A 69,543-nucleotide genomic window follows, 5' to 3' on the forward strand; every position below is an offset into this window, starting at 1 on the left:
ATACAGGCAATCCACATTCGAAAGCACTGCTGACATTTACCTGTCATGTGTGCTGCATGTCACAGTAGCAGCCAATAACCGCTGTGGAGTGATCTGAAAGCACTGCGCGCTTCTACGACATTACCGGTTTATAGATATTTGGATGGCAGTGCAGCTGAATTTAGTAAGAGAGCTTGATTTTACACAAATCTTATCCCAGCCAAGTAAACAAAAGCTAATCACACAAAAGCTGTCGGTAAAACAGCTTGCTGGCAGACACACACACACACACAGCTATAGTATGAGGCAAGAACTAAAACTAACTCCAAACAGCAATCCATAACACAGACAGACTGAACACAATCCAAAGTGTGACGTTGGTCTTCAATCAATAACCACATCTATGATGCTGGAGACAAAACACACACAACAGCTGCAAAAGCCACACACGCGCGCATGCACACACACACGCATGCACAGTGTCCATAAACAACAGGGGGATAAAAACAGCAAGGTATATGTTCAAAATAATTACTTACTTTTGTCCTCTGAATTCTCCACAGATGTTGCCAAAAGGGGGTCTGGAGGATCTAAGTGGGCTTCTGCTGCAGTAGCATCCTCTTCAGTGTCCCATTATATATATATTGTATAATGGGCTGTGCTGCTTTGCGAGCAGCTCTCTTGTGCTGATTACTATTATTTTTCTGTGAGCGCTTCTCCACGGTGGCGTTTATCAGAAAATCCAGGCCATTAATATCTCGGATGAACAAACAACTTGCAACTGTTAGTCAAAGCGGGGAAAAGTCTCTTTCGTGCTCTGTCTCCTCGTGCTGGTGCAAAGTTCTGTGCCTGCAGAGAAGCTGTAACTAGTGCTGGGACGTTAACGTTAGCTGTCCATACTAACATCCGCATCCTGCTTCAGGCTAGTAACCTAGAGTGTCCTTTAATTAAAATATAAAAAACAGTATTATTAAGTTGGTGGCTGCAGTTGGTGCCTCTTTCTGTCACGTAACTAACGTTAATTATCACTTTCTTTATTATCATTAGTTCAAGACACAGCTAACCCAACATTTAGAGAACACCTACCAATTTTTTTAAGTATGCATAACGACACCTAAAACCGTCGAGTTTGTAACGTTACTAGAACATTCCCTGGGATAATGGCCTTTCACCTGTTTCGCCAAACAAAGATGGAAGTATCACCGAGATATGAGATCCTTGCTCATCTTGTAATTTAAGTAACGTTACCGTCACTGCACCACCTGAGCAGACTGTCTTAATTATGAAGTCATTGAAGCAGGTAATGTATTATTATTCCTAATTGTATTGGGGTTTTATTCATTTCTGGTTATTCATATAATACATAATTAAATAATCATGTTTTTCTAGCAGTGTGTGAAATGACAGGTGATAAAACACTTCCAGCTACTCGACAAATGACAGAAATATAATTTTAGATGCTGCAAGAAAGTCAGAGACAGGTATTCATACAGTCAAAAATGCAAAATGACAAAATAAATATTGTAGATAAACATATGAAAAGAACAAAAACTAGAATAGCATACTGGCTTGATTTACTTGTGGATGAAAAAAAAATTTTTTCCTACTGTGACATTGACATTTTGTGAGGTCAATGTCAAAATAATGAGACTCACAAAAAAACACATCTCAACAAGGTCACCAAATAAAATTCATTTTAATGAAGTAAAACAGCATATTATCAAACAACTATTTTATAGCATACCAGGTTAGTCTAAGGAGTAAGGGCAATTATTTAGCAAAATAATTGTGTGCATGATGGGAACAGAGCTGGTACGAGTTATGGTTCGTGTGATTTGCTTCGAGTCCAGATAATTATTGTGCCTGAGCTCCACCAACATCTTTTCATTCTGTGACAAAATGTTAAAAGAATTTAAAATGATCACCTGAAAATATCCCCGGGTTTAAAAGCTGCCCATTGTGAGGAACGACTCTTGCAATAACTTGCCGGCGACGTCGACACATTCCTTTCTCATTCGTACGTTTTCATTGTAACACTGGTCAATGCAACTGTTGTGCAACAGCATGATTAGTCACAGCGAGCAGGAGTTATATGCAATTCGATTTATCATTCATGCAATTATACTTTCCCCCCCAATACCTTTTATCAATGATGCATGGGCCTTTTTAGCAGTCAATTAACCATACTGCTCAAAACAAACAGTGCTTATCTATAATTATATCTGTTATCTGTAGCTCCATTACAGTCCGTTTGTACAAACACATTATGACACGCAGCTACACTTTGACGTTAAATTACAAGATACGTTAATTTGCACAGCTTGGTACCCGACCAAACATCATCATCTGTCCACGGCATATCCCTTTATTATTTTTTCATCAAAGTCTATGGACTGTTGCGAGTAATTTACACTGCAATCCCATCAATCTGGTATCCAATGGCGAATTAGCTGTAGCATGCCCTACACCCCCATTATTCCATCAACAACCTGTCAGCGCAGAGGAGAGCGAAAAACAGAGGCGGCGAGAGATTGTGAAAGAAAAACACAAGCAAATGAAAATACTGATGTTTTTTTTCTGTAGCAAAGCCCTCACATGAGTTCCTACATGCCTCAGAGAACGGGAGTGCATTTGGATTTTAAATAGGGGGGGGGGGGGGTATTGTGTTGTCAAATGCTAGCTTCCAGGGAAACAAACATCAAACGTAAGAGTGTGACTGTGTGACAATGTACCTCCTAGGGGGGGGGGGGATTGTGGGGCTTTTATGAGCTGAAACTTTAATAACTCAGGAATTACTTACTTGGTTTCGACAAGAAGTGCCCTGTTTCAAATAGGCAAGAGTGTTTCCTAATCATGCTGAAGGTTGAAATTCAGCTGGATTCATCTACTGACCAAAAATAACTCTCCCTTCTCTCTCTCTTTCTCAGCTGCAGTGTTTCCCTCTGTCACAGAAATGTATTCCTGCTCTCTGGGCGGATAAGGAGAACCATATCCAGCCGTATGCATCTTGCAAGAATTTGAAATCAGTTTGATGCACCCTCCTCTGAATTAATGGCCTAGATACACACTGCATGTCATGGTAGTTGAGTTCACAATATATATGGGTCTCCATACAGCGGCCAAAAGCATAGACCTACAAAAAGACTCACTGTCCCTCTGCACAATTTCAGTCTCAAATAAGCCAAGTCTGTGCCATGTCGAGCCCTTTTAGGGCATTTGTTCGATTATGACCGGCAGATTATTTGAAGAAGTAATTGTCCCCAGGTGTTCTGAACATTCCGAGCTTATTCTCCACCCCCACGATGCTCAACTGTAGCGATTAGGCTCAGAGTGAAAGCTCTTCCCTCAATGGAAGGAGGGGGGGGGGGGAGGACCAAACAGGCACAAACACACACAAAGTACGTGTAGCCAATCAGCTTTCGGCTTTGCTAGAGCATGCTGTCCCTCTGGGCACCTTGATCCAGGCAAAGAAAAGTCCTCTATTTTCCCCCGGGGCCTGTAATACCTGGGTGATGAGTGTCACGGCGCTGCCCGCTGCAGCAGCCGCACTCCATCCTGCCATCTCTATGCACCACACACACACACACACACACACACACACACACACACACACACAGAGAGCACAGTCTGAGTCTGAGAGCAGCCCGTGTGGAGAACACACTGAAGCTCTTTGCAGCCACCTGCTGTGCTTGATGTAATACAGCATTTCTTCACATTGATGGAAACGCTGTGTAATATAAACATATACTATTAATCTGCATGTGCTGCTTTGTGAAGATAATGTGCAGAATTATTGAGCTGTGTAATCGTTTATTGAATTAGTAACACCTTATTTTACAAGTCTGTTATTTCCCAATAATGTCCAATAAATGTCCCGAGAAGAACTACGCCAAGACTCTGTAGCTTATACGAGCAATTCATTGTTAACTGTTTATTGGAAGAGTACCAGTTGAACCAATAACTAGTGCCAAATAATCACACAGGGAATTACAGATACATGGGCTCAGCTATCTAGCGATGGGACCTGGAGAACAAAGAGTTAAAAGTCGTATCTGCCAGGCTGACCACATTGCAGAGCGTTGTATTGTGCTGGGAAAAACAAGACAAAAGCCTTCGAGCCATCAAAGGTCTAAAATTGCTTGTGAAGAAGGTTCACAGCGTGGCCCGCACTTATGTATGCATGGCAGGTCAAATGTCTTCCAACACAGTAAACCTGAATGTATGGTGTAGTTTTTTATAGTGACTTAATTAGGTATACAAAAGGTCAGAGGTCCTGACTTTGCATTTTGAATGCAGACTTGAATGCTGCCTTGGCAGTGATGTTTAAATTATAGCCGCTTCATTAGTGGATGAGTGCTTGTCATGGATGATTTGCCTTCTGCATATCAAATCTCAAGGAGAGAACGGCATCGCAGACAGTCGGGGATCCATTCTCCATGGTTCCCCATTAATACTGGGACGGTTGTCTTTTGTCATTATTACTTAGTGCACACAACAATTAGCGGTGTGGTCTCTCTCCTGTGTTTTAATTAATACAAAAACGCTGTTCACATACAGCAGTAGATGACTCCACCGCAGAGGTAAACTTTGCAATTAATCTTTGAATAAGTCCAAGGTAATGGAAAAATAAGTCTGTCGGCATGAAATGCATTTTACTTTGTTGCTGTGGGGATTCTGTGTTGTATTTGTACATTCAAACATGCAAATGTTTCTTGTCCTGCCCCAACGATAGTTTTATTCTAGAAAAGGTGTACATTTTGGTATTTCAATAATAATAAAATGCATATTTTAATCAGTTTTTGATCAACAAAACAGATAGAACTTTGCAGTCCATTGGTGAGAGTGAAAAGGGAGTCGTATTGCACACTCTTAGTTAATATATTAGTCCTTTTAGCTTTGGCTTTATCCTGTACTTCAATTCACTGAACTTTAAGCATTTGCCCCTTGACTTAGGTTCATATTCTGCCTTCAGGTATTTTTGGCAGAGCTTTTCAGAGCTTGTAGGTTTTTGTCTGTGGACCTGACTTAATGTCAATCTCCAGGAAATAAAGCTAAAAACACATAATTTCTCCCCTCATTCTTTTTACGAATCAGGATTCATCAGTGCTAAATCATTATGGTAATTTTGTCATTGAACTGCGTGAATGGATAAGTGTGTAGACACCACATCTCTTTAAAAGACGCACAGCAGGAGGTATCGCAACAAGATGATTTTTCCCCCCCCCCCCTCTACAGATTTGAGTCTTCATCACACTATTTAAAAAAAAAAAGACACATTAACCCTCTGGACTGAAGGAAGATGTAGGATTGGAAACCTCAACAGTCAGATTTTAAGCAACATAAGGTCCACGAATGTCTCGGCTTCATTTGTATTCTAATAATACAGCTGCTTCACCTGCTGCTGACAAGTTCATGAAGGCCACATTGATCCTTTACTTCAAAACTAATGAAGACCGCTGGCACTTGCTGCATGAAACCACAGATGGTTACACAATGTAAGCTGAAAACAAAGCAGCTGAATGATGTTGAATCGGAGCAGAAGATATTCATTAACGTGCTAGTTGTGCAACATCGCACGTTGCATCTTTCCCTGCATTTAAAACACTGAAAACTAATGAGAGCATTTTCATACCTTCAATGTGTGATAAATATCAAGAGCAATCCTTCCACGTTTTAACAGCTTGCATGTGCACCTACCTCTCAACTCCATTATAATCAGCCCTGGGCTCAAAGTGAGAAACAAGGATTCGTTCTTCAAACGTGCCGCACTCCAACGCCTCCATAACAAGAAGGAAAGCGTGTCAGGATGTATTCCACCTTCTCAGCACGTGACTGATGAACAACTCCATTATAATCATCTCAATTGACACTAGGACACTTTCCCCCCATCGTGACACAATTAAGCTGATTTAGTCACACTTGGAAAGACAAAAGGATGTGTGAGGGTCACAGATCTAAATAACTTTGTTTAATTTGAGCATAAAGAACTTTAAAGTGTGCAAGATCAGTGAGATTACATATCGTCTCATCAGTGTAGGTTAGTACAATTGTTAAGACATAAAATAAATAACTATATTGCAGTGTAGGTTAACACAGCCAGATAGAGTGAGGAACAAGAGTCAGTTCGGGGAGCGTTAAAAATGTGTTTAGTAGTTTCTCTTAATCTGTTTTTGTTGTTGTTCTTCATTCCCACCAGGTGTCCATTCGCCGTACACGTACTCTCTGTTTATAGTGGTATTCTTTCAGGTGCTTTTTCAAAGTATTTGGAATGGGAAGCACGTTAATGCCGTCGTAGGTGGTGCAGCTGCTTATGGCCGCTCGGCAGACGTGCTGCAGGCTGAAGGGCTGTGCGCGATGGATGGGGTTGGACAGCAAGGGCTCGAAGAACATGCAGGAGTTGGGGTCCTTGTAGTGCTCCAGCAATCCCGTGACTGTGGGAGCGTGGAAGACACTGGGGTCGTGCACGTCGAAGCTGAAATTGTGGTTCCACTGTTCAATGCGCGCGTGTAGCGAGCGGCCGTAGCGGCGGAAGCTAACGGAGAAGAGGTAGTCTTCCTGGGCAGAGTCACGCAGGAGGAAGGTGCCTTCGGGCTTCCCCTCCAACAGCGTCTCTGCCTCGTAGCGGTCCATCACCCCCCAGTAACACGGCAGGTTGGTGATCTGCAGCAGGTCGGGAACTAAACAGTGAATGTAATCGATCTGTGTGTGAATGCGGTAGCCGTCGTGAGATTTGTGATCCTCAGCCGGAGGAAGTATGGCGCTGGCGGGCACGTTGGTCGCTGTAACCTCTGGGTCAATCACGGGGTCGGGGGTTGTATTATCAGAGGCGGGGGCGGAGGCGGAGGCCGAGGCCACCACTTCATCCAGAGTGTCCAAACAGCTCTGTAGAAGGAGCTGGTGGTTCTGCTGCTGTCTTTGGAGGAGCAGCTGCTGCTGCTGCTGAACGGAGGCTCTGTCGGCCCCGGCCAACTCGTTCATACCGTGAGCCAGCTTGGGGCCGTGCTTGTAGAGGGGGTTGATTTGGGCCGTCACCTCGAATGTGTGGATCTCTGCATTGGGTGGTGGCTCGACACCTTGTTCGATGCTGATGCGCCTGCGCTCTCGCAACCTGTCATCTACGTCCTCCACCACAGTAGGCATGGCTGGCGTAGGGGCAATGCACACCACTGGGGAATCAAGCAAGGGAGGCTGGGTAATGGGGGCCGTGTGTTGCTTAATGAGATTCCACTTCTGAGCCAGCTCCGATCCTACAGGGAAGGGGCAGTCGTCCAACATCAACTCGCTGAGGTGGATCTTGCGCCTCGAGGAGGCGCAGGCAGTCGAGGGAAGAGCCTGTGGAGACGGCACCGGTGCCGTCACGCTGTGCGTCTTTATTGGGAAACACTGCCCCATTGCATCTTGGATTTTTTGCCGGAGAGTGCGACTGCTGCTCGACCCTCTGCTCTCACCTTCACCGGGTGCAGCTGTCTCTGTAGCAGAGCCAACTGTTCCCGGTCCCGGCCTGGACGTGACCCGCTCTTGTCCGAGAAATGAGGCCGCGGCTTCCAACCCCTGCCATCGCCAACTCTCCTTCAAAGGTGAGGAGGAAGATTGGTCCCTGGACTCGAGGTCGCTCAACAGCTCACCGTACTCAAAGCCATCGCTGACCGGCCTCTCGGCTGCTGGTTCATGGGAAGCGAGGCCTTTTTTCTTCCCCTTCACACCTTTCCGTCGACTGCCTGGCTCTCGTCTCTCCTCCGACCGGCTTTGTCTCACCTTCGGACGGGCCCCCCTCTCTCGCTCTTTACCTCGGTTCCCCGACTCCTTTGGTAAGGACATGATGAGTTATGTGGTGAAAAAGCAACAGTTGTGCCACTCCGGGGAGTTGCCAATGGATGACTTGTAATTGCAGTTAGCTTTTGGCAGGTAGTTTCCCATCCACACTCCTTGTTTGAGACGTCATTATCATTGTCCGTACATTCTGGTCACAGAGTTAAAACGACCTGCAAAACAAAATGAGAGTTCTGCTTAAAGCCGGCAATCAACTTCTTAAGATAACATATTCATAGTGAAACGCCTTTCTGAAACTGATGCAATCCAACACAACAGCTCTGCTCAACATGTTTCCTTCTTGAAGGTCATAATCTCAGTTTATGTTTAAAAATGTTGAAGAGTGGTGTACGTTTCAGAGCTGCAACTGATGTTTATTGTCATAGTTTAATCTGTTGATTATTTTCTTTATCAATCAATCTGTAGGTCCAAAAATTGTCAAAAACACCAATCACAAAATCATTGCAGATTAGGAAAACCAGTAAATTCAGACATATTTTTTGTCATTTGATCAATCTTTACTCAAAATAGTCAAAGTTTAATTTTCTGTTGATGTGCTAATTAACTTATCTTTGCAGCTCTAATTGATTCAACTGTATTGTCATTTTGGAGGCTGTTTGTGGTTTAATGTTAGTTGAATTGTGCGTTACATGCTTCTAGTCTTTAGATACTTTGAGTAGTCTATAAGAGGAGAAGAGTTCAAGCACATTCTTTGAATTCAAGGCATTTTGGAACATATTGAGAACACATAGAAGCAAACAACTTCTGGCCCCGTTTAGAGTTTGACAGATGAAACCAACTGTATTGTTTCTATGGCCTCTAACTCTAGACGGAAGCTGTATATACCCTGCCTAAAACACACAACCGAAAACCTGCCCCTAACAAGTAACTAGGTTTAAGTTTATTAGATCAAATGGGACTTCCCTGAAAGTATTATTAGTTATGATGCTCAGCTCTTCTTCTAATCAGCTGGAGTTTTCTCCATAGTAAACCAGGTGTTTTGTCTTTAAAATGGATAATAAACGGTCATGATCAGGGATGGAGCTCGTTCCTCTCTCAAAGAACGTCAACTAGTATTTAAAGTGAACAGTCGATTAATAATTTCCAACTTTTACCACTCAACTTGAGCTAACGTTTGCTAGGGTTAAATACTTTCGAGATGTCAAATTGTTTGAGGCAAGTCGTCGACTCAAATCCCCCTTTATGGTGGAAACTTCCACGCTAGCTATAACATTAGCATTAGCTAACAAGCTAAAATCGTTAGCAAGTAACGCTGTTAGCTGTTTATGCTCGGTAGGCTACGTAAGCAGGGTAGCTAACACTAGCTATCTGCTAACTTGGGTGCTCTTTGCTGCAGGTTATGTTGTCTTCATGGCAACTTATATCGAGCTTTCTCAACCATAGCACAGACTGTGAACATACCGAGCAGTTGTTATGAAGTTTCACGACGCAGGAGCTCCCGTTTCTTCTTGGATAAACTAATGGCCTTAACAAAAAAATGCGGCTAGCTCATATTAGCTTGATAAATTAAATGCTAACGTCGTGCAACCCGGAAGTAAAAAGTAATTACGAGTATTTTTTTTATGGGAACGTCAGAACATGAAGGGCGTCTGTAACATGACAAATGAGAGTAATGGCAAAAACGGACAGCGATTTTTTTTCAGCTGCTAAAATGCGTGTCTCTTGTGTAGCAAAGTAAACAGACACAAACACAAATCACAAGTGAAGTTGCAAAAGAACTGAACCTCTTTATTTGGACTGTCAGTGATCCGGCGGATGCTGCACTTCAGACCATTCACACATATGGGTGACAGTAAAAAAGTAGAGTAAGCATGGGATGCAAAAAGTTCATAAAATATTAGAAAAATGTCTGGGGAGTCATTAGAATTAAATATAAATTGTACAAGACAAATATATGCAATGTAGCCTACAGCTGGCAGCATTTATTCAATAATTAAGCCTGGCAGGGACATGAACACAATTGTGGGTACACTTGGTAGACGTCTCCATATGACACAGGCTCTGTACCTCCTAGTGGATGCTTGGTATGTGAAAAAAACACCAGGCTGAACTCGTGAAGTGCATTTCCCTACTCATTTCATGCCTCGCTGGAATGTAAACATGGAGTAAATATTCCTTGGCCTGTTATTAGTGTTCTGTTTACTCACAATCACATGATTTGTGGCTCAGATAAGCGTCGTCACACCCTGCTGCATCTTCATTATGCACAGACACTTGCAGAAATGTGCTGCACTGTACCTCTGTGTCTATTTGCAGCAACATGTAAGCTATCCAAAGCTAGAGGCTATGAAAAGGGTCATCTGATCCATTTGTAACATAACAGACGTGATATACAGGATAGTGAATAGTTTTTAAAAAAAAAGATAGCCGAGTCTTAAAGTTGTCGGCATTAACTCTCTGAAGTCCCTTGCGGGCATGAGTGTGATGCTTTTAGCAAGTCAGATCTATCCAAGAGCCTGCTCTGAAGAAATTCATGACTAGAATACTACTCAAGACCATTAATTCAACATGTTGAGGATACTGGAGCTGTGCATTTCAGGCACCACATGAACAGTTTATCAGGACATGACAGTTAACAGTTCAATAACAAGGCCAGGAAAGATAATTCTCTCTCTTGTCACCGCATCACCAGAAAAGCAGGCGTTACATGCCTCGGATCTCACTTGGAAAAAAAAAACCCTACTGAGACTCAGACGGAGTCCGTGGGTTATGTAAGGGGGTAGAAGGCTTTTGTTTTCAGGCTCTACCCAGCCAGCTCATGTGTGAGAAGGCGTCAGTTCTTTAATGCGTTACATAGTGAGACAATGGAGTATTCATGACATCACATAACATGAATTGGGCATTATCCCAGAGAGATGTAAACAGTGACATTTAGGCGGTATAGATATACAACATCAGTTGCAAGATTTCTGCTCTCTTAGCTGTTGGGTGACTCGGCTCACCATCAACCACCATGTCCTCTATCTACAACAGTGCTGTATTAGTGTGGCAAAACATGCGATTATAGAAAATAAGCATAAGTTATCAATATCAAGGGAGAGAGTAAAAAATACAATTGGAAAAGATATCTGTAAATAACCATCTTTACTTGACAGACCTCCTATGGCTCTGCTGAAATAAAAGGTGAATGGTTATCTCCGCCTTATGATGCAACCAAAAAGTGATCCGAAAGTTAAGACCATATTACACACACACACACATGCACCTCCGCTCTGCCACATTCAAAGACAGAGGCCGTATAAGACAGTTTTTTTTTTTTTTTTGATTCAACACTGATACCACATGATAATGTTAGGGTTCTGAGACTGAAACACATTGAGACACAAACAGAAAAATATGGACACCGTCAAAGCACCTTGAAAAAGTATGACTCATCAAATCACCAAGTTGGCTGTTTTGAGGAAGAGGGCACCGAGAGGGTGAGGCGCTGCGCTCCGGAGCATTCATTACAAGATCAAGCTTCGTTTTCCCAGAGCCAATCATAAGGAGGCCAGAGGGTTGAGATGGGTTTCATTTAGTTTCCTCACCCAGCATTAGAGTGAGTAAATTGAAAACACTCTAACCTCCTCGCTTTTATCAATTCAATATCGAATCAGCTCTCGCACAGTACATACCTCACCGGCCCTTATTCACCCCTCGGGGGCTTCCTCGGCACAAAATGAGATTCATCATCATTCATGTAGTAGGGCATAAAATAACAGACAAAATTGCAGCTGGCATAAATTATTCGGTCTGCTGTTCTTTTTAAAAAAAAAATAAAAAAAAGAAAGAAAGAAAAGAAATTATACCATTCTGTTGCAGCTCACTACAACTATCCTTCTCAAATAAACAATCGCACAACCCGTCTCTTTGGCTTTGTAGACGTTTAGAGGAGGACAGTCACTTCTGCTTTCACTACGTGTTGCATGTCTGCGGTAGAGATACAAGCGTTTACTCAATTCTTTTGGTCCTCTCTTTCCTCCTTTTGCCACAAAACCATGTCCTCAAGAGCGGATAAAAAGAACCGAGAAATGCTGTAAGTTTCAACCCAACACAAACCCCCACTAGCACTGGTTACAGAACAATCGGGGCGGTTGGGAAGTGTACTGGCGACTGTGTCCTAGGCCCAATTACAGTTTGGTGGCTGATGTCAGAGATCAATTCATAAAAGTGCCTTGCTTCTGGCTGGACATTTTCTGAATCTACATGTTATGTGGTGCAGGGGCTGTGGGCGTCGGTGTGTTCTGGAAAGAAGCCTTGCTCCAAGGCAGGAGGAAAAGAAGAGTAACTCATAGGGAACAGAACCCCTTTAAGACAGCACCAATCCACCGCTTTCCTCTCAGACCACATCCAACTGAGCCTCTGCACGGCATGTCACAGTCCTGCAGGTGACATGGAGCACTTTGCTTCTTTTTTTTTGTCTGTTTTCTGTCCTGCAATATAATAATCATCTGTATTCCATTTTTAATAAACTTAGTTGTATATAATAAAGTACAAAAATATTAGAGAACATATACACAGTTTTTTTGTCATTTTGTAGTGACTGCTTTGCCTGGTTTTCTTTAAGCATACGTATATCTTTGTGCTGGGTGATGAGGAACTGAACAGGCCTCAACTGAAGTGTGTTTTTCCTTTCTTCTTTTCATATTGTTGATGTCCGGTCGGTTCCATCTGAGGAAAAAGATTGGAATGAATATGTTTCAAGACATTTACAATCGTAAAAATACACATTTCATGTGTGGTTCTTCTCCCAAGGCCAGAACAAAAGTTATTGATGCCTTTTTAATGTGTAAATGGGTGTTTTATGGTATGTCAATCAATGAAGTATTTCTTATATCTATTAGATATGTTTCGAGATAAATAGCAGCACTATGCTGAATTAAAGTACATACAATATCCTCCCAATTACTTTGGAGACAAAATATGCATTTGTTCACCTGCCAGTGCTGTGTATGTCAACAGAATGGTGTTTGTTGTGCTGTTTGAACAGCAATCTGTGGATGAATTCCAGTGTGTGCGTCCCTACTATTTAATGTTGGACATCCAGAAAGTAAGCCAAACTAGGCTAAACTAAGCGTATGCTACGTACCTATGTCAGTAACTTTATCTGTCTCTGAGAAAGGAAGGAAAATAGATTAAATGCCTTGAATTTCATTTACATCTGAAAAAAATAAATCATGCAACAGGGATACCTTTCTACATCAGTCACAGAATACTCAGCATGTGTTCGACACCATATGATGCACAAAGGGAAGCCTATGTCTCTCTGTCTCCCTCTCTGTGAGAGCACCCCGACTGTGACTTGACTAATGATATTGCATAATTTAGATGTTATTAAAAATGAATACACAAATAGAACTAATTAAATATGAATTATAAAAGTCAACAGACTTTTTCCATCTCTGTTTGCATGGGAGAACGTGCGTGTGAACAAATTAGCATGTCCCCTGGTGTTCGTTGGATCCATTCTCTCGCGGCCTAGTTATAACACATGAAAAGGTGTCGCCGTCTCGTTGGTAGTTTAGTGGGAGGTTTGCCAGTCGGTGGCCTATTTAGTGGCGGTCTGCTGGGGACACTTACCCCCTAAGGCATGCTCTGTCATACTGAGGCACAGTGACTCCAGCGTGGGGTTGATCTCCAGGTCAGCACCCGGAACTTGGCATTCTGTGGGAATGAGAAGAAAAAATGAAATCTTAGTCCAAAGGAAGTAGAAGTGGAATTTATATTAGTGTCAGGATTGCCAGAAAGTCAATTTCCTTCACACTCTAAATTTACAAAAGCAGATGTATATTCTCTTTCCAAATAAATACTGTCCAACCAGGATTTATTTGCCATTTTTCTATCATCAGTGCACAACTATGTAATATCTGATTTAAGGGGGAAACACCCAGTTTATGTGCGCTGATGAATAACTGGTGTTGTGTGTATGTAATGTTCATAATTCTTTGACCTGATAATAATCAGGAGCAGGTGACTGTAACTGCACCGAGCAGTTCTGCTGCCAGCCACACAAACAAAACCAGATTTATCGTACTGTATCTGCCGCTAATAAGGACCAACTGAGGCGAATAGTGCTGACACACTGAAAACTGCATGCAGCGGGAAACCATATTATTTCTAATGATTAAATGGAAATGAAAACATTGCTGAATGTTATTATTCAGACTGTCTATTAGAGTTCGCAGTTACTTCTGGATTCGACTTTAACCTGTCAAACTGTCAATAATCATGCACACACACACACACACACACAGTCGTTAAAATAGACCTTCAAAAAGTTTATCCTCATTATGAATCAAACAACGTGGGTGATGGTGGAATTAGTTTGAAAGAGTTTTATCATTCGGTCCCCACAAAAAAAAACAAAGACAAAACTACCAACAATAAGACCCCCTTATGTTAAATGAAATTGATTTGTGCTGAACAACACTATTAACAGCACACCAGCACACATATGACCCTTCATTAATCACGATGTTTTCCTCACATCAAAAAATGTGATTTAATGCTAGATGCATTATTGCATTATTCACACATTTCCCTACAATAACCTGCCAGATAAGCTTTCTGTAGAGAGGACTGCATGATGCATAACGACTGCTGAAACGTGCTTTTAAACAATGAACAACATGATAATCACTTGGATCAAACATGTGACATGACGTTTTCTGATGTAAAGGTAGTCTGAGGTGAGGTACTCTAGCTGCATGGCTAAAGTCAAGTGTGTTAAGCGTGAGTCACAGCTTACATTTCACTCGCTTACAAACCAAACCGTGATGACAAGCGGCCACTCAAGACGCACTTAAGATGTTTTATGATGTCAGGGGTGAACTGTCCCGAGTGGATGCAGACATGATATATATAATACTGGTCTGAGGAGGAACAGAGCACGAGTAAGCTTAAAGGTGACACCTCAGTACACAGGGCAGCGATGACAAGTTTAACCCTTGACTGATAATTACCCTCAGTGGCAAGACTGTGCCGTGGTGAGTTATGCATAGACAGGGTTGAATTGGATCATTTTGAGTTTCCAGAAGAACACACGGGTTCACTCTCTTGATGTACTTTTGTTTTGTCTCTTTATTGAGGAACAAGTCTTTTAATAGAATAGAGATGAATGAAGTTACTGGAATATCATCCGAGTGAACTTGTTTCGGTATTTCAGTTTGTCTACTTTCATGTTCCCTCTACACTCGTGTGTCTGTTCCATTCCTTGGTTGACTGAGGGTCTATGATGGAGTTATTCAAATCCATATGGTTACGACACCCCTTTCCAAGTCCAGCCGAGGACCTGTCACATGTCATACCCTCCTCTCTCCCCTTGTTTCCTGTATGTTTCTATACCGCTCTATCCAGTAAAGGCAAAAAAATACCCCAAAATAATCCACCGCCCCAAGCTGCAGACATGGAAAGTGTAACATTGGTGTTTTAATACAAGTTGTGGATTTTTTTTGCTTTCACACAGGATGCTCCGTTGTGGAAACATCCTTTGTTGACTGAAAAATAACAGGACAGATGAATCTACAAAGCTCATGTGTGGCACCTGGCACAGCAGACACAGCAATCCAAATTGATGTATATTGTACGAGGTGACAGATTGTTTACTGAAACATGCCGCCAAGCTGTCTTGTCAATTTGTCCCTGGCACAGAGGGAGAGCAGCTCTCTGGTTTGGCATTATTAGTATATCAAAACTCACCAGCAGAGTCAAATCTCCCAATTCCAAATTATTTCTATTCCGTTAATCATTTCCTGTTCAGCTTGAAAAAATGTATTTTAGTTGAAAAATGAAAAGGAGTTCCAGATAAGCAACATATTGGTAACCCTAGATTTAGGCTGCATTCACACCAATCTAAGCACAGTGTGGGTGTATCATGTTGTGGCCCATTAACACCAAGCGACTGCACAACGATTCACATCTTTTGTTCCCTCACGGCATGGTCCTGAAGCTCTGGATCGCCGGTTACGTGATTGGCCACTGAAGCCAGCTATTGCACCCTCAAATCCATTGTTGTCGATGTAGATGCACGGAAGCGCGGTCAAAAGCAAGAGCAACTCCGCCGAGGTGCACAAGCGTTGCAAAGTGCCTAATTTTCAGGGCACAACAGCTGTGCCCCGAGATAAAAATAGTGCAACTTTTGGAACGCTACAGCGCTCATCGCATGTCATGTGACAGGAAACAACCCGTCACAGCTGTCAGATACCGTTTATTTCTTACTGAAATATAAGTCTACTGTATGTATGTATGTATGTATGTATGTATATATATATATATATATTTCCATGCGTTTTTTTTTTAGACGCAACATGTGAATGAGCTCCTAGTGGGCCTGGGATAGACTGTGGGTAAGTGCACACGCACACCATGTTCAAGAGGAATGAAAGAGGCTTGACCTCATACAATACCTTGCTGCTGGAACATGAGCATGGTTTGCGGGGAAGTGTGAACCGGGAGTGAGTGGGTCCGCTGCACAGAGCTGCGACTCTGACTTGGCATGCTGTTACTGCCCCCAGGGTTGGCAAACCACAGGTTCTATAAAAAGGCAAAACACAAATTCTCATTACGCAAACGCCACTCAACCTGGAACGTTATCTTTCACCTCAGACTCCAAACAGAAGCTATGATAATAAATCAATTCATATCAAAATGTGATTCCTAACCCCGTGTACTGTCGTGTGTGTGTGTGTGTGTGTGTGTACAGATTAAACTGCTTGTTTTCCTTTCAGAACAAATGTTTACTCTGGCCTTTCATGACTCCTTAGACATGTCATCACGCAGGTCAAACCCTTCAGACTTAGTGAATGCACATATTGAAGGAAAACCTGTTTAAAAGTTCTAAACAGTAACTTCAAAAAACAAACAAAAAAAGTCTCCAAACAAATGAAATAAAACACAACATGGTTGATATATTTCCATCAGCTTTGTCCACAATCTAAAGGCAAGCTACGCGTGTCACAAACTGGTGTTAAAATGCTCTTCCATTGACAGGAGTACTGACTTGTCTACCCTGGCCTGCCAGCGCAGGATTAGTGAGTGTGTGGCGTGGAGATGCTCCCCCGATCCCGCCGGGACTCAGAAGACCGATGCGTCCCGCTGGGAGTCCACGAGGAGTCATCTGGAACTGCCTTTGTCCCCGCCGCCCTACAACTCCACTCACAGAGCCTGCTGTGGGGAGCGAGTTGGACCCATAGGTCCAGCTGGAGGAAAAAACATCAGAATTCAATGAGAGTTATCATTTGAAAGAGAAAGTAAAAGTGAGAGAGTAGGGACGAGTGCAGGGAGAATGTAACATTCAGCCGGTCCGACATCTCCCTCGCTGGAGGAGGAGATCAAAGGTACCGAGGGCGAGTCTCACCCTTTCTGTCGGTACACAGGCATGTCCAGCATAGCTTTCCGAGGGAACAGGCGGAGCAGTTTGAGGACCTGCTGCTTCCAGGACACCAGCCTTTTCTTCTGAGTTTCTGTGAAGGCCTGACACAGACAAAGAGACAGCAGAACAAAAAACATTCAATTTCCAAGAGCATTAACAGATCCTTCTGGAAATGAAAAAAAAACTGTTTTATTCTTCATTTTAAAAGAGAAAATAAACTATAAATTATTACAAGATTCTCCATTACTAACAATTCATGTAAATTTGTCTTTATGCTATTTCAAAAATACACAAATGCATGCACACACACGACCTAAATATATTAAGCAAATGAAAAATGTATCTTCAGGTTCTCACCTCGTGTGTCAGACACTTCTCAATGAGCTGAAGGTAACAGCTGATGTTCTCCTCATCTGGCCGTGACACCAGCAACTGTGTGCACACTGAAACAAAAAGAAACCACAGGGTATGTATGTTAATATCAATTAGGTAGATATGGATCTGAGAGATAAATGTTCATCTGAGGGTAGATATGGATAAATTATTAAGGATCTATACGTTTTATGTTGAATGCTGAAATGGGCATAAAATGTCGTAACAGCATTATTACAGTGTTTTGTTAGCGCTTCCTATTAGGACTAAACACATAACTACCTCTGGAGTCGATCTACGTGTACTCAAAAATATCTTACTCTCACCTTTACCCATGACGCGGGTGAACTGTCCAGCAATGTCGCCGTCTGAGATGGGTGTGGCGGAGGAGTCTCCATCACAGGGAGGTGGGTTGTGGGACTGGAAGCCCTCTGAGGCCGGCTCTTTGTCTGCTCCTGTTTTTGTGGCGTCTGACGGGGAGGTGGCTGCGTCTAGGGCGATCTGCGCCGCACTGGGGAGGCTGGCGGTCTTAATGGGTGTGATGATGATCTGTTGTAGCTCTTGGAGGGCGTTGCGCAGGTTGCCCCCTTCCAAAATATCCTGCCATGAGATGACAACGTCAGTGTATAAGCTATTCAGAGCTCGCTCTGGGTTTAAGGGTGGTGTTGTGTGCAGACGGGAAGATATCCAAGCTGTAGCTCAGCATTTCAACATTTTCTACGCCGACGAGCAGAAAGGGAATTGCTCAATGCAACTAAATAAAGGGTCACATGATCGTCAACGAGTACATACTCGGTACTTTTTTTTTTAAATCAGTACAAGCGAAAATGCCATTGAATTACCTTTTCTAGAGACTTGAGCACACTCTGCCTCTCTCGCAGTTTCTGGATACTCAAGGCGATCTTATGCCGCGCTCCTTTGGTGACGTTCTAAAAAAGGAGAGAGAGAGAGAGAGAGAGAGAGAGAGAAAGAACCAAGATGCCTTGAGAAGCAGACGAGTCATTTCATGTGAAAACACTGTGCAATTCATACAGTTACAAAATAACAAACCTAATCACCATTTGTTTCATTAAAGCCAAGGGGCAGAGGCAAGATCGCACTATTTGTATGTGTGACTGGCTCAATATAACCGTAGGGTGCGTCGCTTAATTTCATGCCTCATTGAGAGTTGATGTATCATCAGGTTTGAGGACAGTAATGTTTAAAATTGATAAGGAGGGTGGAGTGATCAAAGCCCCAGTGTACAGTACGTTGTAAGGAGTCTTAAGAACCTGCGACTCCAGGTGGTGCTCAGTGAGAATCATCATCTCTTCATAGGTCATCTGGGAGAAAAGTGATGCATATTTATGAAGGCGGAGACTCTTCAACCATGCAGGAACATCTAGAAAAAAAATACAGGCAAAGGACACAAAAAAAGTAATGTTACATTTTGGCTTCTATCACCACAGCTGTCGGCCGCACGCCTTGGCTCAATTAGGTAATGAACTCTGACCTTTCATGCCACTGCCATCCTCCTGGAAGGTGTTGCGAGAGGAGCCTTGTTCTTCTGTCTGCTCACTGCCCGAGGAGGCTACGCTGCTCTGGGGCGAAAGGGGTGCGTGGTCTGTTAGAATGAAGTTCTGCCGGCCCCCTATGTCATCCTGGCTGACCCACTCGGAGACGCAAGCCTGGGGACTGGAAGGAATAACGGACATGGACTTCTTCAGAGGGCTGGGCTGCATGTGTCCACCGAGACCTGGCCAGAGAAACAATGAATATATGAGAAACCACAGGAATTCTGGGGAATTTGTGTGAAAGAAATTTAAGAAATGTGAAAACTCTAAGATTTTTAACAACAAGCAAACTGTTTGCACAATATGGGGGGGTGTCTGGGTTGTTTCTTTATGTTTTCCCCCAATGTGAAAGATGGAGGAGAAGGGCAAACATTACCTGTGTTATTGCTGTTGATGGGAGAGGACATCCCGCCTGGGAAGGACATGTGTCCGTTCTGGCCCGCTGGAGACGTGCTGGATGAGTCGTGCCAGGCGTGACCGGGGTCCAGAGCCTCGGCAGAGCTGGGCCACTCATCTGAGCCCTGGCGTGGGTGGTAGGGGCTAGACGGGGCCCGGGGGGCGTAGCCACTGGATAGGTGCTCCTCCAAGTGGTTTAGCCACATGGCCAGAGAGGTGCGGTCGTCCAGTGTTGTGGCCGGGTGGATGAGCGCGTAGGACAGCAGCTGCCTGCTTTCTTCCACAAACAGGCTGCTCTCGATAGTGTGACTCAACACCTTCTGCAGCAGCTTCATGTACTCACATTTGGCCTCGCTGTTGCGCGGCTGCAGCAGAGGCAGGTGGGACAGCAGCAAGGACACAACCTTCTCCTTTGGCTCCTGATGCCACTGGCTGACAATTGCTGACGACAAAGGGCAAACAGAGAATTTCACCGGCAATTCGTTTTGAATTACTAGTTTGTTCAGTTTTAGGAAAAGATAGAACTAACAGTGTTTTATAATCAGAGATAATCAATAATATCTAATACAATACTCCTATAATCAGAAAACTTCTCAGCTACCTGCATTGTTGGCCTCAGCTTCGAGGATGTGGATCTCTGTGCAGTCTGCCAGCCAGTGTTCAAGGCAGATGTGTAAGAAGCGAGCCTGGGTGCGCGACACCCTCTTCAGGAGGGACAACAGTGCCACCGTCTGTTCACACTCATTCCAGCCCTTGAACCAATCTGTGAGGATACCTACCTGGTCTCGGAACATCATGGCGTGTCTCCTTGGTGAGGAGAACAGGAATGTGTGGATGGGGAGGGGGGGGGGTGTACTGGAGAGACTGCTCTCTCTCTCTCAGACACAGACAGGCTCAGTCTCACCCCGCACAGCGGGGTCGTATTTGCAACAGTCCTGGGATCCCCTCAGACTGGACCGAGGGGCCCTCACATGATTCAGGTGCAGAAGGAGCTGCAGACAGGGATGCCGTGTAGATTATCGGGGAAGATGTCTTGTGAAGTGAGGCTTTAAGTGTGTCAATCGTAGGTGGCAGCGACACAAACAGGAAACGCTTGGTTTTTCACTGTGGCATGTTCAGGATCACATCATCTGTGCCCTATCAAAATCAACAAAACGGATAAAGAGAAAAATCTTAAATGACAATTCAGCCAATGTCTACATCAAGTATAAAATATAAACCAACCCAATATTTACTTAGTATATATATATATATATATATATATATATATATATATATATATATATATATATATATATATATATATTCTAATTTTACTGCATTCAGCATGACAACAACCACACATTTATATAAACAATGAACACAAGTGCTTTGACGGATTAAGTTGATCTATTCATCCCACAGACTTAGTGCTGGAATATGATATTAAGACAGTCTTGTTTGGGCACATATGTTTTATTTGCCTGAAGGCCGCAAACAAGAGTCATAATTTGCATAATGATGGAGATAGATCATCAGCTTCAGTGAGTGACAAACTGAATTTACAGCAACAAGTTTATAGAATCATACATAAATAAGAGATTATAGCACACACCAATATAGGAAAGACACACTGCTTCCACCTTTTATGGTATGCAAAGAATGGCAGGGATCAGTAACTGTGACCGCAAGTGTTATTTGAGGTAAGCTTTACTAATAAACATTAGCACTCATAGAGACTCCTATCATAATGATAAGGGCGCAAGTCGATCACAGAAGGAGTGCCAAACACTTAATCCAAAAGATAAGAGTCCAGGTCATTACCACTGAAATAGGCTTCTAAGGACTGTCTTCAGTGCACTGCATTTACAACAGGTTGGCTAATTATAAGTCACTGTTTATCCGCTACTGAAGACAAGTAGAACACCAACATGATGACTAACAAGCAAGGGTATGTTAACGTTCAATGCCAAAACTAGTAAGTGCCATCAATGCAAACTGTTATGAGATATTTTGACTGAAGAACAGCCCTGTGTCTGACGATAGGCTTTGGTCAGAAGACAGTTGTCATGATTATCCCTGCGAGACAGGGTAACATTAAACCCGGGAGCCCGGCAATAGATAGCAAATAGCCAGAGTTAGATTGGTCCAGTTATGTTATTCTTAATAACATATTAATTATGTTATTCTCAATAACACAACTCGACTTTTCATAGCAAATCACGTGACCACCCCAAACGAGGCCTCGTAAAGTGAGGTGTCGCGCTCGTTTTGAATACGGGATGTTTTTGCCCATACTGCCTTAATATTTCGCTGTAGACCCTTTGTTTAAAAACGTGTTACTGAGAAAATAGCACAAATGAAAGCGTCAAATGACTAACTAACTAAGTGTTTCACCATGGTTCTCCGACTTAATCCACCCATACAAATGCAGGTTTAGCCAGCAGGTGTCGACATTCTTGACTGTATCAAATGCTTCGAAACAGTAAAACATTTTAAACACACAATTGCTTCATAGTGATTCCGTGCTTTAGGAAGCTTCGTTTCCCCCATCACCAGCTCGACCAGCAGAGTAAGCGATGAGGGATTCAGGATTTGTTTAGTCCTTCGTTAACGCTGTTGCTAACTGTTACCCCTTCTCTAACGTTTCGTAACGTTACTTCAATCTTAGCGGTGCAAACAGGCACGTTTAATCGACAGCCGGTTGTAGCTAGCTAGTCAACTGTGTGGAGTTATGTTAGTTGTGATTAATAATGAACAGACTCAAAAGGTTTGTTGTTTACCTGTGTCAGTTGTCACTGGTTAGCGAGCTAGGCTAACGTGCTACTGCATAGCTAGCTCGACGGTAGGGATCGCTAAGTGCTAGCGCTAGCTTCTTAGCTAGCAAGTTTTGCTAACAGATGCAATAACGTTAGCTTAGCTGAAAGAAGCGTAGATCTCGATCCCATACGAGGTACTCCTACGGGTATTCCGTTACAGCGGCAAGCTCCCGCGGTTTCAAACAGGCCATGTTAAAGAAGTTATGTACAAAATGTTTATTGCAATGCAGAAAATAAAGAGTGTACGCCTGGAGAAATCTACTTCGATTTTGAGTTGACGCAAGACGTGAGTACGACGTCACACGCCTGGACAGTACGCAATGTTTTGTTCCTCCCACTGTCTAGGAAATAAAGTATCGCTAACACCCTGATATGTAAACACATGTTGCATAGGCCCATGAGCTTTATACCGTGTTCATGAAGTAACTGGTAAACACACAATGTATTTTTGTTGAAGTAAAAGTCGGCACTATGGGCAAAAAAAACATTATAACCAGAAGACGTCAAAAAAACGCTGACATTGCATTTTCCCAAGGCCCAGGGTGATGCCCTAAAATTGCCCATTTTGTCTGACAAAAACCTAAACCTAAATATACCTAATTTACAATGATTTAAAGCAGTAAAACCTCACTTTGGAGAAGGTAGAAGAGTTAGTCTAGCCAAAGGAATTTGAACCACCAACACTACAACTAATGGCCAACTGTTTAAGGGTTAATAAACACCAAATAACTGCTGTTGCATTAGTCTGAATGTGTTGAAAGCATATAATGTGTTTTAGTTACAATCGGTTGTTGCAGCAGGTGTTTGCTTTCAGCTGTCGGAGGCAAAACACACACCACAGAACACAGAGGTACAGAGACCTGCTTACACATCACTGATCGGGGTGGGGCCGCAGCTGCAACATGCCGAAAGTTTCTACCAGTAGAGAGCAGTAACAGCAACATGATACTGTGACAGGAACCTTTTTTTTATGAAGTTGTTTTACTTTAGCGTAGCTTCCGTTTTACTGCATATGTTTCTATACTTTTACTTACATAACACATTTTACAATCATTCTACTGTTAGTTTAAAGGATCTGAGGAAGCTTTCAAGCTTTGCAAGTTTCTATTTGATGCCCATCCCTGTATGGTAATGGGAAGTGAGAGTAACCCTAATCACACCAATGATATCCCACAAATGACTGTGATAGACAACATAGAGCCAAATTGTGCTTCTTCAACTTCAAACTGTGTGGATCCATTCAACACAATCTCATCAGTCATACTAAGATTCATGGGTTTGTTATGCACATGTTTTTCCATATTGCGTTACATGCATAAAAAAAGACGGTGAGACTGTTTTGTGCAACACTCGGCTGAGCTGTGTTGTGAAAACAGGAAGCACAAACTGCTGCCTGCACTCCCCTGACATCAGGAGGAGGTTGACAGTCTGAGAGTAGCTGTCAGTTTGTCGCAAGTCTGCATGTTTCAACAAGGCCTGAAAGACAGGAAGGCAGGAAGGCAGAACAGGATCCTTTGAGAATGGTAGGTGAATCTGATGCAATTGCTTGAAAGATTTAGCTTTTCTTTTGAAATGTACTAGATTTGATGAACTGTCATTCATACATGTTTGTGTCTTGGTTTTTTTCTACGTGAACCATCGTGACACAAGTCGACCGTCCGCCGCACACTTTCAAACAGGAAACTACATTCTCGCATGTCGCAGCAAAATCATTTCCTGCCCTCAATATGTCAGAATAGTTTTATGAATGTTTAATGCGAGGTGGATAGAGATCTCAACATCGGAACAGATGGAGCCAATGTCTCTTACCCCCTTTTCTTTGTTTCTATTTCTGGCCTGTAGGCCAATCCACATAACGTTATCAGGAGCATCAGGACATATTTTAATATTTCTGAGACTGACACATTTTGACTGATATATTTTTACACCATTTTGCAGTCAAGCTCTCTGGTTGTGTGTGAAGTGGATGAAAGTCTGAAAGCTAAACTGAAAAAGTTTAGATTTCGAAAAGAGACCAACAATGCTGCCATACTAAGTAAGTATCACATACTATTGATGAATGTTAACACATCTGTCGGTTGATCGACACAAATTCAAATCAATTACGAATATCAGTGCATCAACAAATATGAAACAAAAGCCCAAATAATCATTTTTATTTCTTAGTGAAAATAGACATGGAGAAACAGCTTGTTATCCTTGAAGAGGAATATGAGGCAAGTCAAATTAGTACTTTTGGGGGGGCGGGTTTATTCTGAATTTAAAATCAAATCAACTTTGTCTTTTAGGACATCTCCCTGGATGAGTTGAGAGATGAACTCCCAGAGCGGCAACCCAGATATCCTTCTTATCCCGTTTTAAGAATATAGCAAAGTTCTTAAATTCATACAAAGTGTATCAGTGTTTTAAAGCTGAAAAAAAGTCTTAAATTCCTTGACAGTCTTGCACGTTCATGGTCTACAGCTACAAATATGTCCATGACGATGGAAGGGTGTCTTACCCTCTGTGTTTCATATTCTCCAGTCCAATGGGTAAGTAATAACAGTATACCTTACATCAAAAGTAATCTTTCTCCTTTGATTAATATTGTTCGGCTTAGTAGAACAACTTAACTGTTAAATGAACAGGTGTCTGAAATTCACTTTATTCAAAATGATTGTCACCATCCATTTATTGGATTTGAGGAACGTTTGGCCGGTCAAATTACAGATTCTCTTGGAATAATGTAAATTTCGTTTGAACAGGATGTAAACCATTGCAACAGATGATGTATGCCGGCAGCAAGACTCGACTGGTGCAAGCTGCAGAGCTCACAAAGGTAATGGACTCAAAATGATGACCTGTAGTCCGTTATGACTCCACTGGTAGGCTGGTCTCATTAAAATGGGACAATTATTGATTATAAAACCAAATTATCAATTATTTTTAAGTTGATTGGCAACATGTTTAGCAGGTTATATATTGTACTTTTAGATGCGTTTGTTTTCATTCTTCAACCTTATTCATGAGCAGCCTGAGTATTGTTGAATATCTCTGAACTCCTTTCAGTCTTCATGGTGTTGTAGCGTTGACGTCTTGAATTCTCTCTTTTACTTTGAGGTCTTTGAAACAAGAAATGCTGATGACTTGACAGAAGAATGGCTGAAGAACCAGTTGGGATTTTTTGGCTGAATGTGCAATACAATCAGTCTGTTTCTTTGTGAAACATGGCCGTTGACTGTAATTTTCAATTGCTGTGCATGTTATTATTAAATGACTTACTGTATGGAAGGAAGTTTTGATTTGTCAGTTTTACATTAACAATTGTAGACGTGAATAATCCCCCATTTTGTCTAAGAAATGTCTGAACCGACTACACAAATCAAATACTAATTTTTAAATGGAGCAAGGACGAGTCCTTTACTTCTTTGGGCGGATTATAAACTAAACAGTTACATTTATGAGATTACTTACAGGTTCCCTAAATCCATTAAAGAGAGAAAAACAACAACCTGTGAACACTGTTTCTTACAAAACGTCACCTGCATTTTATTATCACTTTCAAAGCCGTAACACAAAGACAAGTCAAAAGCCGAGAGACATTTTTACATGATCCTGTGATCCATGATCTGACGGACAAAACAATATGAATGGTGGACAAATGGCTACAGGTGCGAAAGTTGAATCTACAGTTAAAAACGGGATTGAAGAGAGATGTCCCCAGTCCAAAAACAATGAGCATCTCCCGCACAAATTTAATTTGACATTTGCAATCATAAGAAACTACATCCCCAGACTGAGCTAATACCAAGGTCAGTGACAGCGCAACACTGCCGTGTTTGAACGTAAAGGTAAGAAAGGTGTCCGTACTACAGATTCTATTCACTGTCACTGTCACCACTGGAATCTGAGCCTCTCTCACTTCCACTCCCACTCTGGGCCCGGGTCTCCGAGTGGTCACTGCTGCGCTCGCTGTGTGCTGGAGAGGCGCTGCGACTCCTGCTGCCTCCTCTGTTCCCTCTCTCGTCCTCACTTCCGCTGCCGTCCTCCCCGCTGGCTCCGGAGTTCTTGTTATCGTTGTCGCTGTCATTTTCGTCGTCGCTGCCGAAGATCTCCTCCTCGTCTCGCATCTCTCTGGTCCTATCCTCGCCGCTCTCACTCCCGCTGCCGCTCGCCTTCCTCTTCCGCTTCTCTGGGGCCGCCGCCGCCACCGCCTCCTCTTCTCCCTCCTCTGGCTTCTGTTCGCGCTCTTCGTCTTCCCTCTCGGATTCACTGCCGGAGTTCTCTGCCTCGCTGCCGCTGCCCTTCTCTTTATCATCACCTGGAGAAGACAATTCAAATATCACAGACAGAAATAGAAACTGATTAAAAAAAAACAGTACGAACACTGTGATGAGGAATGAACATGTAGAGAATAGAAGAAAACTGACCAGAGTCCTGCAGGTCCTTATCCAAGTCTTCCTCTTCATCTTCTGGCTCATGGTTCTCCAGCTGAGCTTTACGTGCATCCTAAGAATCACAATGACAGAGAATCAGCCTTCAGTACACTACTGTTCAATAAGCTAAGCTTAGAGGTAATGCTGGAACAGCTCCAGTCATTAGTTTAGATGATGTTAGGATTGTTAAAAACTAAAACAGACAAATACAGCCTCCATGGCAATTCATCTAAATATTACTTAATATTATCTAAATAAAAACCAAATGAATGTAATTAATATTAGGTTAAGTCTATTTCCTTACGTTTGTGGGTTTTGAAATAAATGTGGAGGTATTGAACGAAAAAGTACACTTTAATTAAATAAGACAATTTAAATAAAAAGTTTTCCTTCCAATAACACAGCACTGTCACAATAAGTGCCAGAAATACCTTTTAATAAAAGAAAGAAAAAAAAACAAAGTGTTCAGTCTAACATCAAGTAAATCAGTGAAGTAGAAAGTACTCTTACCTGGGCTTCGAGTTCCTTCTCGTTCATGTCTCTGTGCTTACACACCAGCACTGCGTTAGTGGTCGACTGTGCTCCAGCCTTGGCTCTCCTCTTGCTCAGACGCACCCTGTAGGACAGAAGAAAGGCTGTAAGAGGACAAGGCCTAACAGTTTCTCATCAAACCCCCATTAATCAGGGTCGTGGCGCTGTTCATTTTGTGCCTTTATCTATCAATTTACAACAAACTCTCTAAAACATCTACATTTGCAGTCGATAACACACCAGCTGCATATCTTTCATGTTGATGTGCACCAACAAAACAAGTGTCTTGTCTGATGAATGACTCACCGTGTCTCAAGCTCATTGTAGTAAACACCATCTCCATCTCTGAAGATGAAGAAGTAGTTCTCCTCATAACCCTTGCTGGCTTTGTTCTTGACATTCCAGTTGTACTCCCTGGCTATCTTGTAATCATACCTGCAAAAACAGAAAATAAAAAAGCATTATTATTACTTCCTGGTGTACAAGCAAAGCAGAGCAACAAAGTGATTTTCAAATGTATGATTTTCTTCATATAGTATTTTCACGTACAAGTCCTCAGGCATATAATCCATCCCCTCATCGCTGTCTCTCTTCCGCTTGCGGATTGTCTCTTCATGGGGCAGGAAGTAAGCCACGAACTGATTTCCTTCCTCATCCATCATACCTCTGTAATGAAGAGACATGAAACATGATTAGTGTTTATGCAAAAATCTTACTCTTTAAACAGACATCCAGGCAACAGATATTTTCTAAATACCTGATCATGGCCTGAGACATCATTTCCACTCCTTGTGGAGCTGTATGGTCTTTAGGTGCAGGATCAGAGTCAAAGATGACCTGAGCACATGGGTTGATCCACATCTGCAGAAAGAGACCAAAATGTACGAAACGTAGTTATTTAAATCATGTACATTTTCTTGTCTTTTATTGTGAAGGGTTACATATTTTTCCCTCCCAGCACTTCTCCTGCTACGGTGCCTGTGGCATTTAATTTGAAATCATCCACAGAGACTCAAAGTGAGAGTGAAATTATAGCTCACCTTGAAGTCGGGGAACACAGGTAGGACCTCCACAGGAGTAACTCTGGGTTTACTGTAGTGCTGTGCAATCTGGAGAGAAACCACAACATGTTTACAAACCATAGTACATTCTTTTTAAGCCAAAAATACTTCTGCATTTTGGGTCAATGTGCTGACTTGCATCCGACAGCCAGGGATTACAAACAGTCCACTTCTGCAGAGCTCACTCACCGCTTTCTGTGCATCCTCAAATGTTTTCTCAATAGCAGAAATCTGGCTGTCTCTGTCCTTGTAGATTTCTTCTTCTGTAAACTGCTGTTTGACAGATACACCAATCCTAAAAGCAAAACATATTTAGATTATATACACACACAAAACCATCTACTATTCGGTCATTTCAACGTGAACACATTTCGCCAACTTACTTGACTTCCACTTTCTCGTTGGAAACGCCGTATCTGTTGAACTCCGTTGAAATATATTCCGTCTTTCTCATCCACGGGACCACCTTGGCATGCTGCTGTGACCTTATAGGGAAGATGAAACTGTTAAACAACACATCTCCACATGAATATATAAGACCATAAAAGCTGCCTATTCAGCAGCCTCACCTCTTCGAACTGGATGGAGCCTGGATGTCCTCTTCCAACAGTTTTTCATCAGCAGGATCCAGCAGTACTGAGAATTTGAAAGAAGGGTTCAGTCTACGCTGACATTTGACAAAGCACAGTCATGTCTGAAAGAAAACACCCAACAGTAGGTCACATGCAACGACAACGAGAGACTTACTATTTGGGTCTATGCGGTAGGTGTCTGGGTTGATGAGGTCAATGGTGACCCCGAGGTCTGGCTCAGTTAGGAGCTCATGTTTGTGTTGCTTCTCTAGAGAAGTGGCTTTATATTGTACAAACCTGCCACAACAGAAACACAAATGTCAAGCTGTGCCCATGTTCAGTGTGTGCTCCACCCGTGGGGCGGAGAGGCTGGATGTTTACCTGTGCTGATCAAACGGATATGTGATGAATTTGGGGTCAAAGGGGATGTCAGGAAGGCTGTTGCAGTACTTCACTCGACAGACCACCCCCGACCTGTCATGGGCACAAAAGTACAGTTTGGGTTACTCGGACACATTTTGCATACTTTAGAAAAAAAGGAGGCACTCGGAATGACTGTACACAATAATAAATACTATTCAGTGCTAAATGTGCTTACCTCTCTGGAACAGTTCTGTGAGAGGATGGCCTACTGGAAGAGAAAACAGAAATGTGTCAGACCATCTCTTATAAACTAATACTAGAGTGCGACATTGAAATGTTTCTGTAAAAGGGAACTGAATATGGCTACAGCGTTATTCACTGCTCTCTTTAACCTTTTTTTTTAATTATGCTTTGGTGGATAGATGCATGTTTACATTTTTTTTTATGCCGAGAATCACTGTGGGAACCACTTAACTTCATGTCTAAAGGTTGTGGACCACTAAAGAACAGCCTGTGTGCGAATGCTCTCCACTAAGTTACTGGCTTCACATTACAGTCTAGGATAGTTAGGTTAATGCAATCTGTGAGGCGTTACTAGCTTCACGTTACTGTTAGCATGAGGACTGGCTCACCTTAGCTTTCTTAAAAAACACGTTCAGTTTTCATTAACAGTGTTGGCCTGTTGATGTGCCTCCGTGTTAAGTTATACCGACTGACTGGATAGATGAAATGTACTTAACGCTATCTAAAGTATTTAATTAACGCTAAATAGTCAGGTTAGCGCGCTTATTTACCCTAGCAAGCTACTTGATGCTATGCTCCCTTCTTAGTTTAGCTGCTAACTAGCATCGTTAGCTAATGTTGGACACAACTGATCCCCTAACAAGCAAATGTCGACGACTTGTAGCTGCTTTAACATTAATTCAATAACATTAATTATCCAATGAAGACGACCAGGTAGTTCAACACCCTTGTAAACATGTTTGTCTTTACTTGCCTGTGGCCGTCTTCTCGTTGAGATTGTGTCTGAATCGTTGGAGCCATGTTTACGACAAAATGCTCACAACTGAAAACAGTTATTTGTTTGCACAAATAATCAACAATAATACGCCAGATGACTAACAAAGTCCTCGATGCACGTAAATCTACCAACAACTATTACATCTGACTTTAATCACAATGTATACTGCATTATTATTCCGACCCGGCAGCATAGGCCGATGACCCCGGTGGTGGACTGACTTTCACAGGTCTGAGGAGGCTCGTGAGCGACCCCTACTGCCCTGGCATGTGAGGTGTTAGGCTGCGTAATGGAGCACTCAGAAAAACAAATGTTGCACTTAAAAATACTTTTATTTAGCATATGTTTACAAAACAATATTGACATTGTTCGTCTCAAAATGACACCCAAACTATCTGCTGGTTTTATTCAAAAGCAAACTCTTTAATTGACAGAGAAGGAATGCAAAAATATTTAGGCAGACCAATAATCTGACAGGCTTGCAAAGAGTTGTGCATTTAAAATGTATAATTTCACATTTTATTTCATTAACTAGATATAATACTGACATATTGCTCTGAGGGAGGAGTCCTAACATGGAGCATACTCTCCCCACTATTATCTTCGTCTTTAGACACACAAATCAGGGCTGTGTTCCTGATTTTTTACTTTTAGTACATACAGCAGCTGCCCTTACAAAGTACTGTTGCATGCAGCATGCATTGAATTGGGACAGACTCCTCGTTATAATAGTGCACCCTGCACTTTGACCCTCTTGCTTGTATCCGCTGCGCAGAGTATTGAGGGTAAAATTGCCAGAGAAGCAGAACATCTGGATATTTTTGGCAAACTGCATTTGACATACTATGTGTACAGAATACGTTGCTCCTTTCGGAAAACTATTGGGAACACAAGGTCCACTTTTAGGGCTTTTGATCCTATCTTGTGATCTTCAACAGCAGATGGAGCTTTAGCAGTTGCTATGAAAATGGCTCAGTTATCATGTATCCTCAGCATGAAATTTCAGTCTTGTAATACGCGTTCTTATATCGGGATAGAGACACATGACAACTGAGCAAAATCCCTCCGCAGATAAAGGCCACAACTTATAACTTATAACAGATGTACTGCAATCTGATATTGCAGTAAATCTAAATCTAAAACACAATTATAGCTGCAGACAGCAACAACTGTAGTTGCATAGAACGGCACTATTATCAAAACATCATCTTCTCAAAATGGAGTTAAAAAAAGAACAAACGAACCAAGCATTTTATGCTTCATTCATTCTGCTTCCCCAACATCTTAAAGTGAAAATATACATTTTAAATTGGTGGGTATGACACACATCAACCATTGACGACCTCCCTATACATCTTAGTTGCGCCTTCACTCGTGCTGCAACTCTCCACCACCTATTATTAAAATGTAATGATGTTAACAAGGACTGTGTGCAAGGCAGTCAATGCAAAGAAAAAACAGCTACTGCTTTCCATCATTTGTTGTTCAGTCGAAGAACTGCAACAGCCTCTATTGAGTCCTTTCAGTCGAGTTCTTGATCTTTTTTCCATCTCAGGTCTGCATCTCTGTCTGAATATCAACTCTGAGGAGAGAGACAAGAGATTATACCTTGCACACAAATAGTTATAAAATGAATTATTCAGGACAAAAATACAGTTCTTACCTGCTAAACATGTATATTATCTGTCCAGGATCATCTGCAAATACCCTGTAACATAAACCAAATAGTTCTATTAAAACATAGTGTTCATTTACCTTCAACGCATGCCATTCTAACTTTTCTTCTCTCCCTCGACTTCCAAGTAAATTGACAAGTAAGTGTTTGCGGGGAAAACAAAGTCATAGATCTGGGACCCGTACCACACAACAATCTGGCTCTCTTTTGGTTGCATGGCTTACTTGATAGTAAGGCTAAGGGTATAAATAAGTGTAGGACTTTCTATATATGTCTTTAGCATAGAGTGAGAATGTGTTTAACTCTTTTGTCTAATGTTGAACAACTTATTATGCATATGTAATGCACATTAAAAAAATCTCTTACCCGTCTCCCCAGTAGTAAAAAGCCCGGTCCTGGTAGAACATGGACAGAAACAGCCAAACACTTATTGTCTCGACCCAGAAGATAACAAACAGGAACCATAGTGACGACAGCACGACTTCACACAACATCCTGGAGCTCTGTGAGGACACCACACGTACAGTACAAATAAGTGATGCCTTCTGGTATTATGATCCTAGTATTTATACCGTGAATATAAAAAGTATTCACCTGACTTTTCAAGAGTAATTCATCTAATATGTGCTTACCGTCAGGGAACATACAGTTTATGTCATAACCTTGTGACATAACAGTGCATACATAAAAAAAAAAATATATATATATATATATATATTCTGTAAATATCAAGGTTTGTATGCATAATGTAATATCATATTTTATTAAATAATTTAAGACTATTGAGTTGGGCACAATAATGTGAGCAATAACAATTAAGTATCACACGTTTATAACATAAATTGTAAAAAAAAAGAGTTTACCAAGATAAAAAACAACACGGATGTTGCCAATTCAATGGCTAACCTCACACTTCTTCTCATTTAGCTGTTTAAAGTAAAGATAATAAATCAGTGTCCACACATTTCAGCTGAGTTACTTTAAATGTCTATTAGGCCTAATTTATGCATTCTACAACACATAAGTTCACGTTAGCTGCAAATGTCAACGTTACTAAACGTTATAAACCATTACTATAATGCCTACAGAGTTGTAGGGTCGATGTCCTCGATGCAGGGAATATAATAATGTATTGTATTGTATTATAATATAATAATGCTTCTTTAGCGTTAGAGACGTCTATACCGTTAGCTCGGCAGCTAAAGTTGAACAAGACGAAGTTACAGAGGAACAAACTGCAGCTTACAGCTAACGTGAAGTTATATTAGTCACGTATCCATGATTGTTTACCGGACAGAAGATGGTTTAGTTGATTCGACTATTTACTCACTCAAATAAACGACTCTTGTACCGGCATTCCTTTAACAGGCCAGCAAAACATTCACATTTGTTTACAATACTCGTCACATATCACGTTGCATGTATTTCCGCTTGTAGGACAAGGCTATTGAATGAAGGTTGGAAGCTTTTGGGTTTGGCACATGCGCAGTTCAACCGCAGCATTGCCGTTGGGAGTGTCACTGCACACGGCGCTAGAAAACTGGGATCGAGTCCGCTCACGTGCTATTTGGTTGCGCTCGGCAGCCTTAACTCTTGGGGTAAGCTCGTGAGCCGGCAAGGGAGCCTTTCAGACCAGATTCAACTGCGCATGTGTTGAACCTCAACGATATGACGCAAGACACCACCTCTTTTTAACGCTCCTTGGATATCATTGGTTGATTGACTGTGGTCCTCCTGCATGCCACACGAATGCCATAATACAGCAACACAAATAAATACAATAAAAACACAAGGCCAGATATACTAAAATTACTTTATTACAGCTGATTTCTGTTCAATATCCCTCTGCCAACACAATGCTAAATATAATACAAACAAATAGTAAATTTGATCCTATTTTTATTCTGTTTTATGTATCTTTTTACACAATTTAAATTCACTTTTAGTACTTTACCATCTCTTATGTAGTATCTTTATAATCTCTCTGACATTCAATAACAAGTTCCACCGTCTATACATTTTAATACAGGTTATGAGTTGTAGTGGTAATGTGCCAAAGAAGAATACTGACATCTTCAAAGAAATGCAATCTCTTTTCATAATTTGCCTGTCATCCACTTGATCTTTTCAAGCCTTTTAACTTTGGCCACTAGACCAGAACCAAGTTGTTTCTATGTTTCATACGTTTCATGCCGTCCGCCCACTGATAGGTAAAAACATGGCAATGAGACAATGCAGTGGTATCTGGGCTTGGCAACTCAGGTATGGCACAGTGTTTGACCATTAAAAAAAGGACCGCCATTTTTGTTGCCGATTCTCATTCTGTTTCCCAAAAGCTTTCAGTCAGTAGGACACAATTTGACATCAAAGTTAAAGTAAAAAAAAATAAAAAAATCCAGGTTTGTGGAGACAATGATTGACAATAATATCCAGACTCCCTCACACACACATTGACATAAAATTGAACAGAAGTTGTGCATACAAACTTAAGGTTGGCATGTATGTGAGGTTTGATTGGCCTGACATTCAAACTCTTGGCTTTTGACTTAAGGTAAGATTCAGATCACGATGAATAGATTCTCCTTTTCTTTACCAAGTATCAATAAATCAGAAAGGAAATGATGAATATAACCTGCTGTGTTACAGTAGCTGGAACTAGTCACTCAGCATTAAAAAGAAAATAAATTGTGTGTTTTGGGACCAAACCATAAGCAGCTTGATATAATGCATACTTTCAAGGATAGAATATATACATATTTATTGAAGAAAAAAATCACAGTGTGACATTCAGAAAGAATTTGAACAGGTGGCTCTGAACCAGAGGAGAATGATCAAACAAACTCTTCAGTGATGACGCTCAGAGACGGCCGCCTGACTGAAGTGGCATTTAAAAAAAAAAAAAAAAAGGAGATGACAGCAAATACATGCATACGAGGAGGCATTCCATCTGTGTACACAAAACTAAGAATATCTTCCAATGAGCGACGTCCGGACAACTCAAAACCACTTTGAGAGCAAAAAAGGCTTGCTAATATCGGTGTGGTCCGTCAGTTAAATAAAGTTAGTTTTTAGAAATTATTTTCTTAAAATGTGAGTTTAGTCTTTAAATGTTTTCTTTTAATAAAATATACACATATGAACATTTAACACCAGCTTTGTGATTCAAGGGAGCATATTATCCTTCTCATCTCTGGATCATTATCTATAAATGGCCTTTCAAACTAAATGTTTTAAACTCTGCATGGAAATAAAAAAGCATAACTTCAGAGAGAAGCGAGTGAGCAGAGACGGATATTATCAGAGGAACTGCGAGAGCTATCAAAAGGAATACCTAAATGCTTTTTTTGCCACATTTATTTCATATTTGGCTGTTTTTCCACAGAGTGCGCATTTACTCACTTTACATGTATGCGATACAACGTCATCATGCGAGCATGTGCTTGTTTCAGTCCCCCCCCCCCCCCCCGTTTTTGGGTTCTGAGGAGACGGTGTAACATTTATAACTTAGCACCTTTTACATCGTTAGTGTTACTTAACTGGGCCCCAACATGTTTAACAGTGTTGTAGTTTTCCTAGTAGTGCCGAGCCTGCTGTCATGGTCGTGACAATTATCTGAAGCGCTCTTCTGCCTGCACGTAATGGACTCTCGTCAGTTAACCTTTTGTTTCATGAAACTGTAGCCAAGACATATTTGAAAAAGCCTGCAGCATCCTCACGTCCTCTATTCAATCACAACCCCGCATAAACACACAGAGGAGATAACCAACAGCAGCTACAGGTTCTAAACACAGTTAAAGCTGCAGAAAAGGGGGGGGGGGGGGGGCTCTCATTCACATACTGTATATATTGTCATAAACTAGGTCTTGTCTGTACTTGGGGAAATTGCTCCTACAAATCACAGCACGGGTCAACTTCACAACATGCGTACCGACGACACACTCGATCCACCAGGTGCTCAGCGAGAAGTAGTCAAACTTTACACACATTCCGCTGTTTAAAGTGCTTCGAAAAAGGCAGCAGTTTAAAAAGGCACTAATAAAAAACAAAAAAAATAAACAGATCAATACTAGGATCGTTTTTGAAGGCAAAGTAGTCTCCTATGTTTTGTAATCTCCTCCTGTGAATGTGTACAATGACATTCTAGAGTACCACCACTCTAAAGACCAAAACAATGTAGTTACTGATATACACCGATATAAGTATTTTTCTATTTCTCACCATTTATAAGACTTTAACTGCATACACAGTAAGTATAATCTGAGAAGAGCATTTTCAGACCCTCTGGAATTAAAATGAAAAGAAAATAAACTAAACATACACTGGCACTGATTCTAAACAGATGATGAAATTTAAAATGATCAAAACTATAAACATGTGAGATGGATTTTTAGAATCAAGGATTAAAAAGGCACTGTAGTAGTGTTGCAACATACGCCTGAAACGGTTACGGTTTGTTTATTTGGCTCTGGATTTGTTAAGTCTCATTTTGGCTGCTGATCAGGAAGTCGGGTGAAATAAAAAGCAGTGACTGAAAGGTAAAAGTTATCACAATGACCATTACAGCAGGCTGGTATCACAACAGCAACGCATCTTTAGTTAGGTTTGCCGCATTTTTTTAAACCACCGTCAGAAAATGGACCAGTGTATAACAGAATAAGAATCGGGAGAGTGAGGGCGTCCTAAATAAAATGAGTTCTCTGTGATTGTTTGATACCATATTTGTAAAGGACATCGTTCACACATGTCAAAAGCTTTTCAACAGTGTGTCATGTGCAAAATGAGAGCGATGGCTGTGAAAAGCACATAATGTACATTTAAAAAAAAAAATAATAATAAATCAGAAGAGAGCTGTAAATAAAAACAAAATGGGAGCATTATGTGTTGACGCTCAAATTTCTTATGTAACATAAATTTAAGGATCTGTGTGTGTGCCGATAAACTGCCGTGAGGACGGGCTGCGTCTCTTCCAGCCCTTTTGACCTGAGCAACATTTATTTCATCGCACATCCACATCTGTACATGGGAGAAACGCAGAGAGAGAGAGCGAGAGAGAGAGAGAGAGAGAGAGCGAGAGAGAGACACAGAGAAGCAGAGCTCTGCCATTATTCTGTCCTGCTTCGTTTGTTGGACTCTACGTCTCCACGCTCAAATTCTGACGCCAGGGGCCGACAGGGGATCTATGTGTAGGAGAGGTGCGACCCGTTAGATATTTGAGAGGTGACGCTGGTACTCCTGCTCATGTTCTGCTCGCTGCGCCCTCCTGAGGGTGTCCTCCCCATTGCCTGGGGGCTGTTCTGTATACCTCCACTGCTGCGGGATGGGTGGCCCCACGGCGACGGAACCCCGCCTCCCTGTATGCCCTGCCCCCAGCCCTGCTGCATAGGTGCCCCTCCCGGACTGGAGTGATAGTGGTGATGGCCGCCGTGGTGGCTTGACCCTCCGCCCGAGCCGCCACTGCCCCACTGCGACCCCGGGGAGCTTCCGGACGGGTGCTGTGGCTGATTCCAACTTGCGTGAGCCCCAGGAAAGCTGTTGTTGAGCCCATCCGGGGAGATGTTGGACAGCACCATGTTGCTGAAGCCCAGGCGCATGCTCTCCGAGTCAAAAGCCTCAACTTCTCGGGCTTGGCGTTCCAGCAGGCTCCGGATTCGCTCCAAGCGTTCGTTCTCCAAGGACATCATCTCCTCCTCGATCTACAGAAAAGACAATGTTCACATACAATATATCTGCTTCACAGTTAGCAGTGTGACTTAACACCACTGTGTTCGACGAGCATCCATCAACTGTGCATATTTAGCTTTCACACCTCCTGGAAATCTGTTCAAGAAACACAACGGTGTAAACAATAAAAAGGAAGCATGGCTGAATCCCATTTAGCTGCTTCACATTCAGGGTCCTGGTATTGTGTCCCGCCGCCATGACATACCGAGACAGTTGACTAGAACAGAGCCATCATTCATTTGTATTTGGTTACGTCTGTGCTTTTCCTTCTTATTGCACCGCATTAAACTTCTCCAGGACTTAGTGGAAGTCTACAGACTGTGTTTGACTGAAATCTGACTATTTGTGCTGAATGTGGACAGTGCCAAGTGGGGTCAACCAACTCGCTCGCATAGAATGGAAGTGAATGGGGATTTGAATTCATGTTCATTGTGGATGTGTGACATTGCCCTTACTCTCCTGTTAATGTTGGACATTAGGGGTGGACATATCACACCGTTATCATTTTTATTGGTACATTCACATGTAAATCCTAGCGTGCCTTTTCCCTCCTTCCACCAGAGCAGCAGTCTAATAAAACCAGAACAATCTGTGTGAGTGAGTGTGCTGGCCTTTTAAAACTCAAATCTTCCCAATAATCATGGAGGTAGACCAATGATAATCTCTCCATGAGAAACCTGTAGAGAGGAGGATCACCTTCTGTTCCAGCAGGGCCCTCCGGAGGGACACCCTCTGCTCCAGGTCCTTTCTCTCGCGCTCATGTTGGGCATCCGTCTGCATCTTGATCTTGCTCTGGTAGGCGTTGAGAAGCTCCAGCTCCTGCTGTAGCTGCATTCGTAGGCCCTGGCACTGAGCCTCCTGAGTCTCATCCAGACGAAGCTGGCGACAGAGAATAGATCAGGATCCAATGAGTAAGATACAACCATAAACCAGCAGAATGTAAAAATCGGGTGGCACCTTCATGGTCTTATTTTACAGCTTTAGGATTCTAAATAATTCTGGCAGACTCACCGCCTGAGTGGAGAGCATCTCATTGATGGAGTGGTCATACTGCTCTGCCAAGATGGCAAGTTTGCGGTGCTGCTCGTGCTTCAGACGTTTAAGGACAGCCTTGTGCTCCGACTTTGGTGTGGTCTCCAACAGATGGTTCCTCAGCGCTTTGTACTGCCTGGTCAGGATCTTACACGTGTCCTGGAACTGCTTCTTAATCTGTAGCTCTTTAGACTATGTTACAGGGAGAAAACAATGATGCATTTCCTTCTTTAAAAGCAAACATTAAGACAACGCAGGAACAGAACCTTATCCCCTACATTAAGGCTGTAAAATCACAATATTTGTGCTATTCTCAATTTGATTAAAAACAGTTTATCTAACCAAAGAGGAGGGTAGAAGCTCCACACTCATACTTTAATGCAGTGGATCCATGTTTCACCACATCTTGGCTTATTCAAGATCAAATATATGTTAGCCTGACAAATGGTGAACTGAATGTTAAGCAGATCCAGAAGTACCCAGAGCAGCGTTTCATTATCGCTGAAATTAGAGCGTCAACTGAATATTCAACAGCCGCGCCTGCTCTCGAGCTGCGTTCTCACCCTGAGGCTCTTGGGCTGCTGGCGAACCTCCATGACGTGTTTGCGCCGAAGCTCCCTCTCCCTCCTCTTGTTGTACTCCTGCTGATTGGTGAGCTCCGTCTGGTGCTGCAGGCGGATGAGCTCAGCCCTCGTCTTTTGGATGTTGTTGAGCTGGCGGAACTCCAGCTCTTGCATGGACTCATGGTGCCGGAGAAGCATGGCGTGTTCCAAGTCCTTCTGGGTCTGACGCTTGTTTAGCTCCTAATTATGTGCACATGGAGAAACGAACAGCAAAGTGATGATGCGCCCAAAGATAACTCGATTTTAGCATGCTAATCAATTCATTCATATTTGCAACATTTCAGACCCAGAAGTACAATGTAGGAGACGGAGTGCTGACCTCGCGCACCAAGTCCCGCTCAATGGTGTGGCGCGCGATCAAGATCCTCCGTTTGAACCGGCGGCACTCCAGGTCCAGATACTGCCTCTGTCTGCGCGCCAAGTTGGCCTCTTCCTCCGCTTGGAAGTGTTGGAAGTTATCCTTCTGCTTGGACAACCACTCCTGCTTTTCTTTCTTGGGCGTTGACTGGTTTTCATTCAACTCCTGAACAGAAGAAAGAATGCAGGTGACTGGTAGAACAGACTTCATGGTGCTGATTGGTGTCCATTTGCTAATGATGAGTAAACGGAAAGTTTAGGATGCTATTGTAACTATCCCTCTACCTCTTTAAGTTGTTCCTTGCGAAGTTTGTACTCCCGTTTCTGGGATTCCAGGAAGCTGTTGAGCTCTTTCTTCTGCTGACTCTGAATATGTTGTTGGAACTTCTTCTCGTCGTTGTTAAAAGTTTTTACCTAAAGGAAAAAACGCACACCATAATCAGTCTCTATGTAAAAAAAACACAGTGTTTTGTAAATCTTCAGTGAACACAGATGAGCTTGACGCCTACATCTTTCTCCATGGACACCTGGTGCTTCTTGATCAGTCTCTCCATCTCCTGGGCGAAGCTATTCCTCTGGTTCTCCAGCTCCTTGTCCAGGCGAAGCCTGTGCTCGTCCATCTCCGCTTTCAGCTTGTTCTCCAGAGCCATCAGCTGTTTCTGGTGCTGCCGCCTCATGCGCTTGTAGCCCAGGATCTGCTCCCGGAGCTCTGAATCCTGCTCGTGCTCCTTCATCTGGCGAGTGAGCTGGAAAACACAAGACACAGATTCCCTTTATATTGTATTATATGTATGCGAGGCAAACATATGCATCATGCAAAAGTGAGGTATTTAAGAGAATATGGGTAACATGGACAACTATTTTTGTGTTTTCAAGCTGGATCATGACACTGCTTTTGAGTAGCAGAATTATTCCTTTTTAGCCTTAAAGCAAAAGCATTCAATGACCACGAGGGCAACGTGTCAAATGATGTCTGCCTTTGAGGAACACATGGATGTGGAAAATGTCCAGCAGCTATACAAGAAGATATAATAGCCATCTTCTTATTCAATGAATGAGTGATTACCACTGAGGCTGTGCGTATAGTAGCGAAGTGTTCGCGGTTGCGTTTTGGCCGTGGAGTGTGTGCAGGCGGGGACTGAGGCTCAGTCGGCCGGGTGTTCGGCTCCGACTCTTCATTATTTGTCTCCTCATCCTGAAAAGCAGGCAGAAATACACACGGAGCATGTAAACAGAAGAACAAAATACTGCACCGTAATTAATGAATGCATTACTCTTATCAATTTGAAACAGTGAACACCATGTAACACGACATGGCTGCAGGTCAGACTGGAACCTGGACTCCCTACCGGTTTGAGGAGGACCACAGAGCTGTTGGACATGACCGTGTGATCTCCCGCCATGTCCACCTCGCTCTTGTCATCGCCTGCGTCTGTGAGACTGTTGACAGAGCTGCTCTGGGAACTGGCACTGATTGACATACTGGGTATGGATTGGTTGCTCCCCACGCTGTTCACTGTACCCGTCCTGCCCACGCTGTGCTCGGGATCCTAAAAAAAATAACACAGGCGGGACATAGTAAGGAGGTTAAACCAACACTCTCTTATAACTTATAGGATGACATCACACAGAGACAGAGAAAGAAAGAAGTGCAGGCGAATAGAAGCTGAAACGGTCACGTGACAGACCTCATCGTCATCTTGTGCCTCCGTTGTGGGGCCATTGTGGGCTTCCTGAAACAAGATCTTCTTCATCTTGCGATACTGCAGATTGTCAAGCTCTCGCACCGCGTCCTTAGTCCGACTTATCAGGTCTATTAGCACGGATTCTGGCCGCTCACGCTGGACAAATGCATGCTGGAGGAAGAACACAGAAAAGACGACTTGCATTAAAATCCAGACTTCTAACAGGGTTACGGGGATTAAACATGGAACATAATCTGCCACCGGCATGTTGAGATTATTACCTTTAAGAGCTCCTCAGAGTTAGGCCTGTCCTGGGGAAATTTCTGAAGGCAAGAATCTACAAAATTTCGGAAATAGTCCGTCCTAAATTTAAGAGAGGAAATAAAGAAAAATTATAGAATTGTAGTTATTTTATGGCCTCAGTATATTTAAGAAACAACAGACCAGCTAATGTTAATGTAACTCTAAACTCACCATTCACTGGACTGCAGCATGGGACTCTCATTCTGTGCTATGTGGTATAAGGCACTCATTGCATTCATGTTGAACAGTGGAGGCTTCCTCTCAGCTACAGGTCAAGCAGCAGGTTACACCAATGATTCACATGTTGCAAAAGGGAAATTAAATTATGAGAGGAAGAAAGAGCAACATTATTCAGTTATTGACTGACTAAGTGAGCAAAATGAATGCTGGCAATGAGATGTTTGTAAAATTGAGAAAAAGAGATTGATGCAAGTAATGTAACAACTGTAATCTAAGTCCGAGATGTGAATTAGGCCATATACAACAGTAACCGTACCTAATTCAATGCAGGTTATTCCCAAGGACCAGATGTCCACCTTTCCATCATACTGGCCTTCATCCATAGCTAAAATGACTTCTGGGGCCATCCTGAGAAAAACAAACACATTCAGCACCAAACAAATGTGTTAATAACCATTTTAATGGAACATTTGGGAAACTTTCAATAAAATGTTTTGTAGCGTACCAATATGGAGTCCCAACAAAGGAGTTGGCAGGACAGGCAATGGAGGCAGAACCAAAATCTGCTAGTTTTACCTGCCCTGGCTCCGTCAGCAAGACATTTCCCGCCTTGATATCTCTGTCGAACACATAAGAGGAAATGATTACAGCGCCACGCGGACAACAGAACGCCCGAGGACATAAGCAGTGTCCAGCATGCTTCCAAACACTCACCGGTGAATCATGTTGTGGGAGTGAAGATAAGCCAACCCTTGAAGAGCACCATGGGTGATTGCAGCTATTTCCACTTCTTGCAGAGGTTTCTTGTGAACTGGAAAGGATAAATTCACCAACAGCGATGTAAATCAAGAGAAAAGCGAGACTACCGTCTCCGTTTGTAGTCGTGTGGCCTCATGCGATCATTGGGCGGACAAAAGGTTTTCAACTCACCTTCCAACAGATCTGAAGCAGAGCCTAGACAATACTCCATTACCAGCTGCAATGAAATAAAGAGTATGTTGAAGTGTGAATGTGTGACAATCAGTGGGGTCATACATTTCAGTCCTGATCATTGACTCTCATGTAGGGTCTCACCCAGGCAGTGTGCTCTCGCAGGTAACATCCTTTGTACTCGATGCTGTTCGGGTGCTGTATTCTCTGCAGGAATTTCACCTCCTTGATTATGTCTTGCCATTTCTGTGAAAATTGTAAAAAAAATAGAAGTCTTTGACAACAAACAAGAAAAAAACAAAACACTCACGTGTAAATGTGGTTAACAATTGCCTGTTAACATGGTATAGATCAGTGAAAGCTATTATACCTCAGTGGACTGCTTTCCACTGTAAGACATCTTCTTGATGGCCACCACCTCATTTGTCCGCACATCCCGTGCCTGAATGAAAAGCACGTTACATTTTGCATTGACATGATATTGTCACTTCATAACATAAGCAATGATTCAGGTTTTAGTTTAGTGATGGCGCCTACAGGGATAAAGATATTGAGCTAAGTATACATCATTAAAAAAAAATGGATTCTTTCTGTAAAGTCTGCTCAATAATTAGCTGTCGGTCAAGGCTGACACACTAAGACATTAAAATCATTGTGAAATGTTTAAAAGGATCTAAAGGTCTTTGTGGTTGATGGAACAATGCTTTCTAATTCATGAATACTGAAACAAAACAATTGATCAATGTCATCCCAATGACTTTAAAGGCTACAAAGCCCCTATCTTCAAGCGTGCTCTGTATAGTGAAAAAAACATTCACAAATGTGAAATACTCACAAAATATACAGCACCAAAGCTGCCATGTCCGATCTCTCGCAGATCCGAGTAGAGCTTTTCTGGGTCCTCCTTGAAGAAGAGCTCGGCGACGTCGGGGTCCTTCAGGCTCCCCGCCCGACTGCTGTTGGGCATAATGGGGAGTTGTGGGGGGGAGGGGGGGGGGGGGCAGAGCCGCTGTCGCCAGGAACTATCTGGGTCTGCGACAGCGCCTTGAAAGCCCCCACCGATGGCTCATCTGCAGGACAGTGGTCTCATATGTGTTCAGAGCTGAAAGTACAAGAAAAAAACCAAGAACACATTGAAAAAAAAGACAACAAATTACAGGGTTTTATCATGAATATCAAATTGACAGCAGGAATGTACAAAATCTAAGTTAATTTGGATGAAATACACACATTATTTACGTTACTAATAGATTCCTTTACATTGTTAATGTAAGTTACAGTGGGAGGCCGTGTGAAACAACAAGTACAAGATCACACAGCTCTCTGGCTGTGCACGTGTGCTACAGCAGAGCCCATTAACCTGAGCGAGAGAGGGCGACGCAAAACATGAGCTGAACCATGATGTCGGGTGCAAATGTGGAGAACGGCCGGTCGAAAAAATCCTGAGGGAGCGAAGAGATAGGTCTTCTGTTTCCATAGTAACAGCAACCACAGTACGGAAATCAGTGGGCTGTGTCCTAACAAACTCCTCGCACACCTTCGGTGACAGACAGATGCGAGGAGGATACGAGGAACCATCTCGCAGATGACAATTTCCAGCTCGAACAAAGACAGCGAGGTACCAACGCGCTGCGAGACAAGACGCCTGAACTGAAACAAAGCATTCCAGTGATCGGACTACTTGTTAAACCTGTAGGTACGCGGTAAACACACGTTCTTAAACATACCAAACACTTTCCATGGAACCTCCGTGCAGTTGATTGTGCAACACCTATTCTCTATTATCTATAGTGGTTTCTAGCTGTGCATTTGCAAAATACCGATACAAAGACGATTGATTGTTTGTGGTGATCACTGTGTTAAACTGGAAAAAAAACAGTGTGCTTTTCCAAAAAATGAGCTGGGTAGACAGGAATACCCTTGTTTTTTCTGAAAAATATTGAAAATATTTGTAGTTGGGTGTGTGGATTAACCTGATTTTTGTTTGTTTGTTTGTTTTTATTTTAGATAAAATAAAAAGGACACCCTTTACAGAATATAGCATAATGTCCCCAACTCCACTGTCTGGCTTAAACTGTCTCGTAAATAGTTTGCTATACAACTTCACTGCTGTAATACAGATGTAGACTTGTAAAAGATAACTGAGGAAGCTTTACTGAGCCCATGTGGCTCAGATGATCAGCTGCACACAGATGCAGAGCTGATGCTGGAGTCACAAGACTTCTTTCCCAGCCTGGGAGAAACAGCCCCCAGTTCAAGTAGACATCTTTTGTCTCACAACAACACTGAACAACTCACTATTCCACACAGACGCAAGCCACGGCCCTGAAATAAAGCCTCATTACTATGCAGGGACTGTGCCTCTTTATTGCCATTGTTCTTTACTACAGTGTTGCTCATGAATGAGCTTTGTTGTCATATCTCCCGATGGCATTTCCCCCCCCACTGTGGACACGTGAGCACAAAAGTGAGTGATGATAACTGATACCTTCATAAAACACCCGTGCGTTCCAACAAGCACAGCGCACACACACATATGCACAAGAATGCAGCAGGACAGGACAACAAAGCTAGAGGGCTGGAATTCCCAATGTATGCCCTCACTGCACTGCATTTCCTGTTCGCACAGCTATAGGGAGGTAGGAAGGGGCCCTGGTGAGCATTTTGACTGGTGATTATCTGTCTCTCTTGACTCAACAGCAATGGCATGCGCACAGATGTGGATTGCAATTGCAAACACTGTGAAAGAAACGTTTTTAAAGCTTTGGTACCACGCAGTTAATGTATCTGTACCATCACTTTTTTTAGAAATCAGCACTTCACTTATCAGTAATGTTGGTCAGTTAAGTCATTTCCTTTTGGCAAAAAAACCCACATAATCACACAGTGCCAACCACCAGTGTTTCCTCTATCTTCACCACATATGTCAAAGAACAAAAAACAAAGTGTGTGTCTTATGTACAGGCTTACGTTGCAGTACATGAATCGAGCAAGATGGCAATTGGGTCTAATCAGAGTTTGACTGTGGGGATAAGTAGACACTTGTACAGTAGTGTTATTGCTCTGAACAAATGTAATAAACCACAATCAGATGACCAAGGTTTACCCAAAACTAGGCTTACCTGCTGGGCTCTATCCACAGTTACCTGTGAGGCTGGGTAACACCTCACTGGAGTTTCAACACAAGTGGAATTAGCTAGAGGACTTAGTGGGATTTTCTGAAAGTTGTCACTTTCCACATCAGTAAATCAAACTAACAAAGTCTGGAATGTAAAGACCCCAAAACAACACTCTCGATCTCACAAATTCAGAGGGTTTCAGGAGCTCCCAACCCAGCCGACGTTGACTGTTAGCTACACACCAAACTTAACGTTAGCTAAGCTAAGTTACGTGTCATATGATCAAACAGTCCAAACAATATCCGCGACGTATTTACAACGTGAACAGTGAAGTAACTACTCGAATGATGGGGAATTACACCGACTTTAAAGAGTTATTTACCAGATATTGCTAAATTAGCAAGCTTTCCTATGTGATGTTTGCTAACTTAGCTTAGCCAGTTAGCTGAAACTCACCCTCTCCTGACAGGCCAGGTCTCAGCACTGTAGAGAATGTCGTGTTATTCACAACAGTTTGGGATTATAAAAGTATTCTTCCCCGACACGGTTATGTCGTACGTTAAATCCTTGTGGTTCTTACCGCTGTCAGTCGATTATAAATGTCAGATTAGCAAATTACCGTAGGTTAAGATCCCCACCCTCGAAGTAACTGTGGTGCCAAAGTAGAATCCCACTCAGGTCCAAAGATGGCTGCCGAGCGCTCCGCCGCCGCCTCCCTTCGTGAAAATACGTTGAGGAGAATGTGAGGGAAGTTCAAACACCTCCAAAACAATCCGTGTTGGTAACCACGATGTCGTTAGATAAAAAAACTGTGGATTTAACCTAGCACGCTGGCATGTTAACTACTTACTTGGCTGTTTAGTTAAACTGTTACTATGGCGGACTGTCCGTCTTCCTTCGACTTACTGCAAACTGCAGTTCCGCCCTGTTGTAACTGCAGTAAACTCTCTCTGACCCAACAACTTTCAGAGGCGGAGACATAAGTAAAAACAATATCTTATAAACTGTAGAACATAAACTCTTACAAAACGTGTTATTCATTTACATAGCATAGCATTTCCTCATATTTGTTTCTGACTTAAATTACCACACAATAGGTCATGTAAAAATGAATAATTTTGCAATAGAAAATGCTGATTTCTAAAAAATATAAATGATTTTGATTGTTAGGGTTAATTACTTTATCACATATTAAAATGTATTCATAGTTAGAGACCTAGCCTGCTGAAGGGAGTCTGTTGAAGGTAATTAAAGTTCATGGCGAGTCCAAAATATTGTTTTCTCTTCTGGCTTCAAGAGATATGGACGCGGTCAGTAGGCTAGTGTTTCATGGTCTGCCATTCACATTCTTTTACATTTTCTGTATTATTTCTTATGTACAAGTGGACATATTGTTCAAGAAGATCCAGAAGAAAAAAAAATTCCAGGGTATTACAAAACTCTTTTGGTGGGTGGAACTTATCATACTTAAGGAATCCTTGATCAGCAGACCGAGAGTATGAAAGTTTTGTCTTCGGGCAGTGCATGATAGTCGGCTATTGTTTATTTTTCTCTTCATTTGGTTGGTTTCTGCATGATGTAACAATGTACAGAAGAATCCCCTCTAGCCTCTCCTTCAAGTTCACCCCCCCCTCTTTCTCTAACCATCACTATCTGCATGGTAACTCAGCCTGTACAACAACCTGCCTGTTCTAAAGCCAACAAATGGCAAAGTTCTACTCAAGTTGGCTCTTAGGCGTCCTTTTGATCTGCTTAAATGCGAGTGGAGGATGCTGCATTACTTTGACATGCTTCCTCTTCAAGAGGATGCCGATTGAAAATTAGGATAAACAATAATGATCATCATGGTGTTGACGGTGACAGTTGAAATAAGTGAATGTAAAGCAGATGTGAGCAGTGCTGATGAGCGAATTAGACTTGCTTCACTAAAGTGGTGAAAGTTATGAAGTAATGATGGTGGTTGGTTAGACAAGGTGGTAGTTGACAGATAGCAGGCTTCCTTACAACAAAAAGCTGTTAAGAAGTGTTATACTGCATGAAGGCAACCAAAGGGACCCAGTAACTTAAGAATGCTGCCATTACAGGAGCCTCTGGATGAAAAGGCCAATTTTGACTGAGGTCATTGTATCAGAGGTTCCTTAATTGTTTTCTCTGGCATCCATCACTGTTCTACTTCCAGGTCAAAAGTGAGTGTGTTTTGTTTAAAAGGAGCCTGGAAAGAAGTTAAATCACTATAGAGTGACCGATAGGAGGATTGAATATCAGAGGATGATGACAGAGAGGGGGGATACATCTTTTCAGTGGTTTGAGCTCTCACATCTATACAGTAGTAATAAATAATAGTCCTATAATATTTGTGATCAGATTTATTTTATAGATCGTATTGAGAAAATAAACTTTTTGATTTGAAAACTTTTTTTCCTCTCATAACTTTTCTGTGACTGTAATCTCTAGCATACATATACTTTCTGTAATATATTGTAATTTAATGTAGCTCATCTATAGAATATGTTAAGGTGTCATTTTAATTTATTTAGGTTTTATGCAATAAATTCAGTAGTATAATTGCAGTATTAATTCATGCAAATTTATGTCGGAAATGCATCCCACAAACCTTATGTTCACGTCATCGTGACCCAGGCTTTTGTTTTGAAAAGAAAACCTCTCCGGAGAGCCTGAGGACACGCCTCTGTCATGACGCCATCACGAGTGCGGAAGTGAATCGCCTGACTTTCCCTCATGGTGAAAATGGTTGCGAATGAGGAAAAACAACAGGGCCACCGAGCCGGCATTTATAAACAGAAAAATAAAGGTCACAAACATGGCAAGCACCGGACGAAAGGGGAAGTTGAGAGAGAAAACAAAGGTAAGCCATGTTCCGTTATACGGTGTAACTGCTACGGCTAGCTTGTTGCTGTGGCCACGGCTCCGCAGACACACGTGTTTTCCACTGGATTTTGGATGGCATCAGTTCAGTAGAACATGTGTAAATCAACTCTATACATGTGTAAGAAATTGCGTAAAGACGCCCGTCCGCATGCCGTTGGTAACGAGCTGCTGGTGTACATCCAACTCCAGGTGACCCATGACCTTTTTTAAAAGCACATGGGACCAATCAGGGCCACCAGATATCGCAGGACAGCAGCTGTCCTATTCTATTAATCGGCGTGTTTTTTTAGACCTAATTTTAAGTGGTTGTATCATACAACAACATACACAATTGAGAACCTATTTCAAATGTATAGCTCAAGGGAATAGTAACACACTGCAAATATGAAATATCCCTTCTCATGTAAAAATATTATATTTACTAGTTAAGAGAGGTGTTGATTGATCTCTGTGGTAATTTTTGAGGTGATACATTGTTAAATAATTTTTGTGTCAATGATAATGTAATAATTGTAATGATAAAACAAAGTATTGCCTCAAAAATTATCCATCAAATAATTTGCACAGAACCAAACGGGTGTTTTTTTTGATATGTTGTCCATCTAGCTGCAAATATATTATAGACATCAATCATAACTTCAATAGTCAACAGACAGCCATGTCAATATCTTCTTCACACGCTGTTCCGAAAGGACACATTGAAACCAAACAGCAGTTCAAATATTGAATCATAAAACTACGAAACTCTAAATGTTCAACATAATGATAAATCCTTGTGTCTCTCAGGGAGAGTGTCAGTGACGGCCCTTACCAAGAAGCAGAGGAAGGAGCACAAGAGGATGGACAGAAGGCACAAAGCCAACCAGATACGCAGGAATAAGAAAGACATGGTAATTTTTTTTTCTTCACCTAAAGAATAGTCTTTGGATTCCTGATTGGTGCTGCAGAGCGTCCCTTTCTCTTGTCTTTTTTTAGGTCCTGACAGAGAAGCGACGTCTAGGCACCAGGGACGGTCCTCCACATTTGGTCGCTGTGTTGTCACTCCATGCCGGAGTGGATGCTGGTGCGGTTACCAAACTGCTACGTGGGGAGGGCGCTGGGGGTGTCGTACATCAGGAGCGCTGCGTCAGTGGCGTCACTGACAGTTTTGGGCTGCTTCTGCCTCGTTTCAAGCAACGGTTCACCTTTCTCAGCCACAGCACGGGTAAGTATTGAGTGATGCCGAACAGTTGCTTTGAAAAGACTCAACTGAAGTGGAATAGATTGAGTTATAATGCAGGTGATTCTTATATGAATAATATTTTGGACCGTTTTTATAAATGAAATGTGTTCATTAGGCTTTCAAAGAATGCAAAACAACATAAAAAGCACTTTTTTAACACCAATTTAAAACAAGTATTTATAGCTTGTTCCATGTTATAGGCCTTTGCTGTACTATTTTGTCTTTGCTTTGGACATCATGTTGTCCCATTCTTAAGCTTCTCTTATGGTTTCTTTGGACAGCTGACATACACTCCCTGCTGGATGTGGCAAAGATTGCAGATAGCCTTGTATTTGTGCTGGACTCTGCTGAAGCTTGGGACAGCTATGGAGACTACTGTCTCTCCTGCCTCTTTGCCCAGGGCCTCCCCAGCCATGGTGGGTAGAAACCTTGAACACACTGCTGGAGCTTTTAGACTCTTCCATTCACATTGGGAAAGATTGTTGTTGCATCAGATTTATGCATAATTTCAGATTGTTATGGTGTACATTTTCTAAGCGCTTGTCTCTCTGTTGCTAATTTCCCCCCCTTGTAGCACTGGTGTGTCAGGGTGTGTCTGATCTTCCCGTGAAGAAGAGGGTTGAGTCCAGGAAAGCTCTGTCTAAGATCACAGAGATCCGTTTCCCTGATGCCCGTCTCTTCCCTCTGGATTCGGAGCAGGATGCCACTCTGCTTCTCAGACACATCGGCACTCAGAGACGGAGAAAGCTCGGTTTCCGCTCCCGACGATCCCATCTTTTGGCTCAGCATGTCACTTTTACGGCCAACAGCCCCGCTGAGGGGACAAGTGGTGGACCCACCGGCCTGGGCACCCTCTGCGTCTCAGGGTACGTCCGTGGCCGTCCTCTACAAGTCGACAGACTGGTGCACATCAGCGGACACGGAGACTTTCAGCTCAGTCAGATTGATGCTCCAGCAGACCCTCTTCCCCTCATCTTAACAACAGCCAGACCAGCAAAGTCTGGCAAGGCAGGAGATGTTGACATGCTGGTAGGTGAAGAGACTTGAAACATCCCAGTGAATAGGAAGTCAGAAAACTATTTTTGTCAATGTCATATTTCTGTTGCATAATAATGGAGTGCACACATTCTTACTATGCAGCACTGACAACATTTAAATCAGTCATGGTATTGATTACTTGAGGATATACCAGTATCAGATTTTCAAATAGTTTAATGAATGAAAATAGTGTCAGACTGGAACAATTGAAGAATGCAAAACACTCTGGTGTCCTTAAAAATAATAAGTAATGTTAATGTCACACAATAAAAGTGATGGAACATCCAAAAAACACTGGTATGGTCCTTGAATGGACTTTTAACAGTTTGTTTAGATTGTTTTGTGCATTTAGTTTAATCTTAACTTTCCCATTTACCTCGGTCATCTGTGTTTCCCACAGGATGGAGGTGGCGATGAGGCTCCAGTGCGGGTCCTCATGAAAGCCGACCCATCCTGCAGGGAGAGTCTGCTGGCAGAAGCCATTGTGGACCCCATGGATGGAGAGCAGACGTGGCCGACGGAAAGCGAGCTTTTGGAAGCTGAAGGTGCAGAAGCAGAATGTACACATGATAGCATTTTGAGATGATAAACAATCTCTAAGATGAGGATTAGATATTGTTCAGTGTATCGGTTGAGGCCTCGTTTGCTGGAGTTGGAGCAATCCTGTTGCACCGGGATCGACATCAAATCATAACTGTGAGAGGCGTCACCCAGGCAGCCTTCAAGGGACCAGAAATAATCGTAGTGAAGACATTTTGTACAACTGATACGTGTTTGCCACATATCCATTGATTACAGTTTTATTGTTTGAAATGATCCGACATCTTGGGGTCAGTTTGATAGATCAAAACAGATTTGAAAGATAAACACGACCAGGGAGTCCAGAAGACAACTTACATGGCTGTCATGTTACCTTCAGTTAGCTGAAAGCAAAGTGAAACTGTACACTGCAATATGTTGGCTGCCGACTTTTACCGTTCACGACTTAAGATAATTTCCGACAACCAGAAATGATTTGTGTGCTAAACTGCTTTTTGTTATTAAATGTGGTTAGTTTTCATATAAAATCCAACCTGCAAGACAGGTCTCTGAAGGCCTCTTTGATGTTTCTCTCCGCTGTGTAGAGGCCAGGAAGACCAAACGTGTGATGAAGGTCCCTAAAGGAACATCAGACTACCAGGCCTCGTGGATCGTTGATGAAGACGAGGAGGAGAATGGAGAGATAGACGAAGAAAGCAGTGAAGAGGATGATGATGATGACGACATGTTGGACGAGGCCATGGACGGAGAGGATGAGGACATTCACTCTCAGGTACTTATTTACTCTTTAATTATTTAGCATTTGAAGCCTTTATCACACACAGGGGAGAGTTGACTGGCAACAAAGGTCTCCAAAGGTCGGACTTGAATTGGGGATGTGGGGTTTCCGGTCGGTGCCGTAAAGGCTACAAAAGCTGCGCCAGTTAAAATAGAAGTGCTCCGTGAAAATGTAATAATTCTCAATTATCTATCGGTTAGAAGTCCAGGGTCCAGATACAACGGTGCCTGGGTCCGGACTCGGTCCGCCTATTAGTGACCCCCGGTGTAGATCTTCTGGAGGATGATTAGGACAGTAATCTGTGTGGCGTAGCGATGAAGTCTGCGTGTCGGTGGTTCCGGGGCTGAAGCGGTGCATACGTGACCCACGGTCAGTGCACCTCGTAACTGAGAGGCACTGTTTGTTTTCTCAGTGTCTGTCTCTGGCCTGTAGTGCCAGGCTGCTCACCACAACAATAGTGTTTGGAGCAGGGGTCCCGAGAGAAGCCTCCTGTCTTCCTGTCCTGTGAACAGAACTTCCTGTCTGGACGAAAGGAGGGGTCGACCATTTATTTATTTCCAGCTCTGCTTGAAAAGAAGTCGGGAAAACTCTCCTTATCCAAAGGTTTCATTATGGTCTGTGATTGTTATTAGCATGTGTTTGATGTCACAGTTAACGCACATGGATACGTATTTGGGAGAGGGTAACAATAGGGGAATGGGTACTTCAAATGATAATGATGATTATTATTATTATTATTATTGCAGCAGGGATGTTGGAAAGGTTGTGAATCCGCCGCATGCTGAGTGCTTTCCCCTCATGTGTCTGGCTGTGCCTGTAATTTGCCAGTTGAGGGAGCACTTTAAAGCACGTCCTCTTTGATGATTCATTTCCTCATACACATATATTGCCAACGGAAGTTGAATTTCTAGATATTTTAAGAGTCAATGTCTGGAAACACTGTAGACAGTCGTTTGTAGACACACTGGAGGCACCGAAGGCACACAATTTAAATATATGCAAACCAGGGGTTCCCATAGTTTGAATTCTGGCAACCCCTTATCACATTCACACATACCGACTAAAAACACTGTTCTTATTGTAGCTGGGTGAGCCCTGTTTATGTTTGGCTGCAATACAATTTCTATACTTAGAATCTCTTTGACTGCACTTGTGTTCCCAACATGTGCGTCTGGTCATTGTTTGTAAAGTATTACGGCTGCAGTTTAGGAAATGGGGAGGCAAAAAGCTGAGTTAGAACGAAGTTGTGTTTGTAATAGAGGAGTGCAACAACCACAACAATAGTATTCCTGACACAGAACATGAAGAGAATAGTAGAGAAACCTGTTCATCCATGGATCTTCAAAAGGATTGAACATTAAAATCTTTGAGGTAATGGCTCATAGTTTTAACAGGGGAAGTCTCTAGCAGCGCTGGTCATCTCTGAGATGTCTGCCTCCACCCCAAAACATGAGAAGCTATTTCATATATTGAAGCAATTTGTACTGTATGCTCTCTGCTCAGGAGCCAGGTTCAGGCTGTGCCTCAGAAGAAGAAGAAGAAGAAGAGGAAGAAGACGAGGAGGAGGAAGAGTTGTGCGCCACAGAGCGAACTGGAGCAGACCAACGCTACGATGAGCACATTGATGTGGCTGCAGAAGAAGAAGGCCTGAAACGCTACCGCGAGGCTCGAGCCAACGAATTGTTTCCAGACGAGGTGGACACACCCCTCGACATGGCAGCTAGAATCAGGTGCGTTCCGACCGATAGATATTTAAGTGTTGTGATTGTGAGTTCAGGTTCGAAGGGAAACTAATTCTGCCAGAGTTTTCTTTCTGCAGTTTGATCATTGCCACACTTCATTCCGTCCTCTGTCTAGGTTCCAGCGCTATAGAGGCCTAAAAAGTTTCCGCTCCTCGCCCTGGGACCCCATGGAGAACTTGCCCCTCAACTACTCCCGCATCTTCCAGTTCCAGAGCTTTGAACGCACTCGCCGCCGCATACTGGCCGAGGCCGCAGCTGAGGAAGAGGGAGCCATGGTAAACTAATAATGGGGCTGTCTTCATCTGTAAATGCTTTTTAGTTGATCTTAGATTCGTGGCGGCACTGACTCTGCTGTCCCTTCTGTTTCAGGTTGGCTGGTATGTTACGCTGCACATCAACGATGTGCCTTTTTCTGTGATGGAGAGTGTCGAGTCCGGCAGACCTCTGATGATGGTGTCTCTCATGCCCCATGAACAGAAGGTCTGATCCCCTGTTTTGACATCCGAAAGCCTCTCTGTCTGGATTTATAACTGTCCATTTAAAACAAAGTCACACTAGCAGTACAGTATTATTGTTATTGATTTTTCTGACCTCATCATTTTCCCCTTCTGTGCACAGATGTCAGTGATGCACCTCTTGGTGAGGAGACACCCCAGCAATACAGAGCCGATCAAATCTAAAGAGGAGCTGGTGTTCCACTGTGGATTTCGGAGGTTCAGGGCATCTCCTATCTTCTCTCAGCACACTTCAGGTAGAACACCTGTTCATAGAGCCAACATGCCGTTAAGCATACTCCTATTTCAACCTTATTCTCTTCTTAATGGCACAATAGCTTTTTTAAAATTGCCCCAAGACATGCCTTAGCAGAACTGAGAGCAATAAATGACTCTTATTTACACAAAGTCAATTTAAAAAAAAATGACTGACTACTACATATTACGGGTTCACTCACACCAGCATTAACAAACATTACATTTTGTCAAAAAAATCTATGGAACTGATGCAACGGAGGCAAACTAGCAACAACCTCCAGTAGCCACAGACCATCAAATCACTACGTCACCAAGCACCACCAATTGTGCAAAACCACTCGGATAAATGTTGCTGTTGTGACTGGATTTCAACATTTGATTGTAATGATTTTAATTTTGATAGGACACCAAACCCCCAAGAAGCTAGAGGATGATGAACATGATTTTGGTGTAATAGAAATGTAGTGATGCCCAGTGGACAGTCGCATAAAAGGCAGTGGCTTACTTGATTTTCTGGTTGTAGGACATTGTCCCAATGCAAAGCCAATTATTTGTTGTTTGGTAGCATTCTAGATTTGCTGTCACTTCTATTAAAATATATATATCAGCAAAATGATTGTCGAAGCAGGTGGTCTGAAACAGAGACTGGATATACAGCAGTAACTTAATTATTGCTCTTCTCTAGCTGACAAGCATAAGATGGAGCGCTTCCTCAGGCCAGATGCCCCCACCGTGGTGTCGGTGTACGCTCCCATTACCTTCCCCCCTGCAGGAGTCCTGCTCTTCAAACAAAAGAATGACGGTGAGATGAAACGTTCTGTGTAATGAAAATAAGTAGATGTCATCTGCCTTCATTTTAAACTTTTGCCCATCCGTTCTGTTGTCTTGTTTTTATTTGATTGACTTGAGCTAATTCTGTACTGGTATTGTGTTCCTGTTACTGTGTCTCTCTAGGCATCCAGGACTTGGTGGCTACAGGCAGCCTGCTCAGTTGTGACCCTCAGCGTGTTACGCTGAAGAGGATAGTGGTGAGCGGACACCCGTTCAAAATTAACCGCCGCTCTGCAGTTGTCCGTTACATGTTCTTCAACCGGGGTAAGAGAATGTTCACATACTTAAAAAAAAAAAAACTATGACAACAGAATATCACATACGGTTTGACTTCTCTATGGTTTACTGTCCTTTTGTTTCTTCCTGTGACAGACGATATCATGTGGTTCAAGCCTGTGGAGCTGCGCACAAAGTGGGGTCGAAGAGGCCACATCAAGGAGACGTTGGGTGAGGAAATTTAAATATATACGAAACTCTGTGTCAGCAGTGTCTTTAAGCAATGTCTGTTATCTGTATAATTCTGACTGCCGTGTTCTATCTCCTCAGGAACACATGGCCACATGAAGTGTGTATTTGACAATCAGATGCGCTCACAGGACACTATCCTCATGAATTTGTACAAGAGAGTGTATCCTCGCTGGACATATGACCCCTATGTGCCCTTATCGTTACCCTGGGTCAAGAGAGTGGCCACTGTGGAGATGGACGACTTGGACATGGAGTAGTGGAGGGACTACATGACATGTATTAACATAGATACTGAACATCATTGTGATCGCATGACCTTTTCAGAAAGTGTAATGTGTATTAAACGTAACTATTTTAATCCAAAATATCTCCTTGATGATTGTTGTTTATCTTGAGCCATCTTGTTGCACTTTGCTGTGAAGCCTCTAGCTTGCTGCTGAGTGTGTTTCGGCCACTAGATGGCAGTGATGAATAAGTGAATAAGTATCCATAGAGCTACTTCACTACTTTGTTGAGCAACTCTCTCATCTTTAAAACGGGTCAAATATGAGTGACAGACACTGAACAGATAGCTGTGTATGTGTTGAGTACTTTATGATTAAATAAATTGCTAGAGCTAGAACATTAGTCATGTTCCAAGCTCATTGCAATGGCAACTCTTTGAAGTCGTGCAGATGTGGCTTAAGCTTACAGTCGCACTTTAATGCACTTACTGTGACGAAAATCATAAAGACAATGTTATCTGAGGGGTACTACTTTTCAAAATGAATACATGTTATTCCTGTGTTCTAAGACAGTCCAAAAATATTAGTAAGAACCGAACAACTCTAAATCTGAGTGCTAAAACTCTAATTTGTGACATCATCAGGTGTGAAGTGTGGATCTGCAACAATGAATTGTGAAAGATGTTAAAAGATGACACAGAGCACCAAGGGGAGTTTTCTTCACAACTTAAAGACTTTATAGTCGATGACATCCCACACTTGAGACACTGTCTGGCTTTCAGAGAGAGTAGTTCATGTTCACTGATATTGATTGAACTTTCCTATTCCATGGAAATAGTATTGGAATTACTAATTTAGGTGGTTTTCCCCTTTCATCGTGGAAAAAGAACTCCCAAGTTGCACTTTCAAGCGATAAATCCTTCTTCATAATAACTCGATGCGTGACTTATGGCCTTTTAAGATTTTGACAAATTGCAGCTGGCTCGTTCATTTATTTATATAATATTTTATCACAAACATGCCTCAGTGGACTTAATGAAAAAAACGAATTAATCACCAGTGTCTGCATGAATGTAATACAGTATGAAACAAATATTCAGCACAAAATACTTGACATCTTAACCCCTTTTTAGGCTGACGGATTCTGGCCATCCTGCACAATATGATACACAAGAAGAGGGAGACTGTCACATCCTTATCATTGATGTAAGGTGAAAAACATTTTCGCTAATGGAAATGAAGAAAATAGCTATAATTTAGCCTTCATGATGTTTTGAATGACAAAGAGACATTTTTTTTTATCTCACATTGGAGCAAACCATACAAATCGCCAGGATCCATAAATGAAAAACAGCTAATACACACATCCAAATGCATGCATAAGCACATTTATATACATCCTCAGCTGGAAATCACGACTCAACACACACACAAATGGTGATGACAATAACCGCTACCACTTGTGGAAAAGTTCTGGTAGAGCCATACCAGAACGACATCGGTTTGAGGGCAAGAGAGGTTCTTTAACAACAATTATTGTCCAAACACACTCATGATACACTTTCGTGTACACTGTGATTCATTGATACAATTTACAAATGGTGTGCCAAATTTGTAGGAACATTTTAAATTGATTGTACTTTGCTTACTAACAGCAGTATACACCCCTTTCCACACACACACACACACCCTGCTCTCTCACTGGCCCTGACCTGAAGCTTCCTTTTCAGCTCTCGTCAAAACACACACACGCACGCACGCACGCACGCACGCACGCACGCACGCACGCACGCACAGACCATAACCTCTCTGTTGCTTTCAAACTGAAGCTGAAATGCTTTGTGTCCTTCCCTGCTCCATGCTTCCTTTGCGTAGGAATACACTGATTTATGAATTGCAGTATTTATCATAAAGCTGAGCTCTTGCATGCTTGCAGCAACATGATTCATCCTTGGGCTGTGTTGGGACTGCACCACAGAGGCATGCCAATATGTCTGGGAAACCTGAAGGTGAAGACTTTTGGACGGAGAGGAGAACGTGATCCAAGAAACGGAGGGGAGCAAAAGTTCACTGTGTGCAAAAGTCGAAGAGAAAAGATAATACAATCGAGAAAGACGAATGTCTCTATTGCCCATGGGGGGCAAGCTGGGAGCTCTGGACAGTTTTGTGGTAACACTCAATTTATTTCCTATTTTCCTATTTTTTTGTACATGTATTATTAAGGCAAGGGCAGAGTAACAGTGATGTGTTGAACACATCTTCTTAAGGCCGAGGGGAGGGGTGTTCTGCTGGCCGGCAGTTCATGGCAAGGGGAGGGGGAATTCAATACCCCCTTGATGGAGAATGCTCTTAAAGTAAAACATGTACAAAAGAGTTTAGATGCGCACACTACATTTTTTCCCTGACACTATCAATTTGAAACAGATAAACATTGAGCTGTTTAGGGACCAACTGCGACGTGGTAAGGCTGAATCCAGCCCATAAGTGAAGTGTGTGTTTGGCACAGGCCACCGTCAGAAGACATGAATGCTGGTGACTTAGCGCTGTTTGGATCAGGAATGTCTTGTGGTTCCCAGTTCACTGCCACCACACTTAGTTGGCTCCCACTGAAGATATAATGGGTGAGAGATTTTTCCATTGGCTGTGGATGAAGAAACGGAAGGAGAGAAAAGGGGGCAGTGAGGGAGAGAGAGATAAGGGAAGAGCCAGTTGATGTTCAGCATGAATAATACCAGAAGTGGTGGGAGGAAGTCAGTCAAAGGAATGCAAAAAGGGGGGATGCATAGAATTTGGAAATTAAAATAAAAAGTTAGTGGGTGAGAGAGAGAGAGACGGAGTGAAATGGAGGAGTGTGAGAGTCGAAGGCGGTGTGGGCGAGGGAATAGGAGAGCGAGAGTGGCTGGCGTTTATGGATTGCAGATGTGGCGCTATGGGGTTTTGGCAGGGGCCATGCGCGCCTGAATCCTGCACCGGCTGGGTGGCACCGGGGTGAGAGGGAGGTCACTGCACCGCAGCACACAGCCCATAAAACACTGAGAGTAGTGGGGGAGAGGAGAGAGAGAGTAGGCCTCAAACACACACTAACCCAGGACTGCAGGGCAGCAAGGGTGAGCATGCACAGGCATACCCAAACACCCTGCATATAGGTTGAGTCAGGCTACCGATAAAGCCGTAGGCTAATGCATGCGAGTTAAGTGGAGAGCTGATGAGCTTATCTCATATTTAATAAGGAGGAACCCTCTGTAGACACCTCCCCCAGCCTTGAAAAATCACACCATCTTCACTGTTCAAAGGACTTTTTCCACCTCTGTGTGTATAAATCCTCAATTTATTACCAGTGCTTTTGACAAGATTACAAAAGAGAAGAAAGCCGGCCACGCGTAAAGCAACAATGTTAATCTAGTATCTGTACTCTTTCCATTCTCATCAGTCCACATCTTCCTTGGGAAGTAACAGTGAATTGTGGAATAAAGTTACCAGAAATGCTCTTGGTCAAACGCACAGATACAATACAAACAATACAACGCCAGTGTCCCGATGCTGGAGGATGAACAATTCACTGCAGCAATTTGCAGTCAACTGCTCAGAGGCCAGCGAGTGTTTGATTGTTGACAGAGTTAAGAGCGTTGTTCGCAATGTCGGCGCACAAAGGGATTTGAATAGCCAAACTTCTGCTTCTAATCAGATTTCTTACATTTAAAGTACCAATGTCTCTCCCCAGCATCTTTTGATGGTCCACTGTACATTAAGATCCCAAATCTGGCATCAAGCACGCAATGGAAATGATAATCTCTTTGTTTGTTTGTAGAACAATTCCCTGCAGTAGAATTCCCTGCACAAACAATGCAGTTGTAAAACTCAATGCTTGCAGGTGGCAGGTGTGACTGTTTAAACTGTATCCGTTTCTACTTTACTAGTCTGTAGGGGGGCAACATTGGCATGTCTACATCTGCAGATCTCAACTTCTACTGTTGTGACTTTCCTCTCCTATACGTGGCACATATTTGCATGCACTCATAGAGATAGTGCTTGTTCCAAATTAGTTCCATGCAGTGCTTTGCATATAAAAAGTACGATACAATTGTATTTACTGTAGGTGACTGAAATGTAAAAAAACGCAGTTAAGTATGGTACTTGAGTCTTAGTAGTTTCTTTTCAACCCTTTTTCAGAAAACTATTGGTTTTGTTGCAACATAAAACCAAATGACAGCATCAGTATCATATTGTAAAACAAACTTTAACAGGCTCAAGTGTTTCTGGAAATATGATGCTTTGCCCATAAAAACCTTTGAGGAACATCCCATGCACTCTCCTGTTTATGTAGGTGCTGCCTGACAGTACTTTCGTATTAGGTCAGCTCTGTTTTTCTCTTTCTTTTGTGATATCCTTCCTTCCCTCTCTTGTTCCCCCTTCTCTCCCCCTTAGCCTGGTCCTGACTCCCTGGTTCCTGGGGCCTGGCCAAGGCGTGTGTCCCTGGAGGAGCCAGAGAGGAGATGGAGAGAGAGGGGGCAGCAAGGGGGTGCAGAGACCGGCTCCAAAACCACAGCTGCAGCAGCCTCTCCTCTCTCCTCTCTCCTACTTTCCTCTCCTCTAATGACTTCCCTCCTTTGCCTGGCACCCTCCCCAGCTCTGCCATTAATCAGAGGAGATGGGTATTCTGGTGCATGTGCGTTTGTGTGTGAAGGAGAGAGATGCTGACTGTGTGAGTGTTTATGCGTATCTCTGCTTGTGCTGATAGAGAGCTGGATGGGTCCGTAGTGATGGTATGGAGACCAGGATCTCACACAAAGCTGCAGAGTTCACCCAGAGAACAAAAGCAGGAGGGAGGGAGGGAGGGAGGTTGACAGACATAAAGCCTGGTGAGCAGATTGGGACTGCCAGTGACTAAAAAGGAAGAAGTAGACAGATGAGCTGAAGACATTTTTAAGCATCCCGGGATGAGACCAAGACATCCAAACCTTATTTGCAACTTACTGAAATCGATCTAATCTGACATTTTTGGAGAAAAGTGTTGCAACGGCACCTGCACACAAGTGTCAACGAAGCACAATAGGGAAAGTTCATGACTTCACATATTAACAAATGACATCACGGTTTGCTTCGAGGTGCATGCTGCCTCTCTACTCGCCCACCTTTAGCCCCTCATTATCCAGGTGGGAATTAGAAAATGGGAATAAAAAATAAGATACAAATTTTCAACCTGCTTTGCTCTCACCCCCCAACGGGCCTCACAGAGTGCCTTTCTGCTGACATCACTGCACAGAGACCTGGCAAGCCAATCTCTCCCCTGCTCTACCATTCCCCTCTCCCTGCTTCCTGCCCTGATGATGTCACACACCATATGGTTTTCAGCAGTATCAAGCCGGAAAAGAGATTTAGTCAGCGGAGAGGAGAAGGAGAGAAAAGGAGGAGGGCTGGAACGGGGCGCAGGTCGGACACAGAAAACAAAAGCTTTCGCTCTTCCCCTTGTGTATACTGTGAGTGGAAGGTATAGAGAGCGAGGCGAGGGGGGCGAGAGGGGAATGGCTGCACTGTGTGAGGCTAATGAGGAGAGACCAGGGAGCAGAGACCGTGCATTGGACAGCCATGTGCTGCACAGACGGCCGCTGGACTGGCCTCTACACATTTATACAGAGTCACATACCCACACTGTAGAGCAAGAGAAGGGAGGACTAAGCGAACAAGGCCATGCTGGTAAACACGGTTGACGTGTGCATTGCTTGACCTTTATCTCATTAAAAGATGTTGTACTTGCTAAAGGGTCATTTTCTTGTCTCATTTCATGTTATTGCAGATATTTGAGCTGCGATCAGTTGCCAAAAACTTAAGCAATATTTCTATGTCAACAATGGATCTCATATATATAAAAGCCTGACTCACTGCAGCTTTACGAAGCGTTTTAGCATCTTTCAAGTCATTGTTTTGCTTCTCTGGTCGCAGCTTTTGGTTCAGTCTTGCTGCTCTCACCAGCATCGTTTTTGGACACAGCAAGAAGTTGTTTTCAGCAAAAAAGTCTCTACAAACCAACTATAGACTACCTGCTCTGCTCCAAACAGTACACAGACAAGGTTGACAACTAGCTCGTGAACATAGTGGAGCATTTAGCTGCTGATGAGCCAGATAGTTTCCTCAGGAGGTGATGGAGATCAAACCACAGAAGGAGAGTGAACATTGGACTTACATTCACCAGGTGGCCAGAAACACGACTCCAGTTCGCCATATGAACTCAAAAGGTGATGATATCAGTCAGTGTTGTGTTTACAGCTTCTTATAGTCAGGAGTTTGTTATAGTCAAAGTTAAAAGTTCATTCGTGACCTTGGAAACAGCAGTTGACACAACAATCTCAACACACCTGGGCAGCTTCATCAGCTGAGGAAGATTCTGTGATACGATCAAAAGCTCCAGAAGAGCTACTAATTGGACCTTGTAAGATTGTTTTGTCAGCTGATAACAGTATTTTCTATACTCACAGTAATCACCGTATCCCTCTGCTATGAAAAGTCAAGTTGCACAACTTCAGCATTATGTGAGTGTTCTCAAAACCAGAAACTATTTTGCATGTAGACATATTGGCCGTTGCGAAAAAAAAAAAAAAAAAAATCAAGTATTTCTGATCTGGCTCTAATCATGGCGCGATAATTGTCCATCACCAGCAGATGGGCGAACGAGAATAGCCACCGAACGCGCACAACAGCTCTGCACATTCAAATGACATGCCTTGCACGCCTGTGCTCTAAAGCTGTCGCAAAACTGCTGATTACGATGAATTAAGAGAGGTCTGTGTGTAAATGTTGAGCCTATATACGGTTCAATTTTTGGTGGTGAAGGGAATCCGGAGCTGGAGGGGTGTGTGTCTGGTATGGTGGGGCGGTCACAGCAAGCATCTGGAGATTTGTGTGGCCATGTCCACTGGAAGGGAAGACACAAAAAAAGGAAAGAGGGATGATTGATGAGAATGAAAGAAAGAGGGGAGAGCAAAAAAGGCCTTGTGTGAGTAGTCGAGAAAAGTGCGGGACATTACACCTAGAGGGTCTGTTCCGAGGTGCTAAGATTACTTTTCGACTGTCCTGTCTATCGTCCAGTCTCGCTCTGTCTCTGTGATGGCAGACAGAAAAGGAGCAATATACTAAGGTGATTGCAATACTCGTCACTCGAAACCTAAATTGAAACGAGGTGGTTGTGGCCTTGGAGACATGGTGACCCTGCAGCATATCTGTTCACAGATGTTTGATAAAGTTGGCTGCAGTCATTCAAAAATATTCAGCGCCTCATTGTGTTTCCATATCCGACCCACAAAGCCTCTGCAAGACATATATCACATGTAAAACCTGCAATGCTCACACTTGGAGAGATGGTGGGAAAGGTGTGTGATTTAGAGGGTGACAGCAGACTGTTAGGGGATTTCGCGGTCCAGCCTGCCTTATCTCCAGCTCTGGTTCCTCACCGAGTGTTGGCCTTTGGGGAAGTAGACACGTCTCTGGGATGGGCTCCCTGAGCTGTGTTTGGAGCTTGGCGCTCGCAGCTTTAATTTAATCATTGCTTACAACCAGCAATTTGAAGGCTTTTTTCTCAGTTCATTAAAAGTTCAGCATTTCAGGTTTGCTGCGCTCCAGATCACGGTATGTGAAACCGTGTTTTGACAGGCTGGAGTTTAATGTCCAGCGCAGGCCTCTGGAGGCTGATTGATTAGTGAGATAAAGTTTCTCTGGGAAGACAACAGCTGTACCCAGAGAAACACAAAGAAACTGAAATTAAGTTTTTATAGCGTCATACTTTAAAAAACAACTCATAAACGTAAACTATATAAAATATACTTTACATGCCAACGTTAACATATCAAAACTATTTTACCTGCTTTTAACCCATACTTAAGTATCCTAGCTGTGTGCTGGTTTTGCTATCAAACACCACGTCTATGTGTCTGGTCCTCGGGAGCTATCATTCTTGGCTGTAACCCCTCCTTGCGTGTTGTTATGGAGGTCCAAGCAACGTGTGGCCTGAAAGTTTGTTATTTATTGGTCATGATGCTTTTGTAAACTACTCACAGTCTAGGCTTTGACCCTTGGACCCTATGAAGTCAGAATGCCATGTGACATTGTTTGAATTGAGTAAAGGTATGTTGTCGCACTCAATTAATTCCCCCCTGTTATTATGAGGCTATTGCAGGCATATGGAGTGCCAAATACACCAAAAACCTCACAGATTTCCCAGATTAAAATGCAAACTTTCAAGACAAACCTTAAATCTGAATAGGTGTAATCCATCATATATCTTGATGGCAATTATTCACATCAAATATAATAATCAGATAAATACAAGGGGCATAAAAATGTAAATTGAAACAAAAAAGAAATCAACCTTTGTTAAGACATGACCTGACACACAGCATAATGATAGCACTATGTGTTCCCTTAAGTGGAAAAAACTATTTCGGACCATGAATCGAAACACGCTGTCACATCCTTGATAGAACGTCTCCATTCTCCCGCACAGCTCTGCTTACCTCTGTCTGGGAGGTTATCAACAGTTCATCATGGGAACATGGAAGTGAGAGACAATACCTTCCTCCACTCTAATGGGATCTTGGGGTGGCTCGGATCGCTTCAATGAAACACCAGCACCATGAACTCGGATCATTTCAGACTTTACGAGATTGTCAGCTGCTGTTGTGATCAAAACAAACATAAATAGGCCTCAGGCCGGTTAGTGTTTTCACTGGAGCACATAGGCTGTCTGTTGATGACCTAAGCGATGGTGAAATAAGTAGTTTCATCAATTTCAATCTGCGCTCTTTCAAACACCTCAGGATGGCTCTGAAAAGACATGAAGGGATAATAACAGACAGGCCTGTCTGACATAATCCGTCCAAATACAGCAGATTAAATACGTGTTAGAATTAATGTTTGTAGAAAGCGAAGGACTCCTGCCACAGTGTATAAAACAAATCTAGGAAATGTACTTTTTTGGAGACACTAAAGTCTGAGTAGCAATAGAATCAGCATTATATAAATTGAAATAATCCAGCCTTTTTAAGTGATGGCTATAATTTATTATTATTATTATTTTGCATGAAAGGTTGGAGTGCAATTGATTCAGAGACAGTCCTTTTTATTAGACTACAACTTTTAAGTTTATTTTTTTGAGGTACTTGTAATTTACTAAAGAAATTTATGGTGCTCTACTCTGCAACATGTCCGAGGGAAATATTGTACTCCACTATATCTATCCAACAGCTTTAGTTCAACTGTTTAGTTTTTTTCAAATTAAAATTTTACACACTTACATATAATCAACCAAAATGATATGATGCAACCATGCAGTGTATAAAATCAGCCCCTAAGTGCAATCTTTAACACATAGCTGGCATGTAAATGCATTAATAATAAAGATACAACTATATAACATTGGTAGGGGTTGACGCCTTATAGTTTACTGTATGTTTTTTATATGGTGCTCCCAAAATAGTGGTCATGGCGTACCTACATTTGAATCCCCCCCTCCACAGCATGTTCTCCTTGATAACACCAATAGGACTCGCTACCGCCAAGTTCCCCCATTGGGTGTCGCTGTGCGCGTAAAGTCTCCTCCGGCAGGTTTGGTCCGACCGGACCCCGGATCGTCTGAAGTGTCAGATTGTCTTGTTAACACGTGAGATAGCCAGTGCACGGAAGAGGGTGAAAACACGGGGGAAACCGGGAGACAAGAGGGCTGCAAAATTAGGCGGAAGAGAGTTCTTGAGAGAGAGTCGGACTCGGCGGAAACTGCGGAGGTCCTAAATGAGGGAATGCCGAAAAGGAGAGCAGACATACGGCCAGAGCACCAGACATGAGTCCGAGGTAAGACTGTGATACGGCAGAGGGGCAGGGATGACATTCATGCAGACGTGTGAGTGACACGCTGAGCAGTTTTTTTTAGTAGACTATTATGATGAGTTTATCCAAGTTTTGTTGTACTGTATATGTATTTTCGTTTTGAGCCGATGGTCCTGATGCAGCCTTCAGTGACGTTACATACAAAGCTTGAGCATCTGGATCATATGAGCGCGTCCGGCCTCACGCTGATCGGATTTACAGTCACTTCGGCTATATTTGAATTTTTTATTTCTCAGTTTTTAATTGACATATTTAAATGATGTATGGTTCTGTGGAGAAGATGTTCAGCATACGATGTAGGCTTTAATTAAGTAAGAGAAAGAAATATAAATACAAATGTTTTAATGATAGTATAAAACAGTGTCTATAGTGGGCTCTATGTTATGCCATGGAGCTGCGTTTTTCTTACTTATCATAAGAATATTTTGAGTGCAAACCCTTGTGGTGAAAAATCGTAGAACTTGTGGGTGATAGGGGGGGGGGCTGTTAAATCTTCCCAGGGGAGGTCTGCAGGTGAGACACACCTTCTTTTAACAGTTAGCAGTTTAGCAGTTTAAAAGCGTACAATGAATGAATAATCGTGAGAGGATTTTCTAAATTACACAATAAAGTAAAAGGATTTGTGATCAATTTGGATTTAATTTTGGCCTCAGGGACAGAATGACATTAAATATGGTGGTGCTCGGGGGGAGTTTAATTCCTTGAAGGTCCTTGACATGAAAAGCTCCAACAACTCTTGATGTTACCAGTTCTATCCATCATTAAAGTTCTTTCAAACGTTTAAGTGGGCTGCCTGATCATAAATATGCAACATACGTGCGTATACAATGGTTGCCTGTCTCTTTAAGACGATGTGTTGAGAAGTTCAAGTCGGGGTCACTTGAAGTTCCTGCCCTCTATCTTACCTTTTAGTTTTATTATAGACTGACATCACACAGGGCGCTAAAACACTTAAGGCGCATAGAGGCTTCATTATCATACCGGTGCGCGTTATTGCTCCGACTCAAAAATAGCTAAGGAAATTACTAGAAAATAGAAATAGGAGGAAACTGGTGCTGGTCTAAGCACGTATTTTTTTATAGAAAGGGATGAGAAAGAGGGGAGAGGAGGGGCAGAGGGACACAGAAAGAGGGAGAGGAAGGAAAGTGGGTGGGAGGACGGACCTAAGGAGCGACAAGAAATTCATATCAATTAATAATCATAAAAAAAGAGCTGGCAGACGCGCTCGGAAAACTGGCATGGTTTTTTGGAGGCTGGCAGTTCAAAGCTGAAACGTCAGATATGACTCCTAGACTGCTGAGATGATCATTAAGGGAGACTTAGATCGGATGGCAGAAGACATCGGGCATGCAGGTAAGAGCTGATATGCTTTACACGCACGGGCCCCCAAACCAGAACAGGGGAAGCTTGACATGTAGGGGTTTATCCGTTACACTGTGCGGTGCATGGTGCCAGAGAGTAAATATGTTTTTTTTAAATGAATCGTTGACATATTTGTATTTTATATCATGTCGCGTTTTGCCTCGTTTTTATTCCAGTATGATTTTAATATCGACAAGGGAGGCTCCGCTTATTCTTCTTTCCGCATTTAATTGGAGTCGGTCGAAAATATGTATTCTTTTATATTTCGAATAAATAATTAGCCATAGGACACTCAATTAATTAGTAAAATCATTCCGGATCAGTCAAATGTAATGACGAATTCAGATTACAATATCTGCAAATGTATGTAAAAGAACAACAACTCTGTTTCACTTTAAACACATCAGTGTTTTTTTTTTTTTTAAGATATCACCTTCAAGTTTAATTATATTTAAATGTTTTTTTTAACTCAAATTTAACGCAAAAGTTAAAGAGAACATCGCCCTCTGTTAAAGGGGAACTTCAACTTCTTCAGTAATAATTTTAAGAAGGAAGCAAGAGTAAAATCATGATCGTGTCTCTATTAGACAATGCAAAACAGGCCCAGCACTGTGTGTAATAACGTCACTACTGAGTTTAGGCGAACACAGACACACCAACAAATATTATAGGAATATTTTTTGGGGGGGATATTTAAGTTTATGAATTTCTGGTTTCCTGTATAAAATCCAGTACTCTATATACATGTAGCCTATAAAAGAAGCTCCAGCGCCGTTGACAGCACTGAAGAAGTCTGATTGTCCCTGAAGAAGCCTACTATGAGCTGAAAACAGGTCCGTTTCTGGAGGCGATCTAAGGCTATTTTGGCGGAGATAAGCTGCACTTTTGTAGGACGAGGCGCTGCAGCTCAAAGAGATGCGGCCACTCGTGATTCGGTTTACTGCACAATATGTGAGGAGTAGCCTAAAGAGTAAAACAGATTAGAGACACAGAGAGGAGGCGCGCGACGCACAAAGTCAGCAGACAACTTGATGCTTTGCTTGCAAAACGGGACGTGAAGTACTCAAATCTTATTAGGAGATGCACTTCAAAACGTGCTGATCGATAAACCGTGACACTGGCAGATACAACTTTCATAGCTTAAATTTAATGTAATTTTCAAATAAATAGTCTATGGATTAGAAGAATTTATAAAAAAAAAATAAACAATGCAAGTAACGTTCATACAATTCAATAGTCTGCAGTAGAATCTGCACGATAATAAATGTACGTGTTGATTATCATATTAATTTGATTAATACGTTATCTGCTCTAAATAAACGGTTACTCGGTTCCCATCAAGATTAAGACGCTGTCATACTTCCGACAGTATTTTATAAATGTGTGATGGTTTTTAGATGCGCGATTACACAGGAAACTAACTCTTATGCTCCATGATGTTTGATGACCAGACTGAAACTCAACGTATTCACCTATCATGGGTGCTGCTGCTCGATCTGCGCTTCGGGATGCAGTTTTTCTAACCTAAATGTGAAACTCAGTCTTTTATTTAATGCGTGTATTTGCCTCTTATGAATCACAAAAAATCACAAAAAAAATGTACGAGTTGGATGAAAAAGGTATAAAACGACAGTAAAATATATGCTTGCTATTTTATTCTGACTTTGTACTGCAGTGTTGCCTCATAAATTGAACAAGGGCTGTATATGAACATGGTCAAATGGGTTCTAAAATAAACAAGGAGGCATGAGCATGGCCAGCAAATTGAAATGTAAGAAAACAAAATGTCAACACAATGTTTTAAGCAGATGTCTGGAGTGTTTATGTGACTGAGGCTGCATGTATAGGAAGTTTAGTCTCCCGCTTCACCCCAAACCACAAAAGTGACAAAACAGAGAAAACCAAGGGGCAATGAATATTAACCTAATGCAAATAACTGAATGTCATCGATGCAAACTA

General features: G+C 42.5%; 7 protein-coding genes across 13 annotated transcripts in view; 3 read left to right on the top strand and 4 right to left on the bottom strand.

Moving 5' to 3' along the window:
* Positions 1-5,932: 5,932 nt before the first annotated feature.
* Positions 5,933-9,374, bottom strand: socs9 (suppressor of cytokine signaling 9). The gene is made up of 2 exons (XM_076099875.1): positions 9,211-9,374; positions 5,933-7,961 (listed from the first exon to the last, which is right to left on the bottom strand). Exon 2 carries the CDS (start codon positions 7,795-7,797, stop codon positions 6,163-6,165), a length of 1,635 nt encoding a protein of 544 aa, XP_075955990.1. The 5' UTR covers positions 7,798-7,961; positions 9,211-9,374; the 3' UTR covers positions 5,933-6,162.
* A 137-nt stretch (positions 9,375-9,511) lies between these two features.
* samd4b (sterile alpha motif domain containing 4B) lies at positions 9,512-22,564 on the bottom strand. Of its 4 annotated transcripts, none has more exons than XM_076099872.1 (14): positions 22,242-22,564; positions 20,081-20,616; positions 19,460-19,921; positions 19,023-19,265; positions 18,802-18,911; positions 18,373-18,459; positions 17,857-18,130; positions 17,516-17,601; positions 17,144-17,259; positions 16,787-16,985; positions 16,194-16,320; positions 13,369-13,452; positions 12,878-12,901; positions 9,512-12,459 (listed from the first exon to the last, which is right to left on the bottom strand). In XM_076099872.1, exons 2-14 carry the CDS (start codon positions 20,274-20,276, stop codon positions 12,431-12,433), a joined length of 2,037 nt encoding a protein of 678 aa, XP_075955987.1. In that variant the 5' UTR covers positions 20,277-20,616; positions 22,242-22,564; the 3' UTR covers positions 9,512-12,430. The 4 variants fall into 4 exon arrangements, with proteins under 4 accessions (XP_075955987.1, XP_075955986.1, XP_075955989.1 ...); XM_076099871.1 differs by having other exon boundaries at positions 18,781-18,911; XM_076099874.1 differs by lacking the exon at positions 12,878-12,901.
* A 1,051-nt stretch (positions 22,565-23,615) lies between these two features.
* gmfg (glia maturation factor, gamma) lies at positions 23,616-25,542 on the top strand. The gene is made up of 7 exons (XM_076099878.1): positions 23,616-23,800; positions 24,216-24,312; positions 24,444-24,493; positions 24,566-24,615; positions 24,726-24,808; positions 25,022-25,095; positions 25,377-25,542. The coding sequence occupies exons 1-7, from the start codon at positions 23,798-23,800 to the stop codon at positions 25,446-25,448; spliced, it is 429 nt and encodes a 142-aa protein (XP_075955993.1). The 5' UTR covers positions 23,616-23,797; the 3' UTR covers positions 25,449-25,542.
* Positions 25,543-25,780: 238 nt separating this feature from the next.
* Positions 25,781-30,457, bottom strand: paf1 (PAF1 homolog, Paf1/RNA polymerase II complex component). Of its 2 annotated transcripts, none has more exons than XM_076099877.1 (14): positions 30,217-30,457; positions 29,455-29,484; positions 29,238-29,330; positions 29,032-29,153; positions 28,854-28,920; positions 28,668-28,769; positions 28,474-28,579; positions 28,264-28,332; positions 27,981-28,084; positions 27,773-27,889; positions 27,530-27,658; positions 27,203-27,308; positions 26,687-26,765; positions 25,781-26,577 (listed from the first exon to the last, which is right to left on the bottom strand). In XM_076099877.1, exons 1-14 carry the CDS (start codon positions 30,261-30,263, stop codon positions 26,135-26,137), a joined length of 1,614 nt encoding a protein of 537 aa, XP_075955992.1. In that variant the 5' UTR covers positions 30,264-30,457; the 3' UTR covers positions 25,781-26,134. The 2 variants fall into 2 exon arrangements, with proteins under 2 accessions (XP_075955992.1, XP_075955991.1); XM_076099876.1 differs by having other exon boundaries at positions 29,455-29,487.
* A 3,257-nt stretch (positions 30,458-33,714) lies between these two features.
* Positions 33,715-46,787, bottom strand: taok1a (TAO kinase 1a). The gene is made up of 20 exons (XM_076099865.1): positions 46,485-46,787; positions 43,582-43,848; positions 43,117-43,188; positions 42,891-42,992; positions 42,747-42,792; positions 42,531-42,627; positions 42,322-42,435; positions 42,133-42,224; positions 41,808-41,901; positions 41,615-41,696; positions 41,337-41,504; positions 40,998-41,198; positions 40,715-40,843; positions 40,158-40,394; positions 39,934-40,062; positions 39,611-39,814; positions 39,232-39,471; positions 38,648-38,860; positions 38,333-38,515; positions 33,715-37,608 (listed from the first exon to the last, which is right to left on the bottom strand). Exons 2-20 carry the CDS (start codon positions 43,711-43,713, stop codon positions 37,093-37,095), a joined length of 3,051 nt encoding a protein of 1,016 aa, XP_075955980.1. The 5' UTR covers positions 43,714-43,848; positions 46,485-46,787; the 3' UTR covers positions 33,715-37,092.
* A 1,783-nt stretch (positions 46,788-48,570) lies between these two features.
* Positions 48,571-56,490, top strand: tsr1 (TSR1 ribosome maturation factor). The gene is made up of 15 exons (XM_076099866.1): positions 48,571-48,731; positions 49,541-49,644; positions 49,730-49,958; positions 50,258-50,392; positions 50,551-51,005; positions 51,415-51,559; positions 52,139-52,326; positions 53,836-54,062; positions 54,190-54,349; positions 54,444-54,554; positions 54,693-54,825; positions 55,512-55,628; positions 55,781-55,921; positions 56,030-56,104; positions 56,204-56,490. The coding sequence occupies exons 1-15, from the start codon at positions 48,605-48,607 to the stop codon at positions 56,380-56,382; spliced, it is 2,526 nt and encodes an 841-aa protein (XP_075955981.1). The 5' UTR covers positions 48,571-48,604; the 3' UTR covers positions 56,383-56,490.
* Positions 56,491-65,950: 9,460 nt separating this feature from the next.
* hic1 (hypermethylated in cancer 1) overlaps positions 65,951-69,543 on the top strand; it is a 9,073-nt gene continuing 5,480 nt past the window's right edge. For 2 of the 3 annotated variants that reach the window (XM_076099868.1, XM_076099867.1), the window contains exon 1: positions 67,274-67,575. In XM_076099868.1, coding sequence (XP_075955983.1) covers positions 67,570-67,575 — 6 coding nt within the window. In that variant the 5' untranslated portion in view covers positions 67,274-67,569. Of the gene's footprint in view, positions 66,187-67,273; positions 67,576-69,543 lie in introns of those variants that run through there. The other variant, XM_076099869.1, reaches the window with a different exon arrangement.

This window comes from Anarhichas minor, unplaced genomic scaffold (genome assembly GCF_050575085.1).
Source record: "Anarhichas minor isolate MPS153535 unplaced genomic scaffold, ASM5057508v1 ptg000026l, whole genome shotgun sequence".
NCBI lineage: Eukaryota > Metazoa > Chordata > Actinopteri > Perciformes > Anarhichadidae > Anarhichas > Anarhichas minor.

Bases quoted from the DNA above. Each gene is read 5' to 3' on its own strand.
- socs9 (XM_076099875.1), bottom strand. From the start codon at position 7,797: ATGTCCTTACCAAAGGAGTCGGGGAACCGAGGTAAAGAGCGAGAGAGG.
- samd4b (XM_076099871.1), bottom strand. From the start codon at position 20,276: ATGATGTTCCGAGACCAGGTAGGTATCCTCACAGATTGGTTCAAGGGC. The intron at 17,602-17,856 runs GTGAGAGTAAGA...TTTTTGTTTCAG, and splicing joins CACCCGCGTCATGGGTAAAG to TGTGCACACAGTTGCTGGTG. The intron at 16,986-17,143 runs GTGAGACTCGCC...TTTTTCCTCCAG, and splicing joins CCTGTGTACCGACAGAAAGG to CTGGACCTATGGGTCCAACT.
- gmfg (XM_076099878.1), top strand. The intron at 24,494-24,565 runs GCAAGTCAAATT...TTTGTCTTTTAG, and splicing joins TCCTTGAAGAGGAATATGAG to GACATCTCCCTGGATGAGTT. The intron at 24,616-24,725 runs ATATCCTTCTTA...ACAGTCTTGCAC, and splicing joins CTCCCAGAGCGGCAACCCAG to GTTCATGGTCTACAGCTACA.
- paf1 (XM_076099876.1), bottom strand. From the start codon at position 30,263: ATGGCTCCAACGATTCAGACACAATCTCAACGAGAAGACGGCCACAG. The intron at 29,488-30,216 runs GCAAGTAAAGAC...TTTCTCTTCCAG, and splicing joins CAACGAGAAGACGGCCACAG to TAGGCCATCCTCTCACAGAA. The intron at 29,154-29,237 runs GTAAACATCCAG...CTGTTGTGGCAG, and splicing joins TATCCGTTTGATCAGCACAG to GTTTGTACAATATAAAGCCA.
- taok1a (XM_076099865.1), bottom strand. From the start codon at position 43,713: ATGCCCAACAGCAGTCGGGCGGGGAGCCTGAAGGACCCCGACGTCGCC. The intron at 43,189-43,581 runs GTGAGTATTTCA...CTTTTCATTCAG, and splicing joins GCTTTGGTGCTGTATATTTT to GCACGGGATGTGCGGACAAA. The intron at 41,902-42,132 runs GTACGGTTACTG...CTTGACCTGTAG, and splicing joins AATAACCTGCATTGAATTAG to CTGAGAGGAAGCCTCCACTG.
- tsr1 (XM_076099866.1), top strand. From the start codon at position 48,605: ATGGTGAAAATGGTTGCGAATGAGGAAAAACAACAGGGCCACCGAGCC. The intron at 49,959-50,257 runs GTAAGTATTGAG...TTCTTTGGACAG, and splicing joins CTTTCTCAGCCACAGCACGG to CTGACATACACTCCCTGCTG. The intron at 54,350-54,443 runs GTAAACTAATAA...CTTCTGTTTCAG, and splicing joins CTGAGGAAGAGGGAGCCATG to GTTGGCTGGTATGTTACGCT.